Source organism: Glycine max, chromosome 8 (genome assembly GCF_000004515.6).
Source record: "Glycine max cultivar Williams 82 chromosome 8, Glycine_max_v4.0, whole genome shotgun sequence".
Lineage (NCBI taxonomy): Eukaryota > Viridiplantae > Streptophyta > Magnoliopsida > Fabales > Fabaceae > Glycine > Glycine max.
In genome coordinates this window covers 19,382,647-19,454,735 of record NC_038244.2, presented here as the reverse complement: position 1 = coordinate 19,454,735, position 72,089 = coordinate 19,382,647, and the positions used below count along the sequence as shown (strand labels likewise).

The window sequence follows — 72,089 nt, the reverse complement described above, 5'->3', positions numbered from 1 at the left end:
AAGCAATGTTTTTGTTAGAGATAGGGGGAGCAACATGAAGATCAAGACTAAGAAGTGTTTTGACTTTTACATGCCCAACTCCATATTGAGTGACATTTGTATTGCTTGTTGCTTATTATCCTTAGTCAATATGTGTGTACATCATGCATAATCATATAGAAGTAGGAAAATAATTTCTAATATAAGAAAAATCATTTGTGTTATGTAACTCATTGGTTTAATCAATTACCACATGTGTGTAATCAATTACATAAGTCTTTGAGAACTTGCAGAGAAATCATGGCTCTAGTTTAATCAATTACATTATTCATGAAAGTGTTCTCATAAGTGATCAAGAACACTTTAATCGATTAAATTGGAAATGTAATTGATTACTTTCACGAAATAATTAATTACATTGTCAATTTAATCCATTAGAGGCAATTATAATTGAGTTTTCTATATATACTTACATTGTGTTCTCACTTTCATCCAACTTTTACAACTTACAAACTTTAATTTTCATTTCTTGGAGCTTTTTAAAGCAAAGTTTCTCTCAGAATTATGTAATTAGTGAGTTGTAAACATACATTAAAACTACGAATATGCAAAAAAATTACTTTAAAAAGTTTTATTAACTATTATAGATTTTATTTTTAAGTTTCATTTAATCTTTATAAAAGTTTAATTTGGTCTATTAATTTATTTATAGATCTATTTTATATTAAAGTTTTTATATTAGTCTAATTTTTTTTTATATTGGACAATAGACTCTTAAATAATTGAAAAAAAATCTGTTAAATAAACTATAATCTATAAAAATCAAAATTATCATTGCTCAAAACATGATAAAGATGAAAATACATAAGAATAAACAATAAAATAATGTAATACAAATATCATCTTAAATCAAGGTTATTTCATTTTAAACAACAAATAAAATTAAAAAAAATAATACAAAGTGTTCTCAAATAAAAAATTATTTTCTGTTTAAACAATTTAAATATAAATATAATTAATTAAAAAGGAAAAAATTAAAGCAATTTACAAAAACAAATAAATGAAAAAAGAAATAACAAAAAAAATCACGTTATAAAATCGGTTCCTACATTGATTAGATAAAAAAAATTAAATAAACAAACGATTATGGCATCGGTTCCCAGGAAAAAGTTTCATGAGACGGTGTTGTAAACAAATAAAACTAAGAAAAAAAATACGGTTTACGTTAAGAAATTGGTTGTTATTCACCTAAATATTTGTGTGTTTGTATTATTTACATAAATAATTTTTTTTTTGTATTATTTACGTAAAAAATTCTCACAAACAGTATTAATTTTGTTAACAGATTTATATGCATGTGATTAGCACATGTTACTTTAATGATTTTTCACCAAAATATCCCCATCCTTTCTCAGCAGGGTGATTCCATTTTCTAGAAACCACCAATAGAACATCAAAATTATACCATGGCCAATTTAGTTAAATGAATTTTCAACGATGAATCCCCACTAAACCACTCAATAATTTTCAGCATCACATCCACAAAAATGAAAGCACTAAATGGAGAGTTAAATCAACAAAGATTCCAATAGCAAGAAACGGATGAACAAAATTAACAATAAGCATGATAACATAGCGTGAGATGTGAGTGGGGGCTTCCTTCCTCCACCCTTCACCCTCACCACGTACGATACCTCCTCCCCAACCACCACCATCCTCCGCGCTGCACCCCTCCACAACAACAACCACCACCCTCTGTCGCCCCTCCACCGTGGAATATGACACCTCCGCCGCTAAATCTGACCTCACGTGACCGTGCTTAAGGTCTGCTGCACGACCCTTAGTTGCAATGCAGCCACTGTCACTGCAAAGGATTTGACCTCCTCACCTGCTTCGACTACATCGCGTCGTCACTGCGGCACAAGATCTTGGTTTTACATCGAATTGCAGGAAACCCATGCATAAATTCATATCTGGACTCTATAGAAATCTCATTTGATGCGTAGAGGGATTCGAAGGAGACCATGGGACAAGTTTGCAATAGAGATTTGTGACCCTACAAGGAAATGAGCTCGGACATGGCTTGGAACCTTTGGCAGTGTGAAACAAGTTGCATGCTTATGGTGTTGTTTTTCATTTTCGTAATGATGTTGTCTTTTTTATTTAATTTTGTTTGATTTGTTTTTGTAGCTGATCAAAGTTCTTCGAGGATTGTTGAGGGAGAAAAGGGTGTTGAGGATTGGAGGTGGATGAGGGAGGGGTTGTGAGTCTGTTACAGACCTTAAACGACACTAGTTTAACGATTCATCAACCGCGACAATAGTCACATTTTCTTCATGCAAAACGTTTAACACTTGCGAAGTTGGAGAAAATTGTGGCGAACCGATGACAACAGATGGCTTCGTCCGACGAGCAAATGGGTTGTTGGTGATCCGGTGTGGCAGATCTGGATAGTGGTGGTGTTTGGGTCATGGCCACAGCCCGCATGGCTGGGTTGTGTGTGGGAGAAAAAATCTGAGAAAGTTTGAAAAGAAAGTAAAGAGTTGGCTTTTTTTTTACCATTGTGGGGAGGATATAATTGTAAATCAATTAAAATATTAATAGCGTTAGATGGGGGAGTACTAAAGAAATATAAAAAAAAAAAAAAATTGATATGTATGTGTAATTAGAATAAACCTCAGGAGAGATTAATATAACTCTCTAAAATTTAAGTAGTGGTACAACAAAAAGAACAACATAAATACGTTATTTGACTTTATTCACTTTGATTTTAATAATAGGAAACAAAAACTTAATCAAACTATAAAAAAATATGATTATTCTATGATCAGTTTAATTGGTTTTCAATTTTTTTGAAATGATTTTATTTGAATACCACACTACGTGACAGTGCGACACACGGTGATTAGTGCTTCTGTCACGTTGCTTCCTCTGAGTAGACAAACATATTTCGACGATGAGCTTAATAATTGGTGGATGCTTGAGTTAATTCAAAATAAATCTATAGCAATGGCTGAGGTTGGAAAGCCTCGATCTCTCCTATTTTCTAGACTCCTCAACAAAGAGAAACAAAAACACTTGACATTGTAAGTATACTACAAACTTTGTTCAACAAATTAAAATCCTTACAAAGTTGCAAGAATGTTTCAAACGACATACAAAATTTAACTATATATTTTATAAATAATGATATTAATAATTTCACATACACCAATATATTCAGACTTCCAAAGCCAAAATCTGTGGTTTGGTGCATGGAACTTGCTCTGATAGTTTGGTCTCCCAGCACAATGGTCATGTAGCAGCAAAGACACAACAAGGGCTAAAATGTTGAAGGAATATAATTCCTGATAATAGAGCAGCATATGATAACTGGATGAAAACATTAACTTCATTTTGAGTCTCCAACTATACAGCAATACACAAGCAGACTATAAACAACACATATTATTCTCTCTTTCTCTGCATCAGATGAGAACAGATCAACACACAAAAGGAGCATCAACATGATGATCACTGCAATAGAGTCCCGGTTTTTGAGTGAAACCGGAGTTCTTCAGCTTCTCTCTTGCCCTTTGAACAAGTTCTTGGTTTGTGATTGCACCATCAGTCTCCTCAATTATAGCCTGTATTGCATTGCTAAAAGCTCCATAAGCACTGGCAGCGCTTCCTGCAGGACTTGCATCGGCAGAAGTTTGGTCGGTCTGACATCCACTCATCAATATCCCACCATCCGGAAGGCCACGTTTGGTTGGTCCAGCATATGCCTCTTGCTTACTTTCCACTTTTGTCTCCAATGCAGGCTTTGCATATCCCTCATCATTGTCATCAAGCTTTTGCTTGAGAAACTCTTGTGCAAGACCACCTACCAACCCCAATATTCCACCCCCACTTTCACCACTTCCATGTTGGAGTTTGTTAAAAATAACATTCATGAACTTCTTCACTTTAGGACTAGCATCTTCTCCAAAAACATCAAAGAGTGTAGGTCTCAGTTTCCCAACATCTATATCATCTTTTCCAGTTTTCTGCTTGAGTATATCAATCAGGGTTGAAAGGGGCAAAGACCTATTCTTTACATAGCCCCCATTTGGAAGTTCAATTTCCCTATCTTGAGCTTCATCAACATCATCATCCCTGCCTCTGTTGTGGCGCAATGCTGAAGGGATATGGAATCCGCGAGACTCGATGGCATCTTCCACGGTCCGGTGTAGAAAACTTGAAAATCCAAAGCCAGAGCCAGATTGTTCCTCCTCTCCCTTTGTGCTCTCTCCTATCTGCTCCTTAGCTTCTTCAAGTAGGCCACCACTGTGGCAAGAATCAGACACAATTGTGATCGTGCAACCTCTAGGCACCCCATCAACAAATTCCCTGAAATCATCATCTGTTTGTACAGACATAAACAAATAGCTCGTTACTTCCCAATAAAATCATGCCAGTGCAACAATGTTCCATCTAAAACAAAACACCAAATTACTTCTACTATGTTTGAATTAAGTTGGCTACTAACATCAAAATTAATTGATCAGAAAATATCATGAATCGGTTTTCAACATATACCCTTAAATCATCATCTGTTTGCACAGATATCCACAGATAGTTTATTACTACCCAAATAAATAATGCCAATAAAACATTGTACTACCAAAAGAATACACAAAATACCACTATTTTCCAATTAAGTTGCTATAAACATCAGAATTACTCAAAAAAACACAGAAGCATTGTTCTGAAAAAATCATGGATCAGTTTTCAACACCGTTTTATTAATTAAACAGATCCATTTTTTTCCATACTTCACTGGATTCTTGCACCAAATTGACCAAAACAGTTTGACCCCACTTTGTGAGAAACTTCATAAAACGTAATAACCACCCATTACAAAGTAAAAGACTAGGAAGTAATACATTATGTTAGTCTATGAAATTATAATTTATAAGCATCAGTAACATGAGTTTAATTTTGATATACCGTTAGAATAATCTAGGAAATTTTATTGTCAACTAGTTAAAAATCATCTTAGACATAACTATAGAGTAACTACTACAAAAGTTTATAATTTTCAATTATACAACGATTTGTAATTGAATGACAACATAGAAAAACTTCACATGGTAACATTACTAAAAGACCGCCAAATTTATCCTCCTAAGATAACAAAAGAGCTTAATTTCATACATTGCCTACCAAATAGAAATATTGTTGGTATGATTTCTAAGGTAGCTACTATAAAAGTTGAAGGCAATGTTGTTGGAGTCAGATAGAATCATTATGGATAGGAAAACTCTCCCTCCAAGCATTTAACATAACCGCATATCTAGGACTCAAGTCTGACTGCTTAAGAATTCGGGTTAAGCTAAAACAATCCATGCTAGTTGATCCTCGTGCTTGACGGTAGTGCATAAGACTATTTACTTAAGGACTAGGAGTTTAATTATCCATTTTTAAAACGCCAATTTTATAATTTCGGCCAGTAAAACTAATCCGTGCATTTCACTTCATCAAACCAAACATTAACTAAGACCGTCTCTCAAATCTAAAACTGTTTTCACCCGCATACTGTCCGGATCAATTTCACCTTTCTCTTCATCACAAAACACAGTGCCACAACCAGACAAACAACAAGAAAAAACCCATCATAACCTCACAACAAAAGAAATGAAAAGCACCCAATCGAGTGTGTAGAACAATTGATGTTGTGTAAAATACTCGGAAGTAGAACCAACAACGATAGATCAGCAGCTTTTGTCCCTTTACCAAGTGGTTCAGGGATCAAATCCGGATTTATTCTTGGTTATGGAATAAATCGTGTTAGGAGGAAAATATCCATCTCGTTGTTCTCAACGTCCTGACAAAGATTTATTACTGCTTTCAACTAGAACAATTTTGTATCAATATCATAGTTACCAAAAAATAAATAAATTCGGAAGTAGAATTTTACCGTTAGTAATTCTATGCGACTGGATTACGATACCTTGGATCTATAAATAAATAAAAAAACACACACACACACCAATCACGCATACACACAAAGCAAAAAAAAAAAAAAATAGAGAACCAACCAGTGATGAGGTTCATGTCAGACGGAACAATGCATTCATCAAAGCCAGTGTCATCATCCTCTCCGGTTTCCGCGGGGAGGCGCGTGCCGTGTCCGCTGTAATGGACGAACAGAATGTCCCCTGGCTTCGCCGATCGGACCAGCCTGGTCAACGCTGACCGGATGTTCTTCCCCGTGGGCTCCGTGTAGGACTCGTCCGTGTCGATCAAAACGGTGATGTCGTCTTCGGAGAAACCGTATCGATCGATGAGGCAGCGTTGCATCCTCCTCACGTCGTTTATGCATCCTTTCAGCTCCGCCTTCGTGCCCGGGTAGTTTATTCCGATCAAAACGGCTTTTTTCGCCATTCCAACTTTCACTCTCTCTCTGATCTGCCAACGAAGCCTCTGTTGTAGTGGATGTGATGTGACTGTGACTCTTGCGCGTTATTTTAGCTGAATGACGACAAAGACAAAGGGTGTTTATGGTATTTCCCTGCTTCTCCATTATAAGAAAAAACTATTTTATATTTATTAGAATTAATTAACTATATTAAAATGTGTTATTTTTAATTAAAAAAATTATTTTTTTAAACTATTAACCATTTATTGGAAATTTGATATTAAATATGAAAAAATATTCAACATTATTAAAGTGAAAGATATTTTTAAGATAGTCTTATTAAATAAAATATAAATAATTGAAATTTGTTTTATATTTCTTCTGGTCTGATTGATGTTTAAAGTTTTTTACACCAATAAGAAAATAAGAATTACAAGAAAATTAACATTTATTAGAAAATAATTTTACTAAAATATCTTTATTCTTTCTCTTAAATTTTAATAAATGTATTATTAGAACATTACCAATAATAATTTCTTAAGAATGTGTTTCGATGAATAATTTTAATTGCGAAAAGTAATTTATTAGAAAATTTAAATTTTTATAATTTAAAATTTATTGTTTGAATGTTTTTTTTTATGAAGAATTTAAATTTTTGAAATTTTTAACCGATGATCCTCTTCTTCAAGAGGGGGACACATAAAACTAGACCTAATAGGTAGGGGAGCAGCAACACGTGGCGGAGGTGCTCGCCGACGCGGAGGATCTGGGTTATGTCTTGCGCCGTTGACTGAATGTTGTGGTGGGATACACCGTCATGTTCCGGTTCCCATGCGACTTCCTATGTCGCATCAGTATTTTTCTCTTTGGAAGTACACCAACCATATTTTCTCTTTTCTTTGCCTTCATTTTCTTTCACCCTCACAATTTTAATTTTTTTTATCCAAATACAAAATTTTGAAAATAAAAGAATTTTAATTGAAGTATTTAAAATTCTTAGAATTTAAAATTTCTCAGAATTTTAAATTTTCTCATCCAAACACACTCTAAATGAATTTCTTAAGTTATTTTGTATGGTTTCACGATATTTATTGTGGTCCTTATAACATCATGTCATTCTTAAAATGTTTTATTTTAATTTTACTTAATTATGATTGAAATAAAGTAATTAATTCAAAAAATGATATTATTTACTAACAATAATATTTTGATGATTCTCACACGATAATAAGTATCTCTCAAACATTTTGATTTCCTATAAAAAAATATTTTAATTTTAGTTTCATTTATTTTTTCTCAAAAATTAATTTACTTTATTTTTTTGTCAACAAAATCGTAAATAATGAGAGTCACACATATTTTTCCCACAATCCCTCATCTACCTCTCATATTTCCCCTATTTTTTTCTCCTTGGACCCTCAAATCCAATTTTTTACCCCAAATCTGACCCTCTCAATTTCCCCCTAAATATTCCTTCTCAAGTACCTCAATGATTCTTCTCACCTCCCTTAATCTAGTCATCCCAGCCTCACTTCCTTAATCTCGATTTTGTTATGTGTTTGTGGTGTTTGGAGTTTGACACTTGACGTAGTGCGACAACAAACATGCAAGGACAGAAAGGGAAAGGAATGGGCGTGAAAATGGTTTAAATTAGAGAATATTCTTGTGTCTTGATATTGTTGTTATTGAATAATGATTCTTTTGTGTTGATGTTCTTCTTCTTCTTCAATTTCATTAGTGTTCCTCTTTTTTGGGTTGTTGGTATTTTTTGGTGTAAAAAATTAATTTTTATTACTAAGGAATGATTTCTTATATAAGGAATGAATATTCATATTAAGGAACTCAGGTTGCCACATAGATGTACTACAATGGTCAAGAAATTGCAAGGAATGGTTTCTTCAATTAAGAAATCCTCCAAGAAACTCTCATTGGAAGTGTTCTTAAGTCTTCCAAGATAACATTATTTATTACATGTCAATTTGGAATTATTTTCAAAGGGTAAAACTATAATCATTTTATAATGGAAGGAGTATTTGAGACAAAAATAAGAGATTTTTGTTGCTTATATCTAAAGATTGGAGGCCCTATATCACATCATCTCTATTTTTTTGTTTCTTTATTTACAAAGGGTGTTTTAAATTAAATAATTGTAAATTCTTTTATAGTAGTAATTACTTAGTAATCTTTTTTAAAAACAGAATTTATGCACAATTCATAAAATGGATTTTACACAATTATTGGTTCACAAATTGACATGTATGATAAATGTATTGACCTCTCTAATGATTGTTTTAAGGGAGGCATTTGATATAAGTTTTTACTTTTCCATATTTGATTTACAAAAAATAGACTATGCACTAATCACATGAAATAATTTTATATTATCATCCATTTAAACTTTTATTTATGATAAGTTTGATGATTTTTATAATAAATATCTTTAGGAGACATTTGTTTCACAAAATCTTATTAGATTTTCAAGAATGTGGAGATAGAAATATATATTTTTATTTTTGTTAGAAGGTAATAAAATTATTCTTAGGCTTAATTCATTTTTTGGACTCCATATTGCACATGTTTGATAACTATTAAACATGAGTTGTTTTTTTATAATGAAAATATCCTTAAAAATAATTATTTAATAATTATTCATGCTTAATTGGTCAGAATTGATTTTTTTACTATGTATGACTTGCAGATATGAAAAGTACGGATTAAAAGTCTAAAAGATGAAGAAAATATGAAAAAAAGAAGATTTTGGCATCAGGCCCAGTCCAAGAGGCGCGCTCAACGCAAAAACAGGCACCTGCGCTAAGCGAGAAAGCGGTGGGCTAAGCGCAAATACAGGCACCCGTGTTAAGCGAGCAGAGCAGGCTAAGCGCGAGTATGTAGGCTCAAGTTCACTCCAGCAACTATAAAAAGAGAGTCAAGCCAAGAAGAAAATATACATCGAGTCACATAGCACTCTAATACACACTTAAGACCTGTGAACTCCTCCTTAGGAAATTCTTTCTTCTCTCATCATTTTCTATTCCTTTTTTCCATCCCATCTCTTCCATAAGTTCCTATACCCTTTTTCTTGTGTAAGGTCCCTTGTGGTTATGAGAAGCTAAACTCTTAGTTAGGATCTGACAGATCTAAAAAGTTAAAAGATGTATTGTACACTTCATGTTTATCAATGCAAATGGGTGTTTTCTTTCCTATTTTCTTGTTGGAATATATATTTTTATGCTTTAGTTCTAAATTTATATTTTTAAAATATAATTGGATAAGAATATATATAAATTTTTAAAGTAATTATTATAAAAATAACAATTTTTATTTACATGACCATTTATATTTTAAAAATATAATTGGAGAAAAAATAAAAAATATAATAAATTGAAATTATTTAATTCAAACAAAGAATTCAAAATATAAGAAATTTAAATTGTTTTATCCAAACAAGAAATTTAAAATTCAAGGAATTTAAATTGGTTTGTCCAAACAAGAAATTTTAAAAATCTAAGAATTTTAATTGATGCATTCTAATTTTTCTTAATTTTAAATTTCTTGAAATTTTAAAATACTCCATTCAAATACAAAGTAATTTTTGAGTTTTTTTCTTTCTATTTTGGGTATTATTTTCCTCTTATTTTGGAATGCGTTTTTCTAGACTTTTCTTGTATGTGCCTCAAGTCTGAGGTTGAATGGATATTGCTGGAATAGATAATTAATGGATTGCATGAACTCGGCAATTGATTCGTGCACCCAATAAATGGAAGTACCCCTACTAAATTTCGGTAATGGACCCGAATTGGCAATCCACGTTAAAAAATATGTTTTACGAGTTTATTTAAAATTAATGGTTCATGCTCGTCGTGCGACTTGATTAATGTTTGTTTCTATCATCTGCTTTATCGTTGTTGGCGTAATGCTGAAGAAATATGAATTTCACGAGACTCAATTGTATCTTCCACAGTACGACGTAGAAAACCAGGCAATTCAAAGTCGTCGGAACTATAACCAGAACGTTGTCCATCTCTTTGTACTGCTCCTTAGCTGTTAATTAGGCCACTACAATGGTAAGAATTTGATACTATTTGTGTTCTTGGGACCTCGTCTATAAATTCCCTTGTTACATGCTGGGCAAAAATAGTTTATTATTTCCCACAACAATTGTGCCAATGCACACATCTCTTATATAAGAAAACATAGAATAATGCTTCATCCAGTCTTAAATATAAGCAAATAGTGTTTGTTTGCCTCAGTAAATGTTAACTAATTTCACATTATTGAAGGCTATCATCTTCAAAATACCCTTTATTTAGGGTTTTATTTTATATGATCTCTTTTTTATAATTATACCAAGTTTCAATAAAAGATACTTTATGAAAAATAATTTTTAATTGAGATGGTGCATGTAACAAATGGTGATTTTGTCCATGTTAGTTCCTAATCAAACTATTTGTGTGTATGAAACAAATGATGATTTCTAGGAATTTATAGACGAGGTCCCAATAACATGATAATATCATATTCTTGCCATTGTAACAAAAGATAGTATTTTTTTTTTCTCTTGGTGTTTGAATAGCATTGAATGAGTTAGAATAAACACGTTTGTGTTCATGATAATATCATATTCTTGCCATTGTAACAAAAGATAGTATTTTTTGTTTTTTGTTTTTTTGCTCTTGGTGTTTAAATGGCATTGAATGAGTTAGAAGAAACACGTTTGTGTTAAACTATTTTCTCTGCATTTATTGGCTATTGTGTGCTGGTGTTGATATTCTTTTGCAACTCTAAACTCAAAATAATATGGCATCATAGTAATTCGGAGTGCTTCATTTAAACAATTTACTAATTTGTTTTAGAAATTGAATTGACTTTTATACAGGCTAGCATTGATTTTGTTATGGGGTTTGGTCGTCTGTTGCTAGCAAATCATAGTTTGCATTTGCTTTAGTACTTCTTTTCAAACCAACTATTTGTTTTTGAAGTCTATATCTATCATTTACATATTCGTATTATAGATGATATTTCATACATGATGATGGAGCACAACAAAATAAAGTTCCCTAGCATTAGAGTCACTGCATCTGAATCCAAATATTTTTGGCTGCCGATAACTCCTCATGATTTTGTTCTTATAAAAAAGTGTATTAGTGAATTAATGAAAGAGAATGTTTGTATATTATTATTGGTTTCAACTTTTAAGTAATGTGAGACTTTTGACATATGTAACATGTCTCCAATTAAGGCTAAGAGGCAAAAGTGACCTAAGTTGTCTATCTAATGGCAAAATTTTGATCTCAAATTTGCTAGCTTCCTTAGGATTATCGAATTCAAGGTATTGTTTACTTTGGTGCTCAATGACTCATCACAATTTTTTCCTCATTAAAAGGTATCTCCGTGAGTTGAGAAAAAAAAATGGTTTTATAACTACCTTTGCCCTTGACTCATAAGACTTTTGATTTACTGGAGTAATAAAAAAAATCGACACAAATGTTGATGAAAAGAACATAAAGATAGAAGAGATATAAACAATATCAAGGATAAATTGGATTTAGAATCTAATTGAAAATATGGTTTAATTAAAGTATTTTTCAATATTTTTTTATATAATAATTTGTTATAAACTCTTAAGATTTAATAAACTATTTGCATTTGAATATATATGTTAATAAGCATTTACAGAAGTTTAAAGTGTATGCACACATTAACATACAAACACTTATAAGATATTGTTTCATTTTGGAAAAAAAAATGATTCGAATTATGATTAAAAATAAATAAATTTTTTAAAATTAACTAAATAATAATATACCAACATTACATATATATAAAAAATAAAAACACTATTCATCATTTACATATTTTTATTTTTATACATCACCGTGTATTTAAATATAGCATAACCCGTGGACTATATATGGATGTGCCTGGATTTATAAAAGGGTTTTGACACGCCAGGTACCTAGTCATATATAAATATATAATTGTATTTGCTGACAAAAAAAAATAAAAATACAGTGTCATTAAAAATTATAAAATTCACCTTATACCTATCAACAATTTTTAAATAATATATTTCATAATCAAAACATAATTAAAATATAAATTAAGCGGTTAAAAGTAAATCATGATATAAGATTAAATTTTGACCATCCAATCTATAAATAAATATAAGTATATAAAAATAAATCATATAGATGCAACCATTACACACCATTGTATAAGAAACATATATAAAAAATGACTAGCAACATAAAAAATTTAAGTTTATTTAACTAAAATTAATTTTTTAGTCAAAAGAAGGAAATGATATAAAAAAACACTAGCAACGAATAATTATAATTTGTTTTGTGTAGAAGTTATTGGAAACAAAAACAAATTTACTTTAGCAATGACTAATTAAAAAAATATATAATATGTATTGGAAATGTTGTATTTGTCATTTTATTAATCATTGTATGTGAGTGTACGAGAGTCTCGACACATTTGAGAAGAAAAAAAAAATTTAAACAATGTGCATGTTTCATATGTTTGAGTTTTTGTGTAAGTTCCACCTAAGTTATTCTTAGAAGTTATCGTGGGGATCTTATCCAACGTAAGCTAAAAACATTTTACAGATAAGGATATTTTTATGAGCTTTTCTAAATACTCTCACGTAACTTGAAGTCTTAATAAATTAGTTATAAGCTCTTTTAAAGAGGGTCTTGAAGATGAAAAGGACTTAAAGATGCTTAAAGGAAATGAACTTAAAAAGATATAAAGAAGAAAATCAAGTACAATAACACTAAAGATTGCTGGAAAGTGAGTTTGTAAGAAAAATAATGTGCTTTGTAATTAAAGGCCAAATAAAATAAATAACCAAAAATGATAAATATTTAGAAAGGTAAAATACTAAAATATAAGTAAAATGGAATGTGAAGTTAAAGTGTAAAAAGATTAGGGTGCTGGAAAAATGAAGGTGCGTAAAAGGTAAAAGAATTTGATATGCTTCAAGCATGAAAATATATTGTAGGAAAAGTAGAAAGATGAATACCAGAGTTTGAATCAAAATATACTGTAGGAAACCGAGAAAGATGGATGGATGGAAGAGTTTGAAAGGAATTGTAGTCTCCGTTTGAAAGATGGTTGTGTTTGAATTGTAGTAAAAGATTCAGCTATTGTAGTTTTGGGTTTAGTCCCCACCAAATTGAGTGATGCTAGGTGCACCATCCTAATTGTTTGTGCACCCAGCATTTTTTAAAAATGACAAAAATGTTCCTCTTGTATCTTCTTCCTTTTTAAGCTGGGTGTGCAGTGTTTTACGCTTCCATGCTTTTGTGTTCTTTCGTTTCTCTCTTTGGTGTGGTTTTTTCTTGAGATAGGTGAGCTTAGGTGAAGGTGAAAGGGTTGGTGTTCATTGTTGCGGTGGTTGGTTCGTCATCGTTAAAATACGAGGTACGCATTTCTACTGAGTGTGCATGAGTGGAGTGGTATGTAAACCGTACGGATCAAGTTGATCTGTAAAGCTTATACGGATCAAGTTGATTTGTATGTTGATATTACACATATGAATCAAGTTGATCTGTATGAGTCTTACGGATCAACTTGATCCATATGAGCCTTACAGATCAACTTGATCCATAAGTTTTACAGATTTTGAATTTGTAACATTTATTTAAGTTTAATGCTTTTTTAATTATTACTATGTTTGTATGGTCATTTTTAAAAATAAATTAATTGTTTATACGTGTAATTGAATTAATTCGTATGTAGAATGATATAGGGTTTTTGCATTTTATTATATATGATTATGAATTGTAGTGTTTATAAAATGTTGTGGAGTAAAAGATTATGTAGAGTTTTGTATGATATTATATGTATAGTGCGGTTAGGTGTTGTATGTTTGTGTTGTTGAAATTTATGATTTGTTGTTAAGATGGACGAAGATCAATGAATGTATGACAGTATAATGTTTGAAGAAGTTGATATGGATGATCAAAATGAACAAGAATGTGGTGTGAATGAACAACATGTTGATTGTTCGAATGTGTTCAATACTTCTCAGATAATAATGTTGATTTTTGTTATTATTTTCATAAAATCAATGTCCCTTAGAAGACAAATGGTGTGGGTTGTGTTGTAGGTGTTTGGTACCCGAGATGATATTTTGCAGTGGACTCAATCCGTTGCTCATGAAAACAGATTTGTGGCGATCATTATGAGGTCTGACACAAACACTGGTAGTAGAGGAAGGACTTCATTTATGTTAATTAGTTGTGAAAGGAGTGGTCAGTATATGTGTATGAAGAAAGATTTTGTTAGAAGAGATACTAGGAGTAGGAAATGTGGGTGTCCCTTCAAGCTTCGTGGGAAACCAGGGGTTGGATGGTGAAGTTGATGTGTGGGATTCATAATCATGAATTGGTCAAGTCATTAGTTGGACATCCACACGCTGGGCGATTGACTAAGGATGAAAAGACAATTATTGCAGATATGACCAAGTCAATGGTGAAACCAAGAAACATTCTGCTAACGTTGAAGGAGCACAATGTCAATAGTTGTACAACAATCAAACAAATATACAATGCAAGAAGTGCATACTGTTCTTCCATTTGAAGAAGTGATACTGAAATGCAACATCTAATGAAGCTTCTTGAATGGGATCAATATATTCATTGACATAGATTAAAGGATGAAGACGTGGTACGTGATATATTTTGGTGTCACCCTGATGCAATGAAGTTAGTCAATGCATGTAATTTGGTTTTTTTTATAAACAGTACCTACAAAACAAACATGTATAGACTCCCACTACTTGACTTTGTTGGTGGGACACCAATAGGGATGACATTCTCTGGTGGTTTTGCATATCTAGAGGGTGAACGCGTTAATAATGTGGTATGAGCTTTAGAATGGTTCCCAGGTATATTTTTAAGATGTGATTCCCTCCCTAGAGTTATTGTGACTGACAGAGATCTAACATTGATGAATGCAGTGAAAACTATGTTCCGTGAGTGTACAAACTTGTTGTGCAACTTTCACACAAACAAGAATGTCAAGGCAAAATGTAAATCACTAATTGGTCAAAAAAATGCTTAAGAGTATGTCATGGATGCCTGGGGAAGTCTGCTTGATTGTCCTTCGGAACAACAGTTCGATGAATGTCTTAAGAAGTTTGAAATTTCTTGTTCACCTTGGGCAATGTTTGTTGACTATGTTAACGAAACATGGATAATCCCCCACAAGGAAAATTTTTTTATAACTTGGACGAATAAGGTGATGCACTTAGGAAACACAACAACAAAGATGTATGAAAATGTTCAATTATTTCTATTAAGGTTGACGAATTGATGGAATTTTATTATTGTATATGTTTATTGTTATTTGTGTATTTCAAATGTAGGGTTGAATATGCTCATTGGGTTTTAAAAAGAGTATTACAAAATAGCCTTGGAAACTTATGTAGTGTCTGGGATGCCATGAACAACATGATCACCTTGCAGCACACCGAAATTAAAGCATCCTTTGAAACAAGTACACATGTGGTTGGACATGTTTTTTTTATAAAAAAAACTTATACAAGAGGCTTCTTGGAATGATTTCAAGGTATGCTTTAAATCAGATTGCTGCTGAGTTTGGGCGTGTACATTATGCTGGCAAGAATCCTTTCACTTGTGGTTGTGTCATGAGAACTACACATGGTCTTCCTTGTGCATGTGAGCTATCTAAATATGTTATTGGTTGCATTCCACTAGATTCAATCCATATGTTTTGGAGGAGACTTAATTTTTCAGACCAAGGGTTATCTGAGCCCTAAGTGACCATCAAGGAAGAGATGGAAACCATATCTAAAATATTTGAGGAACTTGATGTTTGTGGTAAGTTTACTCTAAAGAGTAAACTTTGGGAAATTGCACACCCTGATCAAAACTCTATGTGTCCTCCTCCAGCAAAGGTGAACAAAAAAGGTGCATTGAAGAAACCAATGAACAGAAACCCAAGATCAACAAAGCGTGATCCATCATACTAGGAGTATGTAGATGCTTTACATTTTGTGCAAAATAGCAATTCTCCAATGAAGCATAGTGCAACATCTTCTGACCAACCCAATCCAAGAAGGATCATGCCAATGTTGGATCAATTTCAACCATTTATCCACGATTTCATTGACAACATTGTGGATGTCAAAGCTGACGGTAACTATGGATATCGGTCAATTGCCAGTTTATTAGGTATGGGTGAAGAGTCTTAGTCCTTGGTGCACAACCATCTGCTTAAAGAACTTGGCAAATTCTCATATGACTATATCAAGCTCTTCGGTGGCACAAACAGATTTGACGAATTAAGGATGTCCCTACCTTTTGATGGGTTAACCAAGGTATGTAATTCATGTTTTGCTTTTTAAGAATTAACTTTAAAATTAACTTTGACGTGTATATTTGTTTCATTCAGGTGACTGTGGATAAGTAGATGGATATAACCGAGATGGGATATGTCATTACATCAAGGTATAATGTAATCCTTGTATCGTTGTCCCAACAACAAAGCATGACGTTCTTTCCTCTTAGAAGTCAATCATCAACAGATTCTTCTATGCATCGCATAATTTGTATCGGTCACATCTATGACAATCATTTTGTTCAGGTACATTGAAGATAGATAGTGTTATTTTTAAACTTATGCAATTACTTGTGTACACTTGAGTTAATATTGTTTCTGCATGTACAACATGTTTATTTAAAAGACCGTTGTCCTTTACCGCCTGTAACATTGTTATGGTCTAGCAATTGTCATCCTCAGGCAAAGTAGTGGCCAACTCCATATATTAGTAGAATGCAGCATTACAGAAGCTTCATGATGTTCAAAAGAGACTATATTGACATAAATGAAGACTGAAACATGTACCTTGTAATGGCTTATCGTTATGAATTTTAATCTCACATTAGAGTTTTCTGTCTTTGTATATTTGTTTAATTAATTTTGAACACACAGTTCCCACCAAGTTATGTAGCTTTCTATGTTTGTTTAATTAATTTTTACTTATTTTATAATGAATTATTACTTAAGGCACGTAGGTGAAATCTAATTTTATATTTTAATCATTATGTGATATAAATTGTTGTGATACATTTATCCTTAATTATTACTTAATTGTTGCATTAAGAAATAAATTAATTGGTGTAACTAAAATAAATTATGCATGTATGATACATCATTGTCAGAATTGACAACACATTGTGAAATGCATGTGTGTTAACATAAAGCGTGGCACGACATTGTCAGACTTGACAACACATTCTGATGCAAGATAAAGCTTGACACCAAATTGTCGTAGTTGACAACACAAACAGAAATCATCTCCACGGGTCTCTATTTTTTAAAAAAAAATTGAAGCAATGTTAGTGAAAACCATCTATATATATGACACATGCCACCACTCTAAAAAATCACACATTATCTCCCAACCCAATTTTCAGAACAAAGTATGACATTTTTGGGAGAAACAAGCAATCAAATGATTGTGAACTCCACATTGGGTTTTATTTTTCCAAATGGATCGATTATTTACAATGATAGTGGTGTTTATTTTCAAACTTCCACTCCACTACCCATCCAAGTACCTAACGCTTGTGATTTTGAAACACTAAAAACCAGAATACACTATACCCTTCAACTAACCGACAAACAATATTTGGATGAAATTTAGTATCGACACTCATTCACATATACAAGTAACCAATTTCGCTTTCAATGTATGCAACTGAAAAATGATGATGATGTTAACACAATGTTAATGTGTAATCATCAATTTTCATGTGTTGCTCCGATTGAGTTATTATGCACCATTGGTAGAACACCAAATGATATATTAAACTTACTTGAAGCTACTATGACCCCTACTCATGATGCCCTATTATATTACAACGAGAGGTGGAACATGCCACGCCAAAATGAGTTTGTCGATTACTCGTTCACAGGAAAAAATCCAAAAAAGTTTGACATTCCTTTCGAATGTACCTTCGATGAACTGAAGGATTTGATCAAGCAAGTTGCACCTCATGGGATTCCCCCTTATGGTATTCATGAATCACAAACGGTAAAACGATTGTTTTTTCGACAACCAAGTCACTATAAGTATTCAGATAAAGTTATCAAATTTGAAATTATTGAACTGAAAACTAACGATGACGTGCTAAAGGTCTTAGTGCAGTCTAACTATTGGAAACAATTTGGGCCAATAGAAATTTTAGTTGTTTTTAGTAAACAGGTAATGGAAATGGAAGACGACGTGTCTCGGTCGCAACATGATTCAATGCAAAATTAGTATTACTTAGTTGTAGTTTTTCATGCAAATTTTATTTCTTTCCACTATGTTGAAGTTAATGTAATGTTTGAATTTGTGTCCATTAGCGAATGAAACCATATGATTATTATTTTATTTTCATGGTTCACCTAAATCAACAAATTCAGTATTCATTGGAAGCTTGATATCAAAACTGGTCAGTCAAAACAGAAATGAATAAGTGAACAAACCCTTTTGTTGTGTGCATGACCATTCTATTCCAAATAATAATAATAAAAATAATATTACTAATAATTCTTTTGTTACTTTGAAGTCAAACATGTAACAATTTTTCTTTCACATAAAGGATTAAACATGATCATGCTAAAAATTATCTTAAGTTACATAAATTTTAGATAAATAATAAAAAAACCAATATTTAACCATGGTTAAACTTAAAAAGAAGACACACACAACTAGCTTGTGACGTCATTAAAGGGAAAGTAATTTAAAAACAAGATTTTAACGTTAACCCTAATATTTAGATGAATTAACGTAAAATTAAAATTATAAATCAAAATAAGTTAAAATATACAAAATGTTGAGTCAAAAACAAAATGTTTTCAAATACAAGAAAGTTATAAACATCGTCCAAATATGAAAATATAAAATGTATAAAGAAACTATGGTTGATATGTGCATCGCCTACGTCGAGACCTCACATACACATTGTCGTCTACTATGACACTCCTAGCAATCCTGATGTAGTCTTCCATGACCTCGTGTGTCTCTGTGCCTGCGATGACTATCATGTTCCTTATGGTAAGTGGATTCATAAATTATAGTCAACAAACAGTCCGAGCTGCAAGGTACATTGGTCAGGGTTTCACGATTACCCTATCTCACGCAAATAGGTTGAGCAAACGCTCCAACCTTTCAGCGATCGCTTGGCAAGTGTCCAAAGCAAAATAGTAATATGATAAGTAAAGTAAATGACATTTCATACAACAAGCAAAATAGTAATATTTACCACTGCATGTTTGGACTGCTCCACATCAGAAGGGGCATGTGCCAGTGCTGTTGTTGGTGCCACTAGGACCTGAGGGACATGTGGCTCCACAAATGAGGCATCCTGCGTCACAGGTGGATGTCGCGGTGGATCTGAAGGTTGTGTCGCTGTCATGAATGGATGAGAAATGAGGAAGAACCAATCCATGTAGTTGGATGCACACTGTCCTGGCACAACACAAATCTGACCCGCTACTGCAAGATGGTCTGAGTAATGCATCCACCTATCGTCAATTTCTTCACATGACACCCAGGAATCTATAGCCTCTGCAAGAATACTCTGCACGTACCCGAACTGGCGCATGACCCTCTCGAGTCGGTGTCTGACGACAACAAGCCTCCATCGTAGATGACCAGAGAAGCATGAAATCAAATCAAACTCCCAAACGGCTCGATGCTCACCATAAGGCATCCAGTAAACATCAGGAGTCCTGAGTCCATCTAGACGTTGCTTGTATGTCGATGTAGATATCGACTTCAAAGAAGCCTTTGTAGCAATCCACCGACATGCACGTGGTGACACATCATCGTAGTCTGGATCAGCCAAACACTCTGCAACTGAGGGAAAGTTCTCATATATCCAACACCACAAAGATTACATCAAAATCATACAAATGTCAAATGAACATCTTAAAAAAAATTAAAACATAGTTGTAATTAACTTATCAAAAACATATTAATTACCTGTAACAGAGTGATGTAACCAGCAAGTTGTCAACCGCCGCTCCTACAAGCATCATTCAAAGGATCGCACATATGCACTAGAGCGACAGCTCCCCATGCATAGCTTCCACTCTGACTGAAGTCACAAAAAACGTCTAAGAAAATAACATGAACATGGGTTTCACTCTTGTTAGAAAAAAAAAGTGCAACCTAAGAGATGCAGAACATAGGCTCGAGCTGCAATAGTCCAATGTCCGACCTGACATCGCCTCTGATATATATCTCGTAGCCAAGATAGGTGTATGTATGCCCTATGACACTGTGTTGTCTCAGTCCTAGCTTCCTCTCCAGAGACCTCAAGTAACTCCACCAACATCAACACGGCTTCGTCGATGTGCAGAGCCTCGAAGGTATGGAAGGCGCCTTCAATGGGAAGATAAAGCAGAGACACCACATCATCCAGGGTGATGCTAACCTCCCCAACAGGAAGATGGAAACTGCTAGTTTCCTTATGCCACCTCTCCACGAAAGCGGATATAAGTCCCCGATCGCCAGTGTCTACTGAACATGCAATCAAAGGACTTCATCCTATGGCAGCAACTAGCCCCTCAATTTCAGGAGCAAGCCTCCCAAATTTTTGAACCTTCCTCCCATGGAAGGATAACTTCAATTTAGGACATTCCTGAATTGAAGTATAAATAAACAGACAATTTATAAACAAATAATTTAAATGATGACAAATTTCAATTATAAGAAATAGTTAACAAATAAGTTTACTTAAAAATTTTAAATACCTCTCTGTTCCATACGTTGACTGCAACATGGTCACCATACTCCGTAAGCACTGATGGGTCACGCGGCCCACCTGAAAATCCCTTAGCATCATGACCAGCGTATGCACCATGTGCATGTACGTCTCCAGCTACCACTAGCTCATCCTCAGCAACAAGGGCAGCTTCCCATTGCCTACGTGCCAATGTTGTAGGCCTTCGCCGTTGGGGAACATCATCTAAATCATGATGATCCTCTCTCCCCAGGGCTCTGCCTATAAACCTACCTAAGGCAAGACCTAAGCCTCTAGTTCTAACCATGATCTGCAAATGTGTAGCACAAATTCAATTACTAAACCACACAAATTCACAAGTTAAGCCTAGCTACTTAATCATTCAAATTGAAGCTTGTTTGTGTAACTCGTTAAATGGACTTTACCTACTGCTCTAAGATTGAGTTCGAACGGTTGGAAAAAAATACGTAAAATCCATTTGAAAATTGAAACAAACTAACAAGCCGGAAGTATTAAATTAGAATTATCATGCAGTAATGAAAAGAGAATTTGGTATACTTGCACATACAAAATCAAGCTATTAATTAAGGCAATGTCATCTCTCATTATGTTCCATATATAAAACCTAAAACATAGAGAAACTGAGTTAGGTTGAAGGAGGTTTACAAATCTAAAAGTAAAGAAATGAAAAGAGTCATTGATTCTTTTCATTATAACAAGTTAAAAATATATAGCAATAACTATAACTATAGCTAGCTGGCTAGCTCTAATTGTAAATTTGAAACTAATTAACCTTTGTATATGTCTCTAGTCGATGGAACGACACAAGGGGCAAGGGCTGTGTTTGTTATCAAACCATTTGTCTAAGCAACCTCTGTGGAAGTAATGCTTGCAAGGCAACTCACTAACCTCTTCATTGGCTTCAAAATGACACAAACAAATGGAGCACCCCACCATAGCCACACTTGTTCTTCCTCCTATGTCATGATTGTGGCATAATGACTTGTACTGAGTTATTGACACCCTCCTTTCCCATGATGATGATGAACTAATTTCATCATCATGTTCAATGTTTGAAGAACTACTAGCAGCACTGCCACCAAACACTACTTGGAGCATGGATCTAAACATGCTCTTCAACAAAGCCACTGAGAAAACTGTTTATCACAAGCACAAGTAGCACCCCTTCAGATGCACTAATTGGGAAATTTGAGAGACCCATAATTGATAATTATTCTCAGTTTCTCACTAACACACAGCCACAAAATTGGTTTGCTACTTAACACAAATTAATAAGGAGAATGAGACTTGACCCAACACAGGACAACCCAACATATATAACAAAAAAACACAAACCAACCTACTTGCCTGATAAACATTACATGTTATGTTAGAATTTATGTATGTTATAGTAATATATGTGTGTGTGTGTGTGTATGTGTGTGTGTGTGTGTGTGTGTGTGTGTGTGTGTGTGTGTATAGAGAGAGAGAGAGAGCCTATAGTGAATGTAATTCACATATTCTAACTAGTGAATACTAACCATGGTTGATGGTTCTATTGGGTGCTCCTCGTGTACCTCTGGTTCAATCTTAAACTAAAGTGGAGTATGTTGTTCCTATTTCATCATTAGCCTGCCATTACCATTCTTATATGTCTACTTGTGTGTGGAATTTTCATATTTTCTAATGACACACATATTTGGTATATAATGCATGATTTGAAACTATTCTCACATTTCAAGATAGTGATTTCACAGATGTTTATTAGTACTAACTCGTAAGTCAGTCATATGTACAATTTTTAAGGCGATACTAACTTAGTAAACTAAAATATCTAAAACCAATATCAACTAGTTCAAAGAATTCAAACATAATACAATAGAAATCCTCAACACTAACACTAAACAATCATCAGTAACCCTAAACAATCAACATTAACCCTAAATCCTAATAACAAACATTTTTTAAAACAAAATAATACTCATTTAGAGTTTTTTTTTAAAAAATGTACATACTGATCAAGTTGATCCGTATGAGGCTTGCAGATCTACTTAATCCTTAAACCTCATGAATCAACTTGATCCATATGTAGAAACGTACTACCTACTTCATCCGTAAGGCTAAACCTATTTACTAAAAACAATTGCGGATCAAGTACATCCGTAACAAATTCAAAACAAGCAACGCAATGGACAACCATTAAAGGGGTGATGAACCTTACCTCAACGGTGGAGCAACGTCAACAATGCTGACGGAGGACAAGAACACCCAACAAAAATGACCACAAATGGAAGAAAAGAAGACCTGTGGCGCAAATGGGAGCTTCTGATTCTGGTGTACGGATAGCGTGAAATGGTGCTGGGTGCACCAATTTTTTTTAAGTTAAGTGGAAGAATATTTTTGTCCTTTCACATTAAATGTTGGGTGCACCAGCAATATTGCTGAGCGCACCTAGCATCACCCCACCAAATTTGGGCTATGATTTGGAGTTTTTTTTTATATTTTTTCAGGAAAGTCTCAACATTGATGCCAAATATTTATGTTGTGTTTAGATACACATTCCACCCATGTTGAACATGAAAATTACACGTTCCAATGCAGAAAGACATTGGAACACGGAAACAATTCGGCTGTTACTTTTTCCGTTGCATCGAAAGAGACGCGTACACGAACACACTTGGTAGTAGCTTTCTGTGCCTTAAAAATCACTTGCTATATATTTTTTATCTTTCATATTGACCAATCTTAAACGTAAACTTACATTATGGACTGGTTAAATCTTTTACATTCCGGATCGGCCAATTTGAAAGGTAAAATAAAGAATAAAACATTCCATATTGAGGCATGAAACATGTTTCCCAATGCATGAAGCAACAACTGTCGGAAACATTTTTAGAGGAGGGACTCACTCATTCTCTATGGCAACACAATTGTGCAGTCTCATTTTTAGTTATTATTCTGTCACTAATGAATAATAACTGAAATCACAGTCAAAGTAAATATTGCTTTTGAGCAAGCATTAATTGTCCAAAACAAGTAATACACAAGCATATATCATCATACACAACACAAATAACTCTGATTTTCTGCACCAGATGACAGAACTCATCACTCATCAGCACACAAAAGGACCATCAACATGGTCATCACTGCAGTAAAGTCCTGGCCGTTGTTTGAAACCTCCCCTCTTCAGCTTCTCCCTTGCCTTCAAAACAATCTCTTGATTTGTGACAGCACCATCACTCTCCTCAATCACAGCCTGTATTGCATTGCTAAAAGCTCCATAAGCACTGGCAGAGTTACCTGCTGGACTTGCATCAGCAGAAGTTTGGTCTGTTTGACAACCACTCATCAGAATTCCGCCGTCTGAAAGGCGCGGCTTGGCTGAACTTGTTCCAGCATATGCCTCATATTTGCTTTCAACCTTTGTCTCCATGGCAGGTTTTGCATAACCACCATCATCACTTGAATCAATCTTTTGCTTGAGAAACTCTTGGGCAAGACTACCCACTAGCCCCAAGATTCCACCTTGTTTTCCACTTCCACCATCCCCTTGTTGGAGTTTATTCAAGATAACCTTCATGAACTTCTTCACTTTAGGGCTAGCATCTTCCCCAAATATGTCATAAAGCGAGAGTCTCAATTTCCCAACATCTATATCATTTTTCCCAGTTTTCTGCTTGAGTATGTCTATGATGGTAGAAAGTGGCAATGACCTATTCTTTACATAGCCATGGTCCACATGTGGAAGCTCAATGTCCCTATCATCATCAGCTTCATGTTCATGCTTGTGTCTATGATGGCGCAATGCTGAAGGGATATGAACTCCACGAGATTCGATGGCGTCCTCAACGGAGCGACGAAGAAAACTGGATAATCCAAAGCCAGAACCAGAACCAGAATGTTGTTGCCCTTCTCCCTTTGTGCTAGTTCCTATCTGCTCCTTAGCTCCATCAATTAGGCCACCACTATGGCAAGAATCTGATACTATTGTGAGCTTACATTCTCTAGGGACCCCATCTACAAATTCTCTGAAGTCATCATCTGTTACATGTGGAAGATATAAGGTTGGTTGGATCGTTAAGAGTGATGGGAAAAGGAGAAAGATCGAATATTTGATTTCTTTTGCTAACAAAAACTAACGATTAACTGATTAAAAAAAAAATAACATCTGTTACTTGCATACAAATAGTCTATTACTTCCCAAAAGAAACACACAAATTCGTCTACTGAAAAACAGAGAATAATACTTATCAATTAAGTTGCTAAAGTGGCCTGAGAAAAAAAATCATCCATAAAATGTATCTTTGAAGTTCTTGTACTTTAGTTTTACTCTAGAGACCAAATTTTGACACCAGTTTCTGAGAAACTTCAAGGAAATTATACCCACCCGTTACAAAGTGACAAACATTATCATTGTATACACTATTTTATATAATAACTGTTTCTAATATCTTTAAGTGTTTTCACCCGTATACCTTCCGGATCTCTTCATCTCAGATCGAAACAGGGAGATCAAAAATAAAAATTTAAATGAACAATGCATTTAACTAAACAGAAAAGACCACATGCGCCTAAGGTTTAGAGCATGTTTTATAGGATAAATTACCGGATAATATTAATAATTATGATTTATTTTACATGTACAATTCAGTTTGTCCCAATCTCAACTATTATTTTTCTTCTTATAAAAAACCAATTAATTTTTTTATCCTCTAATAGACCCAAGACAGAGTAGAATGTGAAATTAAGCTAGACATTGAACAAAATAAAAACAGTGCAAGAAAATGAGCAAAAATATTTTTTGAATAGCAAAATCTATATTCTTTTTTTAGTTTTTAAAACATTTATTTTTTTGTCAACATCAATCTTCTTCTACGAGAGTCAATCATGTTCAAGCCAGATAAAATGATGAATGACAAAGTTCTTCATTTTGTATTTATTAGAGTTGCATACTAAATAATAAGTTAAAACAAGTGTGTCACTTAATTTACACAGGATCAACCCAAAGATAAAACAACTAAAACACCAAACTTTATGCTCATCAACAAAAATATATTTTTTAGTTTGGATAAAGCAAAAAATGTGACAATTTATTAGAAAAAAAGTCTCATTTAAAGTAAAACATATTTTTTCTTAAAATTTGCTTTTTCACTTATCCTCGGTCAACCTGTATCCAGATGTGATTTATTTCAAAATTCATAAACCAAAAAGTGAAACATGGCAAAACTAACCAGTGATGAGGTTCATATCAGAAGGAACAATGCATTCATCAAAGCCAGTGTCATCATCCTCTCCGGTTTCCGCGGGGAGGCGCGTGCCATGTCCGCTGTAATGCACGAACAGCACGTCCCCCGGCCTCGCCGATCGTATGAGTCTGGTCAGCGCTGACCGAATGTTTTTCCCCGTGGGCTCCGTGTAGGATTCGTCCGTGTCGATCAAAACGGTGATGTCGTCTTCGGAGAAACCGTATCGATCGATGAGGCAGCGGTGCATCCTCCACACGTCGTTTATGCATCCTTTCAGCTCCGCCTTTGTTCCCGGGTAGTTTATTCCGATCAAAACGGCTTTTTTCGCCATTATGCCAATCTCGCACTGTCTCTCAGAGAGAATGGAAATCAGGTATGACTTATGATTATGACTCTCTCTCTCTCTCTCTCTCTCTCTTTCTCTTTACTTTCTTTTACCTCAGAATTGACGAAAGCAGCAACAAGGAAGAGTGTTTGTTTACCTTATACACTTATAATACTACCTCCCTCCTGTATATTTTTGTTTTTTGACAAATTTATTTATTTCTTTTTTATAAGACGCGTTTTGAATTATTTTAGAAATTCATTACCTTTTCTTTTTTTTTTCAAATTCTTAATTTCTTTATAAATTTTTAATTAATAAATCATAAATGTTAGATATTAATAGAAAGCAAAACCAATTAGTAATACAAATTGCAAAAAGTAATTTTCGCATATTAGTTAATTAGGTAGACAAATAATTAAATAAATGAATCTCAATAATTAAGTAAACAAATCTAAAAATAATTAATAGTATTTTAAAAATAATAGTTTTTTTTATAATTTTAATGTTTTTTTAGACCGTAAATTTAATGTTATTAACTATAGATTAATCAATTTTATTAATTAATATGATTTTAAATTAAAATTTTCTTATGCATAGCGAAAGAGTTACTTACATGTCATCTATTTTTTTCTTGTGTATTATTATTATTATTATTATTATTATTATTATTATTATTATTATTATTATTATTATTATTATTATCTCTCGTTGGTGTTGCCGTGTTGGCATAGTGTTGGACGAAACACACGTTCGTATTTTATTATTTTCTCTGTGCATTTAATAGTTGTTGCGTGGTGGCGTAGGCATTTTAAACTCAAAATAATAATGGTGTCATAATGATTGAGAGCGTTTCATTTGAGCATTTTAGTAATTAGTTTTAGAAACTGAATTGAATTTGGCATAGGCAAACCAATGATGTTGGATTGTTGGTTATGGGTTTTGTTTGGTGGCAAATCCTAGTTTGCACTGCTTTTGCTCTATTACTTTCTTTTCAAACCGAGTATTCCATTTATTTTTGAAGTGAGGATGACATTTCATATATAGAGAGAACAACAAAATAAAGTGGAATATTATTGTTTTATATTTTATGCATTTTTTATTGTGCTTATAGTAATTTTTTTTGTCAATTGATGTTCTTATTGTCCGGTGTGTCCTTTTTATTTGTAGTGATACTATTTAAGGTAAATTGTCCATAGCTTAGGCTATACGCTAATTTTGTAGTATGTCGAAATGTAAGAAAATAAATGGTGATGAAAATTGGTGAAAATAATGGTTGACAGAGAAAAAAGAGTCTTTTTTTTTATGAGATAAGAAATAAATCAACCAAAAAGTTCAGAAAATGGAAAGGTAATTAGATTGACAAGAAATTCAACTAGCAGAAATTAGAAGTGGGAGAACGTAAATTGACAAGGACTTAAAGATGAGAAAATGTAAGTTGTAGTAGACAAGTAAATTTTGAACAGTGAATTAAAGAACATGAAAAAGGGGTTTTAATAATATCAAATTGTACAGTGAATTAAAGGGATTAATGCTGTATAATGTGAGAGGTCTAACTCAACCCAAAAATTAGTTAAGAGTTGAGGATTGTCTCTTATTTATATATTTTAATTTTATTTTATTTTTAATCGATGTGTGACTGAATTTTTTTCAACACAACCAATTATGTGAACGGAAGTGTCTAATATGATGATTTATTATCATAAATTTATTGTAATGATAATTATTTTCTATTTTTCCTGTTGTAATATTTTTTGTTAGGCCCATGGTTAATTGTTGTCTACTTTATAAGAAATTTTGTATTTTTGATTTAATAAGTTAGAAATCACTTTAAACATCTTTATTATAAATTTTTTATTCAAACTAAACTTAATCTGGCATATTTTTTCTCCTTCTATTATTTGAACTTTTGTATCTTAATAAAAATTTTCAAATATTTTCTAACAAAGATAAAGAAACCAAAGTCTGGTTGAAAAAAACATCTTCATTAAATTTGTTATTAAATATTTATTATGTAAAAGCTTAAATTATAAGTTCTTAAAATTAATCAGCTATTCAAAAAAATATATAATCAACTATTTGTGTTTGGTTATATAAGTTAATTACTAAGCGCTTACACAATTTTAAAATGTGCATTGTCACAAAAACACTTATAAGATATTGTCTCATTTTTTAAAATTTTAAAAATAGATTAACAATTAAAACTAACTAAATAATTAGTATATTAACATTATTTACCTATGTTTAGTTTTTTTTTTAAATTCAGTATCACACACGGAAAGTGTTATTAAAATTTAATAATAATAAATTTCAAAATTTTAAAATCATTTCCATAAAAAAATTGGCCTTTCACATCAATAATTTTTTTAAAAAAATTATTATTAAAAATACAATTAAAATATAAATTAATGGATTAAAATTAAAATCATGATATTAAACGAATTCATCATTTACATTATAAATAAATAAAAGTATATAAAAATAAAAATATTATAAAGTTCGACCTGTAGAAGAAACATATAAAAAAATTAGCAACATATAAAAATATGTTTATTTAAATAAATTAATTGTTTTAGAGAAATCAAGGAAATATATAAAAATATTAACAATGAACAATTTTATTTTGTGTATAATTTATTAAAAAAACAATTTACTAGCAACGAATAATTGATAAAATATAAAAATAAACAACACGCATGTTCCATATGTTTGACCCTGAACTTATCAAATTAAGTTAAAAATATCTTATGGATTAGCCATTGGTTGTACTAGGCAATGAAATCTAGAGGGGGACGAATAAATTTTCCAAACGTTTTTTAATCTTTCTCAAAATCCCAAATGATATTCATATTCTTCTCTTTTGAAGATCAATTATCCAAATCAAATATCAGACTTTTGATCTTGATCAAATTGAAAAATATTTTCCAAATCACTGGATCAAAATCAATTGAAAGCAAGACTGAATTCAAGGAATTGAATAGTTGAAATAAAATAAGGAAATAGAGATTAAAGAGGTAAGGCAATATATACTAATTCGGTCAAGAGTGATCTACATCTAATTTTTCTTAACAATGAAAATATATTGGAGGAAAAGTAGAAAGATGGATGACAGAGTTTGAACGAAAATATATTATATATGGTAGGTAACAATGAAAATATGTTTATTAATTATTTTGGTTTTAATTTAATTTTTAGGTTTAATTTCATCTTTTTATTTTAAAAGATTTACTTTGATATCTTTATTTATTAAATTTAATTTGATCTCTTTATTAGTAAAAGGTTCAATTAAGTCCTATATTTCTTTAACAATGGATTAAATTTAGTTTTATTTTTCTTCCATTTACTCTGAATATTTTCAAAAAATGGGATTAAATTTGATTTTAAATGAGAACACATTAAACCTATTTTAAAAAGTAAAGCAACTAATAAATACTTTTAAAAATAAAATGACCAAATTGCATCTTATAAATAAATTAAAAACCGACTTAAATATTTAAAAAAAATAAATTAAACCTAAAAATAAATTAAAAGAACAAAATACTAATCAAACAATAAAAATATATTGCAGGGAAAATAGAAAGATGGATGGGAGAGTTTGAATGGAAATATATTCTAGGGAACCGAGAAAGATGGATTGATGGTTTGAATATCACTACTGTTTGGATGTAACTTTTTTTTTTAAAATATATAAGATGTTGGATGTTTTTAGAGGCATCAAACTCAATTAATTACACAAAAACTACCTAAGAAAGTAGATTGTTGTCACTACACTAAAACTTTGACCTATAATCGCCATCATCATGAAAAAATGGGTCTTCTTGTTTAAAAACAATATTTTAACCTACCTATGAATTTTAGTTATTTATTTTGTAATAAATTCACACAAATAATTATTGCATGAACCTATTCAAAACCAACACATATGATGCATAGATCTTGTTCTGAAAACATGAGGTACTAACAAATTAGTTGCCGTAAAAATAAAAAATTCAAATTTAATATAAGAATATACAAAAGTGTGACCAATTAATCACGCGAACCATTTAATGACAAATTATTTCATAAATTTTGAAACTTAATATCAAATTAATTCTCTAGAAAATGCAAACAAGGAGGGTGCATATGGTAAGGAGGAGCACGAGAGTGTTAAGGGTGAAGGTGGGAGAAAGAATGGAGGTTGTGGATGGTGAGATGCAACATGGGAGGTTGCTAGGAGGGAAAAAGGGTGAAAGAAAGAAGAGTATTTTGACAATATAAAAAAGACGACTATGAAAGAAGTTGCGCTAAGCCTTTAGGGTGTGGTGGGATCTTGAGGGGCGAGCATGTAACACATTAGGAAACTTTGTCATTTTACTTTGGATTCTTCTACACCTTTTGAAGCAAAGTTGATTGGTGTTATTACTATCATTGAAGTGCCTTGTAGTAGAAACTGACAATCCTTTTGGCTAGAGCAAGACTTTGCTCTAATTGTTCAAGCTGTAAATAATTATTCTTTAGTACCCTGGGTTTTGAGAAATAGATGAGCATGTTGCATGCATAGCTTATCTCATCTCAGATTTATAATATTGCACATTTAATAGAAGACACTCATTGTGTATATAAGACTGTAAATTTTGATGTTGATAATAGTCAATCTTTTTGGTGGGACATTATCCCCTCCTTTTGCAAGGAGTTTTTGCTCATGATATTTGTGGAATGCCTTAGTAGGTTTCTTAATTGACTGGGGTTTTGGTACAGCCCCCCATGTCCGATTATAGTCTCTTTTTATTCATTTATGAATTTTGGGGTCTTTGAGGTGTGGGATTGGTGAAAGGGAGGGTTCTAACCTAGTTGGGATGCTCCTATTTCCCTTGATATCTCTTTTTCACCCCTTTTCTGGATTGCTTGAGTTGTTTTATGAGTTGGCCTAAATGCATTGGTGGTTTGAACTCACATTGCAATATGGACAATTGCTTTTTGCACCCTTTCTTGCTTCTTGTACCCCAAAGGGCAATAATACCCTTCTTGTTGATGGCGCAGATGACAACATCGGAGGGGAGGGGTTGAGTGGAGGTGGAGGTGGTAGAGATCATTGTGATGAGGGACACCCAAAAGTGAAGGGTTAAAACGGGGTGGGAACTAGTGATGATGGGTTTCATCATCTTGGTGGGAATGTGCGTCTTTTTGGAGGGTGCAGGAACAAAAAGGTGCAAGAAGTAAAAGCCTGCAACTGTTAACAAATTGTTCTATTTGTATCTCTTATTTTTCCCATCAAGCACCCATTTTGTTTCATACTTCTAAGACTAAATTACCCTCTTCTCTCTCACATTGATTTTCTTTCTCATCTTCTCTACAACTGGCTTTACACCTCTTTCTCTTCCATCTCAACACCCCTTCACCTCTTGCATAATTCCCTTTCCTTTTCTTCACCAACTTCTTACTTCCTTCCCTTTGTAAACATCGCACCCTTCTACTTTTTGTTTTCAGTGAGTGCAATGGTTGAGAAACTTATTTCTAGAATGTATAAAATGCATGCAAAAAAATTATATTGAGGCCTTTAAAAATTCTTCGAAAATGCATTCTGAAAATTAATTTTTTAAAAACAGGTGTATTTGTAAAAATAAAATAAATGAAAATGCAAATGCAAATAGGGATGAAAAAAGAAAGGGGGTCTACATCTTAGCACACAAACAATAATGCCCCCGAGTAACTTGAAAGTCCAGTTTGTGAGAGTGTACACGACTGTATTCAATTTATTTTTAAGACTTAAAAAAATATTTAAAATTCAATAATTAATAAAATAAATTAATATAACATTGAATCTAATCACTTAAGTAAGCCTAAAAATTATATTTACTACAGGTACAAATATGATTGAGGAAATAACTAAATTAAATTTTTGAGCAAATTAGAGTAACCTCTTTTAAGGATTACTCTAATTACATATACATTTCTTTCTTTTTTTCCACCTTACACAAAATTCCTAAACTTTTACATTCACGTTAGATGAGCCTCCTCTATTCCCCAAACCGGAATTTTTTACCCAAATAATATAAATAAAACAAAAATTTACGGAAATGATACAAGTCAACAATTATTTATATATATAATATAATTACTGTGCATAAATGAAAAATCGGTTTCCCAAACTAATTTCTCGCCTGTTATATATTTTTTTCCAGTTTAATGTTATTAAATCAGTTTTTTTTTCTTTTTCTAAAGCACCTTAATTTCTCAGGAAACGATGTCGTACTTCATTTTTTCTTAAAGACAATTTAGAAATTTTTTGTTTCTTTTTTTTGTATTTATTTATTTGAGTTTTTTGTTCTTCTTAATTTTTATTTATTGTACTAACATTATAAAAAAAGAGAGACTTCTATCAATTAGTAACTATAATTTTTTTGCGTATTTAAATAAATTATTTATAACAAAAATATTAGAACTACTATATTGAGTGAGCCTAATATCAACTATTTTAATAATCTACAAAAGACAAATTTGAATTCAAGGGTAACTTACGACTGTCACACCACGTTATATAATAGATCGAGTATCAAGTAAATACATAATAGATATGAATGTTCTTTGAGTAATCCTCCTTTGTCATCAATTACATTATATTATGAGGTAGTAGAAAAGAAAACAAATTAGTTATAAATCTCCCTAACAAATTAGACAAGTATATTCATTACTATAATATGTTACATCTTGCTTCTAATAGGTAAAACATTGACAGAGTGCTTCATTAGACCAGGAATATGAACATTCATCATGTAGTCTTTCCAATTAATGTTCTCTGGATCAAAGTCAAATTCACCATCCACATTAGCAACCCCTTTGTTACTATTCTTAAACTTTCAGCATTCTTGACGTCGAAGCTGTTTAAAATACATTTCAAAGTTAATATTAGTATGTGCTTCAAAGAACTGTTACCAAATTCACTAAAAAAGAAAGTATACATTAGTGTATAGATGAATTTTATGAAGCTATTGATTAAATATACATGGTATATGGTACGTACATGCCCTTGAAGAGGGAATAAGTTTTGTACAAATCTTCAGTTTTCTTCACCAACTTCGACCCCTTAATAGAAAATTAATCAAAGACAAAATAAAATGATTAGTAAAAATAAAGAAGAAAAACTACATGTTAATTAAAAAATGCAATTTCTTAAATCATGAGTTGACATATGAAGCTTGCAGCAATTTGTTATTGCTCATGTGTGATGTAGAAAGGTTTAGTTAGTGACATGTCTTGCAGGGGCTAAAATAGGTAGGACAACTTATTAGGCATATGAAGTATAGATTCTCATATTCTAAGCGCCAAATTTTGGTAACCAATTATTCTTGACATACGCGTACTCCAAATACTTCTATTTTTGAATAAATTATTTTTTATTATTAAAACATCGTTAAATCATGAGTATGATAAATAGTACTTAATCTAAAGTTACTTGGGATTCATGAAAGAAATGTACCTTATTTTGATTGAACTCATTTGCTCCTGTTATAGTTAGTTTCTTGGTAACAGCCATTAGCTTTCCATATTTATCAACACATGGATTTTTTTTGAAGTAGTAATACATAGCATCTACAACATCAGTTAATTTGATAGGATTTCTCAATGAAGATCCAATATGGTACACCAAATTTTTGGACAGACCTTTGGACAAAGCCATCAATGCCACTATCATGAAATTTACCACCATGTCTACTGGAATCTGCATCATTATTACAAATTAATTAACTTTTAAATGCTAAAATAAATATTTGTGTAGAGAGATATTCTACAAATTAACATAATAAAAGATTCATAGTAATTTATGTGTAAAACTCACCAAATCTAAAATTGTTTCTGAATTTCCAACAAAGCTTGTTAGTATTCCCTGACCATAATTAACCACCACAAAGTCTATAGTTCTGTAGTAACAAAATTGAATTTTTACTAAATTTTTCAACTTACTCAAATAATTCTTTTATTTATTATATATATATATATATATATATATATATATATATATATATATATATATATATATATATATATATATATATAATATGTGATAAATTATGCACCTGACACCTTCAATCCAACCTGGAAAAGGTTCAGAGTGTGTGCTGACGACCGTAGTGGGGCGTATAACGAACAATGGGAGAGTGTCTTTCATTTTCATTAAAAGTATTTCTCCCATTGCTTTGGTGAACACATAGGTGTTTGGCCAGCCATGTAAATTTGCCCTAGAATATCAACAAACTAAGGTGAAATCAAGACAACAGAAGTTAAAATCCATGTAATTCAATGAAGTATATGGTGAAGGATGCGCTTTGCATGGCCCCATGTCAATATATGTATCATAATTAGGGACATGGTATGAACAATTCATACAATAACTAGTTTCATCATTTTATATTTTTTTTTATTGTAAAGTATTCATTATTATAACGAACTTTACCCTTTAGACCATCACCTACCTAAAAGTCCAACTAGGCCTTAGATGCATCAACAATAAAACAAATGCAAAGTACACTCTTGGTGCTCATTGGAAAACATACATAGCAACAAAGATTAAGAACATATTGTTTACGCAATGTTTAGTTTCATTAATTAGCATTATATTCAAAACTATTCGCCATGAGAGAACAATGCATTTTGCAGGAGCAAGAAAAGACAAGACATATTAATATGTAAAATGTATCATCTACATTCTACTAGACAACAAACAATAAAAGTGATTTAACATAATAAACACCATAATTGTGATACTTCAAATTCCATTGTCATTTATCATGTCAACTTGAATGAAAAGACTCTCAATTGATTAAGAGAGAAAAAATTTGGCACATAAATCCGCCTATAATGTAAACAGTCCCATGATCCAACTCCATCAACCCAATATGCAACAATAACTAACTATTTGAAATTTTTAAAATGAAGAATTATACTTAAAAAAAAAACTATCTCCACTTACCCATTTATGATGCTTACATAATAGAGAAAAAATTGGTAATCACTAGTCATAAGTAATTTTCGCATCATTTTATGTGAGGTAGAGACATGCAACTTACCAAAAGCTTGATCATTCACATCATCTATCAAAATTTGCCAATGATGGGGTCATCAATAAATTTTTTTAAAGTAAGAAGGCTTTATCAACAACATTAGTCATTGATATTCAGAAATTTTCTGTATGATGACATCAACACACTATCAATGGTACAACACATTGATGATGTCAACATTTTTTTACCAACATCTTACCAAGAGTTGTTGCCTATAATGTCATGCTAACCATTAGAAATAACCATTCTCACCATCTCAATTTCTTAATTCAATTTAACTCTTTAAAATATTTTATTTTCTAAGGTTCAAGATTAATCAATAATTTCATAGTTTATAGAGTTATTTTGAAAACACTCAATGTTAAAAAAAATTGTACCGACACATTAAGTTTTCAAGTTTTGTGTGGGAGACATTTGGACGTTACTTGAAGAATAACTTAAATGCTTACTATTTTGTAACTCATACATTTAGGAATTCAATTGACATTTATTTTTCTTTTGAGCTATTGAGAGGACATAATTATTTAGTGCTCCTATAGTCCTATTATTGGATCAATTTTGGGAAGAAAATTAGTTTATAGTAATTATTATGATTATGCTTTTAATGTTAAAAATTCTAGCTCTTTTGATATGTTCCCCTCCAAAACACACTTCGTTCTATTTAATTAGATTTTAGTTTTGTGTATAGTTTATAGAAATGGTTAGAGACTCGGTTATCCTACTCATTCTATGTACACACGCATAACACATTATTAAGCTAGTTAGGTTGGCTTCATTCTATTAGATTTTAGTTTTACTTATATAATTTTACTAATATATAGGGTTCTTGAATTGGGTTCCTAAGCTCAAGAATGGTGTCCATCAGATTTATTATTATTCTTGATTAAGAATTTTTCATACTAGAGGTTATATGTTAAGGAAAGAATTTTCAAGAATTTCACTTTTTAAAAAAAAATATTATTTTTAAAGTCATTTAAGAGAGATAAAGGTCATGGGTTTTTTTTATGCAAGTAAAATCCTAAAATCCCAAACTGAATTTTATCATTAGAACAAAAAATGATAATTTTTAGTATCCTTATGTGATATGATCAAACTAAAAAAGTGATCCAAAAATCCAAAACAAATCTTCCAATAAGAATGCTCTTATGGACTTTGTTACTCTTCTCAATAGTAAATTAGTTAGGTCAACTTCATTATGTTTATTTAGATTTAAGTTGTCCTTATAGTTTGTAGGAATTGATATTGGAGACTAGGTTATCCTTCTCATCCTCCCTCCTCTCTCTCTCCCACTATCTATCTATAGAGAGAAGAAGGGAGATAAATAGATTTTGGTTTAGAAGTTATAAGTTAATCATGTTCATGAATATTCATCTGGTATTACTTCTCTCATAAAGTTTTGAGTATAAAATATGTTCAAATATTGTTTTTCATCCTCACTTGAAACATAGAACAAGTCAAATTCACAAATTACCTTGCAAGTCCAAAACTTTTCATAACCGATGTGATTACTTCTTTATCAGTGTTATGTGCTTTGAACTCTTTCAGTTTTTCTTCAATCAACTGTTTTTCTAACTCGATATCTAATTTTGTAGATCCTTTTTGCATTCCATTGACATGTAAGGGTTCCTCAACTATAAGTCCTTCGGCCTCCCCACACACGTAGGCTAATTGAAACAAAAATATACACCAATTAGTGTAGGTACATAGGTTGTAAAGAAATCCATAGGAAAACATATGAAATGTACTAATAAAATTATGTCATCCTAATCGAATATGCCTTTTTCAAAATAAGAAGTGCGCTTTAGAAAGTAAAGCATGAAGTTTTAATTATTAATTAAAAATTAACATAAAAAGTGTGATAAAACAAATACACATGCATAACAATTTATAAAGTTAATAAAAACTAATTTATTGATTTCTCAATTATTTGTCATAACTTCATATTTTACCCTTTAAGATTCACTCTTAATTTATAGGATTGAAAATTTAAGTACGATTTTAAGTGTATGAGAAAAGTTGATTTTATTGACCAGATAATTATAAACTGATAAATTTATGTAAAATCATATATATTATTGATTAGATTTTAATGACTATGCACTATCGGTATAATTATGATTTTTAAGATGATTATTATTAAAAAAATATCATGTATAATAATTTGTGATGTTAAAACTAATTTATATTGTCAGACTATGAAATTGATACTTGTGTTTGCTTCATATGTAACCATATTATATATATCTCTTTGAAAATTATACTCTCAAATACTTCACTAATGCATATCTATGAAGTATTAAAGTCCTTATGAAAGAAGTTATAAAATTTAAATACAACTAAATATCATGGGTTGCAATTGAAGCATATTTTGATAGAAAAAAAAAATGCTATAGTAGTTAAAGTATTCACATCGAAAGTTACTTGAGTTTATAACTATGTACCAGTAGATACATGGAGAACAATCCCTAATTTATGACAACTTTTAGCGAAGTTCACAACATGAAAAGCTCCCATCGTGTTAGTACCTATCGCAATATCATATCTGTAGAAGGTGATACATACATTCAGGTATATGTATACGAGGTAATCTTTTCAATTACATAAATTCAAGCTAAAAAAGAGTGTGATATACTAACCGAGAAGAAATATTATCTGTTAAAATTATCTTCTTTGTATGCTAATCTTTATCTAACCATTTAAGTTGTTGAAAAATACTAACAGCATATGATGCATGAGTAGAATATTCTTTTATTATTATAAAATTATTTTTTAACATTCATTTTCTATCTTATTGATAGCATAAACTTTTTTTGATTGAAATGATGGCATAAACTTCCTTTTTTTTAAAAATGGCAACATAAACTTCTAAAAATCTATATTAATACTTTAATTTCTTATAAATAAAAATTACACAAACGAGTTTCTTTTTTTGTCTTTTTTTCATTAATGACGATTAAGATTATTTACTTTTTTTTTATATACTGAGGAGGGGCGACAAAGCCCCAAAAATAGAAAACTACAAAGAAACAAAGCATACCCTACAAGAGGGATAGCGGGAACATGCATTACCACATCAAACTTATGAGCTAAACTGGCTAGGAGGCCAGATACTGAATTCATTTCCCTATACACACAAAAAATTCTTAACACCTTAATCTCTAGACATCCATTGACGTACGATTTGAACCTTTACCTATTTTAGAGAAGACAAATCTATATTTATTTATATGATTACAAGTAGTGTTATATATTTTTAAATTTTAAGAGGTTATTTTCAAAAAAAATTATCATCTACATTTTGAAGTAATTTTTATAAAAATAATAACTTATTTAACTTAGCTCCCTACAAATGAAATGGCCATGCCAACTCGTTTATACACAATTATGTTATTTAGGATTCGATTCCTCTACTTTAATCGATTAAAAAATATCAATAGTTGATATTACACTTATAAACAAAGCAAATCGTAAATGAAATGAAATGTTAGTCATTAATTTTCTCAATTGAAACACAATTTCTCATTTTAGAAAAGTAAAATTCTATTATTTACCTCTCGTTAAAATTGGTAGTTGCAGCGGTGTGTACTATAACATTTAACTCTTCAAACATCTGGCTCCTCATGTTTTCGTCTTTAATTCCCAAGTTGTTAAGAGAAACATCACCAGCAACTGCTACCACTTTCTTTGATATAAAAGAACCAAAATCTGCACCCCACTTATCACGTAGCACCCGAAATATGTCCTTCCCAATGACCTGCGCGTACACACACATATATTAATTAAATGTCTTGTAAATTCATATGTTAAACAGTTATAAAAAGTTGCGTGGCTACCTCATTTTGCAAGCGGTGAGTAGCTAAATAAGGATTTGATGCTCTCAATAGAAGGTATAACTTTTTTATGTCAGGTTGAACTCTTAATATCTTCTCCACAGAAACTGCACAAACAAAACATTCATAACAAAATTAATGTTATTAATCTTCTTTCTTATTTTTTTTTAAGAATCAAAGATAAATATCAAACAATTTAAAACAAATAATACATATAAATTAACCAATTGAGTTAAAATTTCTTTTTTTAATTTATTTTAACATATACAAACTTACTAGTGATCTATATATATATATAGAGAAAAATTAACTTACACTAAAAATAATTCATGTTATACTTCATCCTTATTATTTATTTCGTTAAAATCTAATCTAATGATTATAATAAGTTACTAATCTTATTTATTAGATTTTAAGAAAATAAATTATAAGAATAGAATATAATTTTAAAAGAATTATTCTTTACCTAAGTTTGTATATGTATATAGATCACTAGTAAGTTTGTATAATTTATTATACATATGTATAATTATACATATGCTAAATTTTTATTATAATAGTTCCTAATATGTATAATTTATTATTTTCTAGTATACTCACTTGTTTTTTAGTTAAAGTAGGACAAGTTATAACTAAATATTAATATTATTTTAAAATACCACATGTACAGTGTAGTTTGCCATTAGGTTACCCGCTATTAAACTATTATTGGATCATCTATGGATGTCTAATCCTTTAATATCTTTTGTCTTGAGTTAACTTTTAGAGTTGAATTATATTCAAATTAAAATTCTAAAATAGATCAATTTTCAAATTATTTTCTTTTTGTATTGTATTGATTATGAAATTGTTTATCTAATAATTCTTTTAAAATTATACATATGCTAAATTTTTATTATCTATATTTAATATATTATGAACAATGATTTTTGTTTAAATATTGTGTAATTCAATCAAGTAATATATTTATTATTTTATATAAATAAGGAAATTACATATAATTTACTTTTATTCAATAAGTTTTGAGTTTGCTTCTGGTGATGATTAGGGGCTCTATGGACACCTTGGCAATTCTTTCTTGCCTAATAAATAAATAAATTTAATTTTCTAGTTCATTTTAAATTTTTAATATAATATGAACAGTTATTTTTTATTTTTAGTATTTTCCATTCAATAAATTATTGTTAACATTTTTTGTAAAATTATAATTTACATAGACACTTATAATTTAATTTTAATATAGAACCTGTAATATTATTTTTACATTTAAATTCGTTAGTTTTGACTTATTATTATATAATATATTTTTAATGTATCACAAAACAAATATTTTGTCTCTAAAGTAAAAAAAAATTATTTGTAATATAAAAATAATAATAATATTTTTTTGTTTTTCTATCTTTACATAATTCAAAAGTAATATAAAAAATTAATTTTGTCGTGAATATATTAAATATATTTCGTTACTAATCATTGTTTACATATAAAATAATAAATACATATAATTTATCATGTATATAAAATAAAATTTATATGTAATTACCTTTAAAAAATATTTAGTTAACAAAAAATTAATGATTTTTTAACAAAAATTATTGTTCATAATATATTAAAAATAAAAAAATATAAAGTAAGCTATACATAATTACCTTATTCATGGTAGATATTAAATACATTACGTAATTGAATTAGACACAATAAATAACTTAATTATCTTATTTTAAAATTTTCTTTATTACTTTAATTATGATAATTAATATGATTTATTTTGTTAACTGTGTCAGCACTAAACTTAGGATTTATTCACCAAAAAAAAACTAAACATTTTTTTAGGAGAAAAAAAATGTTAGGATCTAAAAGTAACAAAATTTTGTAAAAAAAAAAAAACAGATAGAATAGAACCATATTTGCATGAACTTTTATGTGACAAAATAATTACATCAACTCAAAACACATTTAAACCTTTAATTAATTATAGAAAATGCTAAGGTGAAAATCATTTTGAAAAGCAATATAAACCGATCTTGACTAAATCATATGTAGCTACATACGAAGCATGCACATAGATAACTTATAGACTGCTTTATTTTAATCAATAGTTTGGCGTGAGTTGAATTTTGAAAATACAAATTTATTAAATTTTGTTAAGGAGAAATTAATCACCCTTAATGATCCTTTCCAACTCAAATATGAATGCGATTGATAAGACTCCAACATAAAATAAATTCACATGCATGTGCATCGTTAGTGTGAGAAAGAAAGAATCATTAACCTTTTCCTACAAATCCCGTTGCACCGGTAACCAAAATGGTCTTTCCTTTGAGGAAGTCATGAACACTTTCAACCTTAGCCATAGGTAGATTGTTGCAGCTAGCCAACGATGGCTTAGAGATTTGAATATGTTTCTACATACATAAAATTCTATCCAAATTAGTGTCTGTTTATACCAAATAATTACTTTAAATTATTGTTGTTATATTTTAAAGTAACTAATTTAAAAACAAAAGTTGTACATAAGTAGTAATATAACATTTAAACTTTCTGCTTAATATCAAAATTAACATTTATTTATTAAAATTGTATAACAACTAACTTGTTATTACTTGATTTTAAAAATATAAAATAATTTTAATTATCAAAGTTGTATAGTAAATAGCATTGGTGTAATGAATTTAATTCTTCATTAATAAATATAATTGTTAGAAAAAAAATTTGATCAACAATTATTTTAAAATTAAATAGCATGAGAATAAAAGTTGTGTAGACATGAGAGTATAAGAGGTACTCAAGAATATTTTCTAATAATCTCCTAACAAATATAGAATAATACCATCCACACCTTTATATTTTTTGAATTACAAGATAATTTCGTGAAATAAACATCCTAAAATTTTGTTCAATCGTGGATGTTTGCTCAAGTCAGTTATGAACACTACTACAAATATTGCCTTTTACATCACCTGTGCTACGACGGTTATTTAGATAACCGATTTAAATAGTGACGCGGTGGCATTTTTGCAATTATTTTGAAAAAAATTACATTTTACGACATACATTCTAAGGCGGTTATTAAAAACCGCCTTAGAATGTTATATTATATAAAATTTACGACGGGTTTTAGTGTAAAACCGTCGTAGTTGGGTTAAAAAAAAAAAACAAAGCCCGTTAAAACCTTCCCCTCTTCGTTACTGAACCCTAGCCCCTCTCCCTCCCTTTCCCTCAGATTTCTCACTTCCTTTTCTCCTTTCCATTTCTCACCTTCTCCCCCTCTCTTCATCTCTTCTCTACCCCTTTTTTGGTTTTCCTTACTCTTACGAATCAAAACCCGCAACTTTGGACGTCGTTGGAGGGCTTTCGTCGCTACCCACCATAACTTACGAGGTAAGTACTCTAAATTTCTCATTTCAGGAATTTGAAGCCTGTGCTTTGGCTAAGTTTTTTTTTTTTACCTTTACTCACATTTTTTTACCTCTTCCTTTGTTGATGTTGATTGCGATTGGGTTAAAAATATTGGGTGAGGTCTACATCATAGCTATGTTGCTAGATTTTTGTTGGTATGAAATTAATTGAGCGAAACTAATTGGATGTATATTTGCTGAGTTTTTACAATAATCAATCCATGTTAACACCCGCTTTCCCATTTTGATATTGCTCATTTGAGAAAATCAAATGATTTCGGAAAAAAAATACTTTTCGTTAGGAAAATCACAAACAAACATTTATTCTTTTGCTTTTTCTGAATATTGCTCCCATAGCAGTGATGACTCTTGTCAAACCGTGAGAGAAGAGAAGATTTTCATAAAAAGTCTCATGTTGGTGACCTTCTTTCCCCTCATTCTTCTTTTCTCTCTTCTTCTACACTGTTTCAGGGGTGACCACTGGTAGCAAGGTGTATTAGGTCCAATTCATAGTACCTGAAAGCACACTTTACTCAAAGTGGGAGGAGGTGTTAGTAGGTATGTGGTAGCATAAATTTAAATTGATATTTGTTGATTGTTAGTACTTTTTTTTGGTAGTTAATGGGTTGTATTTATCACAATTCATGTTAACTGCAAATTTGCAGTCTTGTTTGATTTCTTCACTGATATTATGCATATAGTCGTGTTTAACCATCTTTCGTGGCATTTATTTGTGTTCTATTTGATTATGTGACTGCTCCGGAATAGAGTATTTATGCAATATCTTGATTTATAGCACCAGAAATGGTAATGGCAACTAACAAAGAAGAATTAATTAACTCATTGGAATGATTGTATATAAAGAGATATTGGTGTGACACCTGTTGAGAAAAAGATAACTAAAAATTGATTAAGGTTATTTCAACATGTGCAAAGAAGGCTATTGAAGCAAATGATGAGGAGAGTAAATCACACAGTTTTAAGCTCTGTCAAAAGGGTAGACGGAGACCAAGAAGAATATTGAAAAAATTATTAAAAGAATGTCAAAGTGAATAATATTTATAAGAATTTGGTTTTTAATTGAGTTCAATGCTGTCATGTGATTCATGTAATGGATGCCACCTAGTGAGATAAGGTTATTGTTGTTGTAAAATTCTCTCATTTAGCAGCTCTTTAGTAATTTTTGAAATGTAAAGTCTCCATCTTAACTCTTGAACATATATTTTAGCTGATAAGCCTTTTTAAACTTGTTTCCTTAAGTATTGAACAAATATATTTTTCCTGTTATTTCCTTAATGGTGAAACCTTCTGAAGCTGAAAAGAACCTTGTTCAATCTAATGCTTTTGGTGGAGCAGCCGGTGTAACTGGCCCCTATGGAGCTGTGGACCGAAAATTGTATGTGGGGAATCTTCACTTCAACATGACTAAGAGTCAGCTGTGGGAGGTATTTTACTTTTGTTGCTGTCCTATTGGCTGTTGTGGTGAGGATGCAGAGTTTTGGCATGTTTCTTGGTCTTTGCTACATTTATTAGGAATATGAATGCACATGATTATATTGAATACCAATAACTTGACAAATCATATCTCCTTAGAAATATTCAATTAAGTTTCTCTTATCCGGATCTAGTATAATTTAAAGACAGTATAAAAAAGATACTTTGTCCTAAAAAAAACTTCTTTTCGATAAAAAATTAAAAGCAGTCTCTGAGGGCGGAAGACATTTTCAATCTTGTATTTTCTTCAGTTATGTTTGGTTACATTTTATAAGATTTGAATTTGACTAGTAACTTACATAATTCTAAATGCCATTATTGTACGTTTTCCTAAATTATAATTTTACGACTTAATATATACTTTTTTTTGTTTCCTTTCTTGCTCTTTTGGGGTATGAATCATATGATCATGTGTTATCATAAGAAGAATATGCATAAGTGAATTTGTAAAACTTTTCTCATTTTAGTTTCTCCAGAAGCTGATTTTTAACTTGTGCATAAACTCGGTTTTTCTTCTTATTTATTTCTCGCATAAGTGCTTATGGAGATTTGTTCACCATTTGATCGTGTTGGTTTTTGGTTTGCATGTTTAACACTCATGATTCTTGGTTTCCAATGATTGAGTTGGTGTTTAATTAATTATTGTTCTGCAGTGCACGATAAACTAATTGCTCCCAACAACGGCTCTGCTTTGAATGCTATTTATCACCTTGTTTTTCATTTGAAAACATTGTTGTTTGGTCGTTATGACTAATTGTAAGCATTGTTTCATGTATTTGTTTGGGATTCTTTCCTAAGTTTATTAATCATTGATGATCTAAATTATTTATTTAGTTTGGATGACTTATGATTTTTTATTCTTTAGTTGACATCAAAATTAAATTATATCATTCAAGAACATATTAAATCAATTTCCCCCAAAATTGACTTCAATTTTGTGCCATGGTTTTAATAGTGTTAGTTAGGTGTCATTTATTTTATTGTTTGCCAAGTCATGGAGTGATTCCGTGGGGAATTCAGATACCGAATTATCTAAAAATCGCAATTATATCATTGAAGACACTGCATTCAAAGTCGGTTATTACATAACAATCGTCTTTGAATGTTGAAGCAGACAAAGAATTTAAAGACGGTTATTTTCTAGCGACCGTCTTTGAATGTTGTCTTACACAACATTCATACACAACATTCAAAGACGGTTATTATATGATGACCGTCTTTGAATATCCAAACAGATGCAGCATTCAAAGACGGTTATTATGTAATGACCGTCTTTGAATATGCAGCATTCAAAGACGGTTATTATGTAATAACCGTCTTTGAATGTCCAAGCAGACATATCATTCAAAGACGGTTTTTCAGTAATAACCGTCTTTGAAATTTTCTAACTTTCAAGGACGGTTATTATAATAACCGTCGTAAAAAGCACTTTTGTTTCAACGACGTTATATACAACAACGGTTGTAAACCGTCGTTAAAAGCACTTAACAACCGTTGTAAAAAGTCATTTTTCTAGTAGTGGAAGCAGAATTATGGAGAAATTATAAAAACAAGTTAAAGAAAAAAGATAGAAAGAGTTGGCTATGTATTTATAATATCGTATTATATTACATAAGTTAAAATAGAAAGATGACATACCCAAGTTAACCCAGATGAATACCCAAGTTGGCAAAATTAAAGTGAGATGAAGTTGCAATTTGAAAATGTCTACCACACCACCTCCATCCAACCTTATTTATAGACAGAGAGAAGTGATTCATCCCATGTTATCTTCTTATCATGATTGCCTGTAGTGTACGGCGGGAGCTCTTTTTTTCTGAATGTATGTGGAAGTAGCTAGGCACAATAATAGTTATAATACAAAATTATTAAATTCATATTTTAAGCAAAATTATGATAAAAATAATTAAATCATAGATGAGTTATAAACAAATATAAATGAATTTTTATATTATTAAATATGCTTAAATATATTTATAGTCTTTAAAAATATATTTTTATTAGTCCCTTAAATTTTTAAGAAGTTGCTTTTAGTTTCTATTTGTTCATTGTGTTGATATCTTCATACTTTATGGTGCTTTTAACAACCAAAATTTATTTTAAAAAATTCTGACAATTTTACTGCCAAAATATTTTATTTATAGTTTAGCGATATTTTTTACATATTTTACATATTTTAAAGAAGAAAAATAAATACATGAATGTTGAATTTTTTTTCCTTTTTTATATATTCGGATACTTTTAAATTTTCACAAATTATTTTACATAAATTAAATTAAAAAATTAACGGTGTAAAACCATCACAAATTATGATATTATTAACATAAAGAATAATAGTCATTAAAAATAACTTTTAAAAAATGTGAGTAACTAATAAAAATAGAATTTATTTTGAAGGACTAAAACAATCATTATTTAAATCTAAATAACTAAAATTATATTAAATAAGTAACTAGGAACGTGTTAAGTTTTGGAGGTTTAAATATGAGATACAATTTAGTATAAGTTATCGCTGTTTAATTTATTTTTCTAGGCTTTATAAGTTTCAGAATTATTAATTAAAGGTTCAAAATAAAAAATTTGGTTCTTAGTAATTAATATAATTCATTTAATTTATCTATTTGAATATCTATGTATATATATAATAAATGAGGTTTGAAACCCCTTAAAAACAGAGGCTTTAAATGTTTATCGTTGTTCAAGGAAAAATTATATTTATGGTTTCCTTAATTGTTTTTCATTTTTTATTTTGGTCACCTTTTAAAATTATTCACGTATTTTATCCTCCTATTTTATCTAATCATACAATCTTGATCCTTAAGTTTAGATTTAGACGTTAACTGTTACAAAGGAATGTTAACTACCATGTGTCACGTTCTGATTGGACGATAACTGTCACGTATCATGTTCTGTTCTGATGTTGTTCAAATTAGATTACTTTCAATGGAAAAGTTGTTCAATGTTATAAGTTTTCACTTATATTTAACCAATCTTTGGTTTCTTCTTAGCACAACCCTTATTGTTTCTTTGTATCTTTATCCTTATTGAACAAGAGATTTTGTTCACACTCCTTATGGGCCAATAAGGCATAAACTGCTCACAAAAGAATGAACCCCTCAACGACTAAGGATGCAAAAGGTTAGTTATTTAATGCTATATTTCCTAGAAAATATTCAGACTATTTTTAAATAAGTTAAGAAGGAGAAAAAGTTAGGAGGTTAAATTTAAAAAGCAAACATGATTGAAAAAAAAAAAGAAATTAACCGTATATGAATTATTTGCTTATGCTCATTCTCTTTTCGTTTCAGTATTTGGTAGGATCATAGCTAACAACTCATTAATTTGAAGTTCTCAAATTTAGACACTAGTTACTAGAGAGATTTACTAGACACTACTTACTATCCTCAACTTTAGATTCTAATCTGGGTTGAGTGCTGAAGCAAAGCCAGCTTGGCATTGAGTTCATTGTTTTGGTGGTGAAGGAACAAGAGATGGTGAGGTGACATTTTGTTGCATGTATATTAATGTGCGAAAAGAGACTTATCATTAAATATGTTCCTTATTTTTTGTTTCGAAATTCATATAATTATCTAATATTTATACCTTTTACACTTTGCAGAGGGATGAAATGATGCCATGCATGACATTCTGGCTATAAGTGCTTAACAAAATTACCTTTGCAAATTGACTTTGGGATGAAATGATGCCATGCATGACATTCTGGCTATAAGTGCTTAACAAAATTACCTTTGCAAATTGACTTTAATACCAGTGTATGCACATTGGTACCTTAGCTTGCATTTTTAATAGGGTTAATATATATATATATATATATATATATATATATATATATATATATTCTTACACATTAGTAAAATGGTAAACCTTGTTATCAATTATTAGGTGGCACTTAATATAAACGTATTGGTCTGAATGATTGTAATATAACTAGAGATGACTAAAAAAATGTTATTTTAAAAAAAAAAAACATACATTCTAAGACGATTGTGTTAAAGATCATTGTAGAATGTGTGAACATTATAAAACGGGTTCATCTGGAGGACCATCTTATAATGTAACACATTTGAAGACGATCGTTTTTCCAAGACCACATTCTAAGACGGTCTTCCAGACAAACTCGTCTTAGAATGTTCACACATTCTACAATGGTTGTTGTAAACCGTTGTCGTAGACACCTCTCCTTTCTACAACGTCTAATATGACGACAGTTCATAATCGACGTTGTATGTCAAAGATAACCGATGTAGTATGCCGTTTTTGTAGTAATGTACAATATAAATTAATATGTTTAAGCTAAATAAATCATGACCTTATTCATGCACTTCTTTCTAAAAACATCTACTTTCGTCGTTATTGATACATTAAAAAAATATATAGATCAGATAAAAGGCAAAGATTTATTATCATGTAAGTTGATCGATAAAATTTTATATAATTAAAGATTTTATACTTTTTTTTTCCTTATGCTTTATATAGAAAATGTTACGTGTAAAATATTATCATTGTTTCATTTACTTCTTTTGAATTTTTTAACACTTTTATATTTTTAGTATTGTAGATTTACCATTTATTTATATTTAAAGCTAAAGTCAATCTTTAATTTAGTCTCATTACTCATCCTTGTACTTAAACTTTTGAAGTTTTATTTTTTTCGTTTGCTTAATTTTTATTTTGAAGAGAAAATATTTGATTTTGAGTATTTATCTAACTCATAAAATTATTATAAAGAGACAAAATTCCATAGAATGATTAATAACTTACTTTTTCGTATTTATTATCCTGCTAAAAGTAAAATTGGTATTAATTTATTTAAAATTTTGATTCAAATGTATATAAACATAATAATTGAAGCAAAATATATTTAAAATGATTATAATGCATGATTTTCTTGCCACGTAAGTTATCTGTACACTATGTAATTTTCTTGTTTTTTTTTTCAAGTTGGCCTTGTTAACCAATTCGTGTTCTAATTCAATGATTGAGTTATTTTTAACATTTTTGAATTCATCATTAAATTTAAACAAGGATCTGGTACAAAAGATTAAACAGTTAGGTTTTTTTTTTTAATCCTAGAAACTATAATACAATACATTTAAGCTAATGAAGTCATGACCTTATTCATTACTTTGTTTTTAAAAAACATCCACTTGTGTCATCATTGATACATTGAAAAACTACTCTAAACGATTGATCAGATGAATACATATTTTTTAACATCAAAGTTAATCTGTGAAATTTTATGTAATTAAAGGTTTTATGTTTTTGTTCCTCATGCTTTATACAGGAAATGTTACGCATACAATATTAGCATTGTTAAATTTACTTCTTTTGAAATTCTTAACACTTTTATTTTTAGTATTGTATAGGTTTATTTAAGATATTTTTATATACTATTTGAAGCCAAAGTCAGATTTTAATTAAGTCTCATTACTCATCCTTGTACTTAAGCAAGCCTTATTTTTTCGTTTACTTAACTTTTGTTTTGAATAGTAAATATTTGCTTTTGAGTATTTATGTAACACTTAAATTATTATAAAGAGACTAATTTCAATAAAATGATTAATAACTTACTTTTTATATTTATTGGTTTGCTACAGGTAACATTTGTATTAATTTATGTAAAATTTTGATTTGAACGTATATAAACATAATAATGCAATCAAAATATATTGAAAATTATTATAATGCATGATTTATAACATATGCTGCAAAATTTTGCATAGAGGTTATTATTTTTTTTCCAAATTGAAATATGAGAAGGAGAGAGAATTATTTAGCGCATACGATATTTTTTACATTTTATTCGAATAATGAAACATTTAAATAAATTTGGTTAAATGATTTCTATGCCTAAAGATTGGGATGCGAGTTATCATGCAATTTTCTTGTTTTTTTTTCAAGTCGGCCTTGATACCCAATACATGTTCTAATTCCATAATTGAGTTCTTTTTTCACATTTTGAATTTATCATTAAATTTAAACAAGAATCAACATTTTTAAAGTAAAAGACATTTTTAAAGCCGTGGTAGTACTATGCTAAGCACTGATAAAGTGCTAAATATTCAAAAGTTATGGATATCTTTCTAAACGGGTTAATAATATAATGTTATTAAAAGAAAGTTAAGTAAATGAAATTATAAATGGAAGGTATTAATGTAGTAACTAAGATTACATACCTGACAATGTAAAATTTAAGATTGTGATATATGATGTCATCTTTGGCTGTATGTTAGAATGTACATGAGTAAGATAACAGTTAAGAATTATTGCCAATAAATAGTACAATTTGTTGTTTCAAAATTTAGAGTTATCTTGTAAGATTTTTGAAAACTACATTGGTAGTAGAAGTCATATTTTTTTGGTTTTTATCATGAATAAGAACTTTTAATCCTTGCCTTGAATTGACCCTTGATAATGCAACGTATAATTGTCTATGGCTAAAGACTGATTTTGGCAAGTAAAGTCCAACCATAGAAAGTGATTGCCCTGAGACTTGTTAATTGTCATTGCATAAGATAGCATGATTGGAAATTGTCTTCTTAAAAGTTTAAAAGGCCATGGTGATTGTGAAGGTGACATTGACATTCTTGGGATGTAAACATTATGGCCAAGATTTTTGCCAGAAATGATTTCAGCTGCAATTACATGTTTGGCAAGTCTTGTAACTACTAATCTAGTACCATTACATAGACCATGCATTTGGTCTAAGTTTCTTAGCAACATTATAGGACTGTCGATTTTTAGCTTGATACAATGATTTGGAAGACCAAATGTGTTTATTGAATTGAGAAATTCAGTGGTAATTGATTGGAAATGCCAACTATCAATGGTTTCTGATTTCTCTATATAATCAGAGCTTAAGCATTCCATCTGTTCACCTATTATATTTATTTCAGTTAGCATGCAAAGTTAAAGAGAGGACAAATATTGAATAGATGTTAGTTTTTGTAAGTTTCAGATATGCATAAATACCTGGAATCAAGGAAAGTATATAATCATTGACATTTTCAACTGTTTCATTGGTGGAAGCTAATATTGCTCTACATTTGAAGAATTCAGGATTACTGTGGTGTTGATATAAATTTGGGAATGTTGATTTGACTATAGCATCAATGAGGTCATTATATTCAGTAATCAGTAGGTACTCAAGAATTTCAACGGTAGCATATCCATCATTTTGATTCCTAATAACTTCATCTCCAATATCTAGAATCCACTTTGCAAATTTAGTAGTTTCTTGATCATCAATTGATTGGGCATTGCCTTGTAAACGCATGTTTTTGGTGAGTGTTAAGACTTCACAGGAAGGCTAGAGATATGATGAGTTGATTGTTGCATTTATAATGTCTGAACGACTTCCTCTTGGAAGGACTAGCAGAATTTGTCGAAAATCTCCACCAAATATAATAAGTTTGCCTCCAAAAATTTGATTCAGATTTTTTTTTCTTTAATAATGTCTGTTAAACTTTGATCAAGTGCTTGAAAACAAAATTTGTGAGCCATGGGTGCTTCATCCCAAATTATCATATTTGTTTGATTTAACAATTCTGCTAGCTGACTTCCTTGAAGTATATTGCATGTTGAGTCTTCAAAAATTGGCACAGGTATCTTAAATTTGGAATGGGCAGTCCTGCCTCTTGGCAATAATAGAGAAGCTATGCCGCTAGAAGCAACCATAATCACAATTTGATTTTTTGCCCTCAGTGAACTTGCTAATGTTCTCCATATGTATGTTTTTCCTGTACCTCCGTATCCATATAGGAAAAACATGCCACCTTCATTGTTGTTGACAGCTTGCATAATTTTGTGATAAATTTGTTTTGGTTCATCTAAAATAAAAAAAAAAGATGACATTTGATAGAAATGAAGAATAAGTAGATGCAAAATTGGAAGATACAAATGAAATTTAACTTTGTTAAATGCAATTTATAATATATGAATTGGTAGATTACCTGTCATAGATGAAAAAAGATTTTTGAATTCTGATCTAGCCTCATCATTGTTGTAATTAAGTTCAGATTATATCAAGCTATTCTTTAGACACCATGCAGGATTTGCATCCTCAAGATATGACATTGTAGGATAGTCTTTGAGTGATTTTTGGTTTGCATGTAGAAGTTTTTCAATTTCCAGTAATGTTAAATTTTTAAGTTGCTCATCATCAATGTCTAATTCTAAGAAATGATAAAGAAAATAGTTAAACAATGCCTATCTGTGATGTCATTCAACATACAAAGTTACAGACTGATAAAAACTAACCTGTGTTCAGAGTTATTATTTTATAATGATATGCAATGTCTTCAGCTAACCAATTCCATGTCTGATTCCAAAGTTCTTCAGGTTTAGTAATGACACTTGTTAATAGCATTAAGACAAATAATTTCCTCAAATAATTAGTTGTGCCCTAGTCCTTAGCTTCTTTGATTGCTTCCACAAATTCTCTGTCATCTTGCAAAAAACCCATTGCAAAGCATGCTTCCCTATATGTAGGGTATAGAACATTTTCAACTGTTCTAATATCCTCAAATGAAGTAGGTCCTTTGCATGTAGTAAGCATCATTCTTAGATAAAATAATTCACCAGTGGTTGGTGGAACCCATATTAGCCTGCCAATTGTATTGCCTTTCTTTCTGAGGTTCCATGATCTATCTAGCCTTTTGGTTATACATGAATTTGGAAACAAATTGTGAATAAGTAAGATTTCTACCTTCTGAAAAACATTTGTTGCTATTCATCCAAGCTAAGAATTTTGAATTTGAAATGCTTGGCTTTGATAGGATATCATCTATATCATCATCGTCTTCATAAAGAACACTGTGTTGCCCTGACAGATGAAAATGTAATCTCTCCACAACAGGTTTTCTAGCATGTATTGGAAAACCAAAAATTCTCCAAGTAGCTTCACACGGAGAAATATATCTGCCATAAAAAATTCATAATTAAAAAAGTTAATTAAAGAAACAATGAGTAAATTAAGTATGCATCTTAAATTAATATTACCTGCAATCTAGATATTCTTTAATCTCATCATTTTGAGTGATAGGATTCTCAAGTGCACCATTAGCATCATAAACAACAACAGCAGTGACTCTGTCATAACCTTTGTTTATGTATTTAAATAGATATTTAATGGAAGTATTTTGATTACACCATTCAATATTTATATGTGCTTGGTATTTCCTCAGCAATTTTGCATTATAAGGTACTATATATCTATTATCAATAATAACTTCATTCTTTGAAATTGTATGACCATCATTTCTTCTACGATAGATTGGATAGTCATTTGAATCTAAAACAATTTGAGGCTGAAAAATTTTAGGATAAAAACGGCTACACTTACCTTCTTTCATACATGGAGACTTAGATTGTAGAATTCCACATGGGTCATGTACCATATGATTTTGCACTAATGAATAGAGTTCAGGGTCATTTTCATGTGAAGGAATTTCTGCTGATATTATCTGGTCAATTTCATCTGAAGATGAATATTTATTGTTTGGTTGCAAAAATAGCAATAGATGCACGTGAGGAAGTCCTCTTTTTTGAAATTCAATTGTGTGTATATCTACAATTGTTAGCTGATCGTATTAATAGTGCAACAGTAATATAAAAATTCTACATAGTTTTATCATATGAGGGAAAAATAGAAAGTAATAAACAAATGTATAAGTTTAAGAACCACATTAATAGCAAACTCACATGCGACTACTTTTCCAAGCAGGTGTTTGTTTGTTTAAGTCAAAAAGCATATGTTCATACTTCAATCTGAAAACACGGGAGATAAGGTCTAGTCTATCTGTTGCTTTTAGATTCAAAGGTGCAAGTACTCTACGGATTTCAGGCTAATTTGGATTACAGGTTAAAGTAATAAAAAGATTTGGAAAACCAACATAGCTGCATATTGTCATACCATCAAAGTAAAGTTGATCCATATAACATGGACTGCCAACAAAGGTTGAAGGAAAAATCACTCTTTTTCCTTTAGATGAGCCTTTACTGCTTCCAGCATCCAATGATGTTTGTAAACTACAATACTTGTCAACTCTAAGTTTTTTTGTTTTGTTGTTCCTGATGTAGATAAGTCTTTCAGACTCAACCATGGTATATGCTTCAACAATAAATTGTTGGAATAGTTTTCTAGAATGCAACAAAGTTTATGCTTCATTTGACCTGGACTGCAATCTATAAGCAAACCACTCTCTCATCGTTAGACGATCTCTCTTCCTTTTTCTGCTACTAGATGTAGAACGGTAAAGTATATCAGGTCTATATCCATCTTCACCATAAGGGAAGAGTAAAGGGTACTGCAGTCCTAGATAGCTAGAGTGTAATTCATGGATTCTTTGTAATTCTCCATTTTGAGTTTCAACAATAATATCCATTCTTGAGTCTGCATCAAAATCACCAACAATTAGGGCACCAACTTTAGAAACATTTGGGAGATTGTATGTACGACCATCTTTTTCACATCCAGATATCAATCTCAATTTTACATTATCTAGTTGACTATCTGCATGGACATTATGGTCATCCAGCATTTGACTTAAAGCTGAAACAATGTGTGGTTGAATTGCAGCATGTTGGCTGCAAAAAACAATATAAAAATACATCCATTAGTGTCAAAAAACATGTTTTCCCAATCATAATTCTTCATATTTGATAATAAAAGAAACAAAAGAACTACTACCTCATCATATTAATTCTATTTTCAACTTCATTTTGTGTATCAAAGATATATAATTGTGCAAATTTCGATTGTTTTCCAGGCATTGGTAATAAGATGCCTATTCGATGGCATGGTTGACCCTGAATTCTAATTGTAGGAGGTCCTCTAGTTTCATTAATTGATTTGTCTAGCTTAATACCAACAGAGGTAAAGACAAACATCATGTTATATGTCCGTATGTTATACTGATAATTTTTACTATCACTTGCATTATCATCAAACAGAAGTTGTTCAAGATATTTTGGTGGACTTTGTAATAATGGAAGTTCAACTTTGCCATCTCCACAACATAAGCTGAATTTTGGACTTGTTGTATTTTTATCTTTTGAAATTCTTTCATTATACCACATTTTTGCATTACAATGTCTACATTGCATGGCCTGATCACCCAAGTTAGAATAACGTGAAATTGTTTAATGAGATAGTACAATTTAATTTAAAGCATATCAGTTGATATCGTTAACCTTATATCAAAGCTATAATTATTACCTTCAGTGTTGATTGCAGGTTCATTAGTGTTGGATTGACAATTTTTATCCTCAAACAAAAAATTAGAATCAGATGTTGTAACAATTTGGGTTAGATATCATAGATATAATTAAAATTTGAGGAGAAAATGGAGCAAGGATTTTCTATCATCGTACCTTGTGTAGATTTAGAATTTATATCCTCTAATGAATCAGTTGTCATGACTTAAGAATAGAGACAAATTAAGTCAAATTGAATAGACTAATGTTTTTTTAAAAGAAAACATCTTATTTATAATTTCTCACCATGACATTGTATATCTTTTAGAGTGGAATCTATAGTTGCCTCATGTGGTCTGTCAGGTTGAGTGTTTTTTTTTTTGCAGGATAGCTTTCCTATTCATCCTGGCTTTAGCTGAGGTAGATGCATTTGCATGTGTATTGTTTTGCATGTTTGCAATTGATATCGATCAAGCTGTTCGATATATCAATTCACCATGAAAAAGTTTTGAAATGCATAAAGAGAAAATTATACATCAAAGAAATTCCAAATGTGCAGTAGTGTAATGAAGAGAAAATTAAATATGGAAGTTGAATTTAAGTAGGTTCGAAAATGACCCATGTAACAATGATCAGACTCACATGTAAAGATATTGTATATAGAGGAGTAAGTTCTTGATATAGAATCAACTATGTGATTGATCTGCACGTTTAGAGCTCAAGAATTTAGAACAGAACTTGGAACAAAAGATGGAATATTTTGTAAATTAATAAACAAATGTTAATTGACATCAAGCAAGAGATGACAAATATCAAATTTGGGTTTGGTGGATTAAATGTGATTAGATGTTTTTATATAATGGATTTCATAATTAATGAACAAATTTCTTTTGGCACAGAGCAAGATATGCTAAGTATCAAATCTTGAAATTAATAACCAAAACTACAGCTAAAGATTCACGAGTAAATTAATAAACAAATTTTAATTGACATAAAGCAAGAGATGGAAAATATCAAATATGGGTTTGGTGGATTAAATGTGATTAGACATATTTAGAGTTATTGCAATAAAAAAGAAAGTTAAGCATGAAATTGAAATTAGAAGGCAAAACTACAACTAAAGATGCACGACAGAGAAAACTCTGATATCAAAGGTTGTCCAATCTCTCTTTAATTGATCAATATGTCATATTTGGAATCCTCATTCCTAATGGAATCAAAATAATTCTTGCCTTGAATCTCTCTTTACTTAGTACTGATTATATTAAATTTCAAAATTAGTTGTGCAATAGCAATAAAGATAGGATTAAATAGTTTTGAAAATTAGTTAATATGCCAATCTATTTTACCGATTGCAATGACTCATGATTAATGTTTAAGTAGCCAAAAAACTGAGTTTAATTGGTAAATGTCAGCTTATGTTTTAGTTTATGTGTAATTCGTTCAAAAACAAAAACCTTAATTCATCAGTTATCTTGACTTGTTAACATTGATCAACATTCTGACAATGATTAAATAGATTGCAATTTCGTAATAGTATAGAATCGAAATAATCCTTGTGTTGAATCTCTCTTTAGTTAGTACTCAGCAGAGAAAAGAAAAACTTTAATTCATCAGTTAACTTGAGTTGATTACATTGATAAGGATTTTGATAACAATAATCCTTCTGTTGAATCTCTCTTTACTCAGTACTCAGCAGAGAAAAGAAAAACTTTAATTCATCAGTTAACCAACAATTCAACAGATTGTAATTTCCTAAATGTATTTCATAATAGAACAAAATACAATAGAACAGATTGCAATTTCATGATAGTATTAACAAATAAAGTAATACAAACCCAAAAAAAAACTATTGTTTCATTTAATCAAAGAGAAAAAAAGCAGTTTTGGTTTCAAACTACAAAATGAACTTAACCAAAATGAGACAGGAACGGTATTCTACAAAACAGCCAGCACTTAATGTTCCAACCACGTGGCCCATGCAAAGAGTCAAAAAACCACAAAAAGTGTCGCGGGGCAAATATTACAATTTGATCATACGATCGTAAAAAAACATCCAAGACAACCTGTCAACAGCATAATTCATTCAGCTTGACAATGCTTGGCTAAATTATTTGAGGAAACTTGGGCAAGTGAAATCTCAAAGTTTTTGGGCTCATCATCCAACTCATCAGAAGATACACGCTTAGTTGGTGTTAATGGAATCCTGAGAAGTGGGTCATGATCTGCGGTAATAGACACAGATTGCTGCATAAAATATTAATTGATCAGTAAGCTAAATTTTGTTGACATCTTCCCAAAATACACCAGTAAAAACACACAAGGACAATGGTAGCTTACAGATTCAAGCTCTGTAGGCTCAGTCGAGTCAAGCATTGAACGATCATCATCAGCAGTAACAGAGACAGATTGCTGCATAAAATATTGATTGATGAGTCAGCTAAATTTTGTTGCCATCATTGCAAGATACACCAAGAAAAATACAGAAAGACAATGTTAGCTTACATATTCAAGCTCTGTAGGATCGGTCGACTCAAGTATTGAACTCTCGATCTTGCAACATGGCTGCATGATATATGAATTGAGAGTAAAGAAACAAATGGAATATATGCATACAGTCACAATAACTAAAATACACTTGACAAAACACAACCTCACTATCGGGAAGCATATCCAGCACAACATTGATCAAGTTTGATTCATCTGAATATTTAAGAACAACAACATTCCTGAACCTTGGTTGCACCTTCACTTTGAATGCAAGGAAACAACCCAATAGCCTATCTAGTGCTTGAGGAGAGGCATTTAAATCAACATCGTCATCCTTGCGCGGAAAAAGAAGAATGAAAATGGATAGCAACCTAACAAATTTTCATTGTAAATTAAAAAACATTGCATGATAATACAATAACATACTTCTATTTTGAGCCTGTTGACTTCATCCGCTGATTGACCAATTAACTCTGCATATTCACGGTCCCAGAGCAAAAATTTGGTTTGTTCACCCTTGTGATTAACCATCACTTCAACTCTATACCTGCCAATGTAGATACCAGTATAAAAAAAGTAGCTGATGAACGTCATACCAATTAAGCAGTGAATCAATCACCTTAGTACAGGTTGATCGTTGTCTTTGCCACATGGACATATGAATGACACAGTTTCTATGTCAGTTTTTTTTGTGACATTGACCGCAAGCCGAATAGCACCATGAATAGTTGTAATTTTGGCGACAGTAACACAAACAATTTTCTGTTTGAAGAAATTGACATTAGATTTTCTACAAAGAGAAGCTACAAATGAATAAGAACATCACCTCGGAAATGACATTAATCTGAGAGATATTTTTTACTTCATCCTTTGACAGAAATGCATCTTTTGATGATAATTGAGATGACCCTGAAACCTGTGAACTTCCTTATCCAATAGGCGTCAAAACTGATCTAACCTCCATCCCTAAATCTAAAAGCCTACAAGAATAGCACAAATGCAAAAGCCCAGCAAAGATTACTTACATATTTAATAGTTTGAAATTACAAACACAAAAGTAACATATTGTCAAAATACCTCTCTCTCAATTCTTGAATTTCCAGCACAAGCTCGTTGATCATGAGTTTAGACGCCTTGAAAGAATTACTGACTGATGGCAGATATGATCCTGTAGATCAGACCCAACAAAAATATTATCTAGTAAGCATGACAATTGAGAAATTTGAGATTACACTGACCCTGGGCTTCCTTGATCCTGGCATGTGTCAAAAGAATAATGATGGGTCTTTCATCTTCAACCTCATTCAAATAAGACAAAAACTGTAAGCAGTAATTTTCCCAGAGTGTGCAGGATAGTACCTGCCCACTATCAGAAGGAAACAACAATAAATGTATAAGTATATCAACATCTAATCATCATCAGATACAAACAACAATCACACACACACAAAACTTAAATTCTAAAACATAACCTCAAATCCTTTAATTTGAAAATAACCTTCGTATTTTTCGATGACACATATCGGAATACCACTTCATCAACCACGCCAATAACATCTAAAGCAACCACAAGATAAACACATGTTATTTGAAAAGCCATAAGCACCTCAATCAAAATCAATGCACAAATTGCAAACGACGATCTTACCAACCAAGAGCCTAGTTTGAAAATGACTAGCAATGACACGGGAAAAATCAACAAATCTAAATTTCCTAAAAAGTAAGTGTTCCATATCAGATTGCCTAACAACAATAACTTAGGTAAAACATAATTTATATTCATGATAACAAATTCTGAATTTCCCACCATTCTTCATAACTTTAAAATTATGCATCACATAAGTCAAATTTTCCTTCAAATCAGCCTTCCAAGACTTTAGCTGATCTTGTTTGCAAACAACATGGATTTCATCTCCCTATAATATAGAAAGTATATAAATACCTGATTGAATGGTCAATAATATAGTATATAATAAAAAAAAATCCGCAAAAAACATACATCAGAATCAACAACCACCATTTCGGCTTGTTCAAACTTTTCAGGGATCCCAATGAACCAAAGATCAGTGATCCTTACAGAAAGCTTAAGAGCTTCCCTCGATCCATCTATCAACTTAATTTTATCAGGAACACGTGCCATAACTTTATAATCACAAAGCCTGAACAACAACACCAAGAAAAATAGAACATCAGTTAAAAACCAAGCATATAGTCAAACAGGTAAAAAATTAAATTACCACCTCAACCACCGGAAACCAAAGTTAACAATCTGTGACAAAAAAAAAATAAAGAAGAAAACTCACAAAACACACATAAGACCGCAACAAACTGCATATGAATCAGTAAAAATAAACACTTGACCATGTGAGTAAACAGAGTTAACAAAAGAGGCGACAAACATATAAGAATGCATTAACACGAAACTTAACAAAGCATACAAAAAACAACCATCCTCAAGTTAAGGCTCAACTTCTCTCAGCCAAACCCAAACATGGGTACAAAAGTATAACTTTGATTTCTCGCACCCAAAACGAACAATCGAACAAAGCCAAACTGTAAAACAAACGTAACTCATTAAAAAATAAAAAAAACGAAAGGTAAGACAGACATGCACAACATAAACATTACCTTTCCTTCTCACAGTCAAGCCCAACAACGGAGCAATGCACAACATAAAAGTTAGAAAACAAAGCACCAAAGTTAGAAATACACCGAAAAAAAGTTCTAAAATCACCCGGAAAAGGTAACACACATACAAACTGAAAACAAACCGAATGCAAAGACATTCAGCAAAAAAACATTACCTTTTCTTCTCACAGCCAAGCCGAGCAATGGAGCAAAACCAAACTAGAAAACAAAAAAGAAAATCACAACCATGCACAACATAAAAGTTAGAAAACAAACGACCAAGGCACAGCCTCACACCTTGAAATCCAGAAGCAAGCAAAGAGAAAAGAAACAGTTTTGCTTTCAAACTTGAAAATGAAACAAACGAAAATGACACAACAACGGCCAACGGGATTCTACAAAACACCCAAACCACGTGCCTAACCAAAGAGTGCAAGCTAGCTTGGCCATAAGACACATGGCACAACAGTTGCTTTTTGAGAAAAAACAAACATGTAAACCACACACGTGTTATAGCTGAAGAAGAAATCAAAAGGACAACAAAATGACAATAAATCCAGCAAAAGGGACACGTGCCAATTTTCTAAGCAGGAGTACACCAGTGATTTTCCTATACTTCTCTTTTATAATATAGGATATAGATGTTATGTGTACCATATTAACATTGTTTGATTTACTTATTTTGAAATTCTTAACATTTTTATTATTAGTATTGTAGGTTTCATTAAGGTATTTTTATATACCATTTGAAGCAAAAGTCAAACTTAAATAAGTCTCATTACTCATCCTTGTAACTTCCACTTAAACAAGTTTTATTATTTTGTTTATTCAATTTTTATTTTGAACAGTAAATATTTGCTTTTGAGTATTTATCTAACACTTAAATTATTATAATGAGACTAATTTCAATAAAACGACTGATAAATTATTTTTTATATTTTTTGCCTTGCTACCAGTAAAATTGGTATCGATATGTAAAGTTTTGATTCGAACGTATATAAACATAATAATTGAATCAAAATATACTGAAAATGATTATAATGCATGATTTATAACATATACTGTAAAACTTTGCATAAAGGTTATTATTTTTACAAATTGGAATACGAGAAGGAGGGAGAATTATTTAGCGTATACGTTATTTTTTTCATTTTATTTGAATGATGAAACTTTTAAATAAATTTGTTTCAACGATTTCTATGTGTTGGAACGAGTTATCATTACACCGTGCAATTTTTTTTGTTTTTTTTTTTAAAGTTGGCCTTGTTAGCCGATGCATGTTCTAATTCCATAATTGAGTTACTTTTTCACATTTGTGAATTTATCATTAAATTTAAAAAAGAATTAAGTCCAAAAGATTAACGGATTAATTTTTTAAAAGGCTAGAGATTAAAAAAATATAAATATAAAATTGTTTCATCTTTGCTTTATAAGCTACTATTATATTTAATTGTTTGTTACCGGTGCATAGACATGGGTCCTATCCCATGCATTTCAAAATTCCTATTTTTTCTTCAACAATATAGGATAGTAGAAATTATATAATTGAATCAATAATTTATTTATTTAAAAAATTAATGAAAATAACTTATAAACTTTGATAATTTTACCTTCTCTACTTATAATCTAATAAATGAATAATATATGTACATATTATATTATTATTTAATAACAAAATTATCATATGATAAATTTTTATTTTTTTTATAATAATTATTTTATATGTTATATTGAAAAAAATAATGATATAATTTCTTTTACATAAATCAAACTTTTGAATTCACTTTCATATAAAATTTCTTCTTGCTAATAAAATTGTTGCATATATTGTTATATTCCATATTTGGGTTTGAATAAACAGATAATCCCGTAGTATCAGAAGGTCCTGTGGTATTTTATAAGGTTTTAACAAATTATACTTTGTTATATATTTATATCTTTTTTTAAACTCATGTTTTTCTAGTTTACATAAATCAAACTTTGGAATTAATTTTTATTTTAAATTTTTTATATTACTAAAACTGTGGTATATATTATTATATTTCGTTTCGTCTGTGCGTTCGGATAAGTTGACAATCCCGGGACCTTCTAATGCCATGACGATTATAATCCATGATTTATAACATATGCTGCAAAACTATCATAAAATAATTTTTCCAAATTGGAATATGGGAAGGAGAGGGAATTATTTAGTGCAGACGTTGACTTTTCAGTTTAATTGAATAATGAAACTTTTAAATAAATTTGTTTAAATGATTTCTATGTCTGACGTCAGTTATATGTGCACCATGTAATTTTTTTTCAAGTCGCCCTTATTAGCCAATACATGTAATTTCAAAATTGAGTTATATTATGTTTTCAGGTTTTTAATTTATTATTAAATTTAAACAAGAATGTAGTACAAAAGACTAAAGGATTAGTTTTTTTTTAAAGGACATAGATAAAAAAAATAGGGGTATAAAATTGTTTGATCTTTACTTTATACGCTACTATTTTATTTATTTACCCCTTTTAGCATAATTTTATACGAAATCTTTTGTTAATAATGTTAATTTTCTTAGCAACAATATAATATAATACATTTAAGCTAATAAAATCATGACTTTATTGGTCAAGTTATTTTTTTTTTTTTAAAAAAGCATTGACTTTCGTCATTCTTAATACATTAAAAAGTTATTCGAAACAATAGATCAGATAAAGACAAATATTTTTTTTTTATCATGAAAGATGAATTATTCAATTTTATTTAATTAAAAGTTTTATGTTGTTGTTCCTTGATTTTTTATATATGAAATGCTACATCTACGATATTAATATTGTTTAATTTGTTTCCTTTCAATTTCTTAACATTATTAATTTTAGTATTGTACGTTTAATACCAATATATTTATAAACCATTTGAAGTTAAAGTCAAACTTTAATTAAATATCTTTACTCATCCTTGTACCTTGTACTTAAACTTTTGAAGTTTTATTTTTTTGTTTATTTAATTTTTATTTTGAATAGTAATTATTTGCTTTTGAGTGTTTATCTTACACTTAAAATCATTATAAAGAGAAAATTTTCAATAAAATGATTAATAACTTATTTTTCATATTTATTGCCTTCTTCATGTAAAGTTAGTATTAATTTATTTAAAATTTATATTCAAATGCATATAATCATAATAATTGAAACAAGATATATAGAAAATGATTATAATGCATGATTTATAACACATGTTGCAAAAATTTTCATAAAGATTATAATTTTTCTCCCAATTGGAATATGGGAGGGAGATAGAACTATCTAGCGTATACATTATATTTTCATTCGAATTAAATAATGATGCTTTCAATATTTTTTTTATGCAGAATCTTTTGTTAATAGTGTTAATTTTCCAAACAACAATTTTTTTTATCATTATAATTTCTTTTTTATCATTACAACTATTTAATATAATACATTTAAGCTAATAAAATCATGACCTTATTCATCAAGTTTTTAAAAATACATTGACTTTTGTCATTTTTGATACATTAAAATATTATTTTAAACAATAGATCAGATAAAGGCGAAGATTTTTTTTTTAATCAAGAAGTTGATCTATGAAATTTTATGTAATTAAAGGTTTTATGTTTTTGTCCCTGATTCTTTATATAGGACAGTTGCGTGTGCAATATTATCATTGTTTATTTTTTTTTTCTTTTGAATTTCCTAAGCACTTTTATTTTTAGTATTGTAGGTTTAATTACCATTTATTTATACCATTTGAAGCTAAAGTCAAACTTTAATTAAGTCTCATTACTCATCCTTGTAAATTGCACTTAAACATGTTTTATTTTTTTTGTTTATTCAATATTTGTATTTGAACTGTAAATATTTGTTTTTGAGTGTTTGTCTAACACTTGAATTATTATAAATAGACTAATTTCAAAAAAATTATAAATAACTTATTTTTCTCATTTTTTTTCTTTGCTACAAGTAAAATTGGTATTAATTTATGTAAAAATTTTATTCGATGGTATATAAACATAATTGAATCAAAATATATTGAAAATGATTATAATGCACGATTTATAACATATGCTGCAAAACTTTCATAAAGGTTAAGGATCTACATCGGTGGAAATGCTATTTCTACGTCGGGTCAGGCACCGTCTTTGCTACAAGTGTCGTTGTTTCCCGACAACGATTACGACGTGTCTGAAAGCACCGTCTTAAAAAGTAAGCAACTTTCAAAGACGGTGTTTACCTCAGCACCGTCTTTGAATGTAGGCATTCTAAGACGTTGATGACGTAAGCACCGTCTTAGTAAGCTGACATTCAAAGACGGTGCTGACGTAAGCACCGTCTTAGAATGCTGACTTTCAAAGACGTTGCTGATGTAAGCACCGTCTTTGAATGTCCACTTTCAAAGACATTGCTGATATAAGCACCGTCCTTGAATTCAATATTATTTTTAATTATTAATATTTTTTCTGATTCATATCCCATCAGAAAAAATATAAATAGTTAAAAATAACATATATTATCATGATTGTAATTATTATTAATGCGAAAATTTATTTAATAGGTAAAAGTCTACTCCATGAAATGGACATTCTGTAAGAATTTATTCCAAGATTCTTCAAATGTTGAAGGTCTTCCTACAAAATCATTAAAAATAAATTAAGTAGAATATAAAAATAAAACACAATATCAAACACGTGTTTGTACACAATCTTATAATTGTAATTGTTGCTTTTAATTATATGAAAAGTTTGAAAGGCAATCTAATATTATAATTATTATTGAAAAAAATTAACCTCTTCCTTTTTGGTTAGGGAAGAAGCATTTGGCCCAGCCTCCACTGCGGATCTTTCGGTAGTAGACAGGGGTGGCTCCTGTAAACATACCAAAAAGCATTAAAAAGTTAATAAGCATATACAAAAGCTTAATTAAAAAATTACAAGAATTAAAAAATATTTATAAGAGTAAAAGTTTAATTATATTTTTTTAGAACAATATAGTTTTTTTAAAACTAAAAAATAAATTAGATAAACAAATGATCAATTATATTTTAATTAAATTGTGAAGTTAATTAAATAATTAATAAAAACGGTATTAAAAAAAAAGTGAATCAGTTACTAATTTAGTTTGATAAGGATTAGTTTGATAAGGATTAAGCGGTCTGTATCCTATAAAGTGAGCAACTCACTAACAAAATAATTAAATTGTTGACTTCATTCAAAGAAACTAAAACAAGGCTCCAAGCTACAGCTAGTGGGAGGGTCCAATCCCACTTTGACTTTACGAACTGCAAAGTGAAGAAAGTTTCTTGGGATAACATGAGAATGTACCTTGCACCTTCTTCTAGCCAATAAGTTTTTTGGGTTTTGAAGCAACATCCTCACTGGAAGGCTCTGCATTGCACTTCACCATTAGTTCATCTTCTTATTGCAGTAGAATTTGTCGCAATCTACATATTCAAAAACAAAAATCCAATAAGAACTAAATTAGTTGTCAAGGACCAACTATTAAAACTTTAGTTAATCTGAATATTCAAAAACAAAAAACCAATAAGAAGCAACATGAGATGTTAGGAGAAGGCAGTTTTATATCTAACAATAAAAACAGTTCAGAAAATGAATCATAGACAACATTATTAGTCAAAATATAAAGGGGATTGAGCATAGATTAAGAACAAAGATTGGAATTGCAGAGAATCAATTTGGTTTTATGGCAAGAAGGTCTACGATAGAATTTATTGATCGAGTACCAATTGCCAAGAGAAGTTGTGGAAAGCTTTGGAAAAGAAAAGTGACCATTGGCTCAAATATGGTTTTTATTATCCTAGTATATCTTCTAAAATATAGTTTTTTTTATAAGGAAAAAATGTTTTGGCCAGACTCGGCATGGCATAGTAAATACCTATTTTTAAATTCTCAACAAGATACTATTTACTCATGGAACTGGACCGTGTACAACACTTGTTTATACTTATGGATTATACATAGCAGCGTAAAGCAATACCATCTTTACTAGAACCAAATACATCAAGACTCAAGGAAGGATTGGGAAGAAAGAGCAGTGGAGGAAGAGCCTTAACTTACCCAAATGCATCCCTCAGTAAAGCACATTCATTTTCCAAAAACATAGGAGCTTCCATGCACTGCATTGCCCAAGCATGAAGGCAAAGACGCACACAGGCATCATTTGCAATCACTCCATGCCATGGACCAAGAGCACTGAAATGAATTTGCATATTAGCGCACATTCAAGGAGATAAATATTCAGCACAATAAAGAACACACAAAATACTTTCAGCACAATAAAGAACACACAATATGTCTTATCAAATATAAATTTTAAATTACTTTGAGTAGTAGTTTGGGTGATCAAATTCATATTAATTTGTAAAATAAAAACTACTATTCTAACAACAATACTTTTTATCACCATTTTCATAAATAAATAAATAAGAAAATAACAAGTGGTTAAAAATTAACACCCTCGATCACTTGGTTAAGTTTTTTTTCTTTTCTTAATGTAATTTTCCAAAAAGATAATATATTCATAGGAAGTAGACTTCTGCTATAACTATTATATCCTATACTGCAATCACCACGTGGCTCTTGTTATCAATACACATAAATGTAAACTGTTGTTATTATTATTTGTCAGCTCTCAGTTAACGACCATAAAAACTTTAGTTAAATGATACTTATAGCAGCTAAAAAACATGAGTATCTACCAAAAATGAGTATCTACCAATTTCACAATATTTCTCTGCACAAAAGCAATCGGTTGAGATTAAAATTTTAGAAGAAATAACATCAGCAACCAAATGTACCTATAATTGGTTAAGGGTATAAAGTTAGCAAGCTTCCCACAATCTGGATCATCATGAAGACTATGTGTGTCAAGAGCAACCCTCCAAACCTCTCCATCATACCAGACAACAACATCTATGGCAGGCCCTTTATCATCATAACTCTAAAACATAAAACAACATTGCCTTTTTAGTAAGATAACTCAGTTGACTAAATACTGAGCGAGATCAAGAGGTTACAAGCACCAAACCTCTTATATTTAATTATATGGATTGAACTCCAATATTTATTATTTAAAAAGTTTCACCATCTATATATGGTTCTTCTGAAAAGTTAATCACCAAAGAGTATAAATCAGACAGCCAAAGGGTTAAAAGACTAGACGAACAAAGAACAAAACCTCCAAGGTTAGAACAATCTTCCATCTTGAGGCTTTTGAGACTCTTTTTATCAGCAACAAATCGAGCAAATTCACCCCTGCATTGTTAATGTTGCAGAATAGACAAAATTAATCAGCAAAAAGTGGCAATGTGGTATCCTCTAGTTAAGCTTACATGGTACTACAAATTGTTTATGGCTTGGTGGTGGCCAAAGTTATCAATTCTAAGAAAAATGAAATTTATAACTTTTTCAACAACAAATTATACTGAGTTTTTTTTTTATATATATAAAGCTTGTACTGAGATTCTTTTCTTATTAATAATATGCCAGCTAAAATATTTTTGGTACCTATAGTTTGGCAATTGCCAGCTAAAAAACACACGCTCACACAAATTAAAACATCTACTCCCTCCCACATACCAACCCAGTTATGTTAGTCATAATTAACTTTACTTATGATGATTATCATTATAAATACATAAATATTATAAAACAGAGAAAAGTAGCCTGGATACCAAGTTCTTCTTTGATTCTTGAGAGGTGGTTGGCGATTTTAGCCTAGCAAACAACTCCTGGATAAATGTATAGTCATTCTTCAACAAAGAGACAATCTGAAAATAACAGAGCAGACAACAATAAGGACAATAGCCTCTACCAGAAAATCCTCACCTACCTCGATTCTCTTCCCTCTGTTGAAGATTCTGATTACCCCAATCCCTCCGACATCTTCCTCCACCTCGACCATAACCACACCGTTCATGACACCTTCCTTGGCGCCAGGCTCTCCTGGACCAACGCCTCCGGCGACGCGCTCGTTCTTCGATTAAAGAAGAAAGACAAGCGCAGAGTCTTCCGGCAGTACTTCTAGCATATTCTCTCTGTCGCTGACGAGATTGAGCAACGAAGAAAAAAGGACATCAAGCTGTACGTGAACTCCGACGCCGGTGAGTGGCGATGGACGCGGAGCTGAAGAACAAGGTGAAGTCCGATTTGGACCAGTTCCTGAAGTCGAAGCAGTACTACCACCGGCTAGGCCGTGTTTGGAAGCGGAGCTACCTCCTTGAGAGGAAACTCACGAAAGGGAATTGGGAGTGCCGGACCAGCGGAGAGGGAGAGGGTGAGGGAGAGGGAGAAGGACTGTCTTTTCCTCTTCGTACTCTCTCTCTAGAACCTTCGGTACAACTAGCATTAAAATTAAAATAAAAATTCATTTCATTCAAAGGCGGTTTTCCAAATGGACCGTCTTTGAAGATTTGATAACTACGCCGGTCATATATCAAAATCGCCTTTGTTTTGTTATTTTAATTGTACAAAGACGGTTTTCGTACAAACTGCCTTTAAAATATTTATTATATTTACAAAAAAACCATACTATCGAAGATAACGACGTTTTGGAAGAACTGTCCTTGATCCAGTGTCGTAATAAGGCTATTTTTTAGTAGTGACAGTTGCGTGTACAATATTATCATTGTTTTTTTTCTTTTGAATTTCTTAAGCACTTTTATTTTTAGTATTGTAGGTTTAATTACCATTTATTTATACCATTTGAAGCTAAAGTCAAACTTTAATTAAGTCTCATTACTCATCCTTGTAAATTGCACTTAAACATGTTTTATTTTTTTTGTTTATTCAATATTTGTATTTGAACTGTAAATATTTGTTTTTGAGTGTTTGTCTAACACTTGAATTATTATAAATAGACTAATTTCAAAAAAATTATAAATAACTTATTTTTCTCATTTTTTTTCTTTGCTACAAGTAAAATTGGTATTAATTTATGTAAAAATTTTATTCGATGGTATATAAACATAATTGAATCAAAATATATTGAAAATGATTATAATGCACGATTTATAACATATGCTGCAAAACTTTCATAAAGGTTATAATTTTTCCAAATTGGAATATGGTAAGGAGAGAAAATGATTTAGCGCATACGTTGATTTTTTCCGTTTAATTGAATAATGAAACTTTTAAATAAATTTGTTCAAATGAATTCTATGCCTAAAACCTGGAACGTCAGTTATCTGTACACCATGTAATTTTTTTCGAGTCGGCCTTATTAGCCAATACATGTAATTTCAAAATTGAGTTATGTTTTCAGTTTTTTAATTTATTATTAAATTTAAACAAGAATGTAGTACAAAAGACTAAAGGATTAGTTTTTTTTTTTTAAAGGACATAGATAAAAAAAATAGGGGTATAAAATTGTTTGATCTTTACTTTATACGCTACTATTTTATTTATTTACCCTTTTTAGCATAATTTTATACGAAATCTTTTGTTAATAATGTTAATTTTCTTAGCAACAATATAATATAATACATTTAAGCTAATAAAGTCATGACTTTATTGGTCAAGTTATTTTTTTTAAAAAAAAAGCATTCACTTTCGTCATTCTTAATACATTAAAAAGCTATTCGAAACAATAGATCAGATAAAGGCAAATATTTTTTTATCATGAAAGATGAACTATTAAATTTTATTTAATTAAAATTTTTATGTTGTTGTTCCTTGATTTTTTTATATATGAAATGCTACATCTACGATATTGATATTGATATTAATATTGTTTAATTTGTTTCCTTTCAATTTCTTAACATTATTAATTTTAGTATTGTACGTTTAATTACCATATATTTATATACCATTTGAAGTTAAAGTCAAACTTTAATTAAATATCTTTACTCATCCTTGTACCTTGTACTTAAACTTTTGAAGTTTTATTTTTTTGTTTATTTAATTTTTATTTTGAAGAGTAATTATTTGCTTTTGAGTATTTATCTTACACTTAAAAATTTTATAAAGAGAAAATTTTCAATAAAATGATTAATAACTTATTTTTCATATTTATTGCCTTGCTTCATGTAAAGTTAGTATTAATTTATTTAAAATTTATATTCAAATTCATATAATCATAATAATTGAAGCAAAATATATAGAAAATGATTATAATGCATGATTTATAACATATGTTGCAAAAAAATTCATAAAGATTATATTTTTTCTCCCAATTGGAATATGGGAGGGAGATAGAACTATTTAGCGTATGCATTATATTTTCATTCTAGTTAAATAATGACACTTTAAAATAATTTATTAAATGATTTCTATGCCTACAAATTGGGACTTGAGTTATCTGTAGACCGTGTAATTTTCCTGCTTTTTTTCCAAGTCGTTACCTTGTTAGACAGTTCAAGTTCTAATTCCGTGATTGAGTTGTTTTTCACATTTTTCAATTTATCCTTAAATTCAAAGAAGGATCCCGTACCAAAGATTAAAGGATTAGGTTTTTTTAAGGCCTGAGATTAAAGAATTAAGAATATATAATTGTTTTATCTTTGCTTTATACTTACTATTATATTTATTTACCCTTTTTTAGCATAATGTTATAAAAAATCTTTTGTTAATTGTGTTAATTTTTCTAGCAACAATATAATATAATACATTTAAGCTAATAAAATCATGACCTTATTGGTCAAGTTCTTTTTAAAAAGACATTCATTTTTTTCATTATTAATACATTAAAGTTATTCGAAACAATAAATCAGATAAAGGGAAAGAGGTCATGAAGTTGAACTATGAAATTTTATGTAATTAAAGGTTTTATGTTTTTGTTCCTGATTCTTTATATAGGAAATATTGTGTTTATGATATTATCATTGTTTAATTTACTTCTTTTCAATTTCTTAACACTTTTGTTTTTAGTATTGTAGGTTTAATTACCATTTATTTATATACCATTTGGATCTAAATTCAAACTTTAATTAAGTCCCGTTACTCATCCTTGTACCTTACACTTAAACTTTTGAAGTTTTATTTTTTCATTTATTTAATTTTTAGTTTGAAGAGTAAATATTTGTTTTCGAGTATTTATCTAACACTAAAAATTATTATAAGCAGACTAATTTCAATGAAATGACTAATAATTTATCATTAAATTTAAACAAGAATCTAGTAGAAAAGATTAAAGCAAATGATTTTTTTAAAAGGTTGGAGATTACAAAATTAGGAATATAAAATTGCTTGATCTTTACTTTATATGCTACTACTATAATTATTTATCCTTTTTATCATAATTTTATACAGAATCGTTTGTTAATGTGATAATATTCC

The 72,089-nt window shown here is 30.4% G+C and overlaps 4 protein-coding genes, 1 long non-coding RNA gene and 1 pseudogene across 6 annotated transcripts; all 6 read right to left on the bottom strand.

Annotated features, from left to right (window-relative positions):
* Positions 1-3,057: 3,057 nt before the first annotated feature.
* Positions 3,058-6,454, bottom strand: LOC100795043 (metacaspase-4). The gene is made up of 2 exons (XM_003531762.5): positions 6,042-6,454; positions 3,058-4,363 (listed from the first exon to the last, which is right to left on the bottom strand). The coding sequence occupies exons 1-2, from the start codon at positions 6,385-6,387 to the stop codon at positions 3,462-3,464; spliced, it is 1,248 nt and encodes a 415-aa protein (XP_003531810.1). The 5' UTR covers positions 6,388-6,454; the 3' UTR covers positions 3,058-3,461.
* A 15,485-nt stretch (positions 6,455-21,939) lies between these two features.
* Positions 21,940-22,354, bottom strand: LOC100794519 (probable E3 ubiquitin-protein ligase XERICO; annotated as a pseudogene).
* A 1,503-nt stretch (positions 22,355-23,857) lies between these two features.
* Positions 23,858-26,863, bottom strand: LOC100527809 (putative metacaspase). The gene is made up of 2 exons (NM_001250818.2): positions 26,367-26,863; positions 23,858-25,176 (listed from the first exon to the last, which is right to left on the bottom strand). The coding sequence occupies exons 1-2, from the start codon at positions 26,710-26,712 to the stop codon at positions 24,248-24,250; spliced, it is 1,275 nt and encodes a 424-aa protein (NP_001237747.2). The 5' UTR covers positions 26,713-26,863; the 3' UTR covers positions 23,858-24,247.
* A 6,408-nt stretch (positions 26,864-33,271) lies between these two features.
* On the bottom strand, positions 33,272-46,187 carry LOC100804063 (probable fatty acyl-CoA reductase 5). The gene is made up of 11 exons (XM_026129457.2): positions 46,102-46,187; positions 41,844-41,976; positions 39,575-39,678; positions 39,293-39,495; positions 38,183-38,283; positions 37,213-37,405; positions 34,758-34,919; positions 34,520-34,601; positions 34,160-34,402; positions 33,704-33,765; positions 33,272-33,560 (listed from the first exon to the last, which is right to left on the bottom strand). Exons 2-11 carry the CDS (start codon positions 41,923-41,925, stop codon positions 33,452-33,454), a joined length of 1,341 nt encoding a protein of 446 aa, XP_025985242.2. The 5' UTR covers positions 41,926-41,976; positions 46,102-46,187; the 3' UTR covers positions 33,272-33,451.
* An 11,575-nt stretch (positions 46,188-57,762) lies between these two features.
* Positions 57,763-61,584, bottom strand: LOC102666291 (uncharacterized). The gene is made up of 14 exons (XM_006586371.1): positions 61,542-61,584; positions 60,975-61,017; positions 60,170-60,329; positions 59,978-60,086; positions 59,643-59,727; positions 59,409-59,536; positions 59,248-59,338; positions 59,129-59,150; positions 58,790-58,932; positions 58,597-58,717; positions 58,334-58,504; positions 58,186-58,245; positions 58,021-58,092; positions 57,763-57,927 (listed from the first exon to the last, which is right to left on the bottom strand). The coding sequence occupies exons 1-14, from the start codon at positions 61,582-61,584 to the stop codon at positions 57,763-57,765; spliced, it is 1,413 nt and encodes a 470-aa protein (XP_006586434.1).
* Positions 61,585-64,777: 3,193 nt separating this feature from the next.
* Positions 64,778-69,156, bottom strand: LOC113002399 (uncharacterized). Of its 2 annotated transcripts, none has more exons than XR_005892634.1 (8): positions 68,647-69,156; positions 68,489-68,545; positions 67,993-68,069; positions 67,613-67,755; positions 66,873-67,007; positions 66,120-66,238; positions 65,586-65,663; positions 64,778-65,426 (listed from the first exon to the last, which is right to left on the bottom strand). It is a non-coding gene; the product is annotated as an uncharacterized lncRNA (long non-coding RNA). The 2 variants fall into 2 exon arrangements; XR_005892635.1 differs by having other exon boundaries at positions 68,489-68,584; positions 68,683-69,156.
* Positions 69,157-72,089: the final 2,933 nt, after the last annotated feature.

Coding starts and splice junctions, on each gene's coding strand:
- LOC100795043 (XM_003531762.5), bottom strand. CDS start 6,387: ATGGCGAAAAAAGCCGTTTTGATCGGAATAAACTACCCGGGCACGAAG. Junction 4,364..6,041: donor TGACATGAACCTCATCACTG/GTTGGTTCTCTA, acceptor CTGTACAAACAG/ATGATGATTTCAGGGAATTT.
- LOC100527809 (NM_001250818.2), bottom strand. CDS start 26,712: ATGGCGAAAAAAGCCGTTTTGATCGGAATAAACTACCCGGGAACAAAG. Junction 25,177..26,366: donor TGATATGAACCTCATCACTG/GTTAGTTTTGCC, acceptor CACATGTAACAG/ATGATGACTTCAGAGAATTT.
- LOC100804063 (XM_026129457.2), bottom strand. CDS start 41,925: ATGGCTAAGGTTGAAAGTGTTCATGACTTCCTCAAAGGAAAGACCATT. Junction 38,284..39,292: donor ACTACCAATTTTAACGAGAG/GTAAATAATAGA, acceptor CACCTTCTACAG/ATATGATATTGCGATAGGTA. Junction 34,920..37,212: donor AAAAGTTTTGGACTTGCAAG/GTAATTTGTGAA, acceptor TTGATATTCTAG/GGCAAATTTACATGGCTGGC.
- LOC102666291 (XM_006586371.1), bottom strand. CDS start 61,584: ATGAGTAATGAGACTTATTTAAGTTTGACTTTTGCTTCAAATG. Junction 60,330..60,974: donor CTTGGCTGTGAGAAGAAAAG/GTAATGTTTTTT, acceptor GTTGTTGTTCAG/GCTTTGTGATTATAAAGTTA. Junction 58,093..58,185: donor ATCCTACAGAGCTTGAATAT/GTAAGCTAACAT, acceptor TATTTTATGCAG/CAATCTGTCTCTGTTACTGC.